The sequence below is a fragment of the Eubalaena glacialis genome, chromosome 3 (genome assembly GCF_028564815.1).
Source record: "Eubalaena glacialis isolate mEubGla1 chromosome 3, mEubGla1.1.hap2.+ XY, whole genome shotgun sequence".
Lineage (NCBI taxonomy): Eukaryota > Metazoa > Chordata > Mammalia > Artiodactyla > Balaenidae > Eubalaena > Eubalaena glacialis.
Window position 1 is genome coordinate 145,249,499 of NC_083718.1, and position 72,089 is coordinate 145,321,587.

General features: G+C 37.9%; 1 protein-coding gene and 1 pseudogene across 3 annotated transcripts; both read left to right on the forward strand.

Annotated features, from left to right (window-relative positions):
* The first annotated feature begins 10,402 nt into the window (after positions 1-10,402).
* MYSM1 (Myb like, SWIRM and MPN domains 1) lies at positions 10,403-46,504 on the forward strand. Of its 3 annotated transcripts, XM_061186520.1 has the most exons (21): positions 10,403-10,481; positions 14,762-14,837; positions 16,688-16,758; positions 18,707-18,784; positions 18,877-18,900; positions 20,022-20,100; positions 21,776-21,874; positions 24,037-24,809; positions 28,605-28,735; positions 29,836-29,939; positions 31,179-31,256; positions 32,709-32,797; positions 35,708-35,762; positions 36,111-36,161; positions 36,883-36,957; positions 37,581-37,769; positions 38,467-38,599; positions 42,868-42,973; positions 43,152-43,209; positions 45,149-45,326; positions 45,449-46,504. In XM_061186520.1, exons 1-20 carry the CDS (start codon positions 10,417-10,419, stop codon positions 45,314-45,316), a joined length of 2,502 nt encoding a protein of 833 aa, XP_061042503.1. In that variant the 5' UTR covers positions 10,403-10,416; the 3' UTR covers positions 45,317-45,326; positions 45,449-46,504. The 3 variants fall into 3 exon arrangements, with proteins under 3 accessions (XP_061042503.1, XP_061042502.1, XP_061042504.1); XM_061186519.1 differs by having other exon boundaries at positions 45,149-46,504; XM_061186521.1 differs by having other exon boundaries at positions 43,155-43,209; positions 45,149-46,504.
* Positions 43,927-44,752, forward strand: LOC133089046 (sorting nexin-21-like; annotated as a pseudogene).
* Positions 46,505-72,089: the final 25,585 nt, after the last annotated feature.

Genomic DNA, 72,089 nt, shown 5'->3' on the forward strand with positions numbered 1-72,089 from the left:
TGCGGGTGCTTTTTCATTCTTAACGGCATATAAAATAAGGGAATAACTTACTATCCATTATAATGAAGTTCAGATTTGATGAAATATGGTCATTACTATATAAATCAGAACATAGTACTAAAATAAAGAGGTCCAAAATTTCTTTTCAAATGTAAATGTACCACCCCTCCCTAAGAGTATTTGTAGTTAAAGAATTTAAGACCTAACGGGTAAATAAAAGTAAATAAGGTGGGAATTATTACACAAAAGCACTTGTAAACCTTTTTTGTTCATCATAATAAAACAATGAAATTCACTGCTATTTTACTAATTAATAACAATGCATATACACAATTCATTTCCATTTACTTTACTTCCTTGAAATCTTTTGGGGTCCCCCTCTTTTGGTCACAATAAGACGGTTGTAAATTGTTTTACATACTTGTAGATAATATGCACACTAAGAGCAGTTTTATTTTCCAGAATTTGGTCTTTCACCCAAATATTCAACTTTGTCTTCAACTTTCAGCATGGCTGAAAGTTATTATCCAGTCCATGGGCCACTGATTTCCCAGAAATGAAGAACAATGCAGGTGCTTATGATGAAAAACAAACAACAAACAAAACTTTTGAGGGAACGTTTTTTCAATATTCTCAGCTTAGTATATCTGATAAGTATTTCTCAATCAACAAACCTTCCCACTAGGAATTTTCTCCTCCTCACATCCTTCAAACACCCCATGCTTCAGCCACAGCTGGTTACTGCAAATCCCTAGATGTGCCTGTACTGTTCATGCCTCCTTGTCTTTGCTCCTGCTTTTTCCTTTTGCCTGGGATGCACTCTCCCTGTCTGTATACTTGGAAAACTCATGCTCAACTTTCAAAACCCAGATCTAACACCACTGTATTAGCTTGGGCTTCCCCAGGAAAAAAGGATGTGGGACCAGGGCTTGAAGAGGGTGATTTATCTGAGTCCCAAAGATTATGAAGGAGGACTGGAAAGAGTTTAACAGTGAAGAAGACCAAGTCAATAGAAGAGTAAGTTATTGCTTTGTTCCCTTCTGTAAGCAATTGGGGCTCCATCCTACAGGGATCATTTGAGGATCTGCACAGGATGTACTTCAGAATTATTACCTGTGGGATAGAAGAGAGGGGCATTTACTCATCAAATCCTGCTCCCCATGGGTCATTATTTGCCTTATGGGATGTTAACATCCTTGCTTTCCCAGATTGTGCATGAGTCAGAGAAGTCCTGGTACAGAAAATGAGAGATGCGTAGTGCTATCAGATTATACCTGTGTGATGCTGGTTGCCATGGCAACAGCTGGAGTAAAAGATGGGCTAAGAGGATGAGGCCATGCAGAAGAGGTCTCTCTTTCCTAACTTGCACAGAATTAGCCTTGCCCCATCAGACCTCCACGGTGCCAGGCACAGACCTCTGCCTCATGGCATTTGTCTTCTTGCTTTCTGATAAACAGTTTCTATATTAGGTATGAACTTCTTAGCAGTGCCGGCAAGATTTTGTTCAGTAGCTACTGAATCCAGCAGAGTAACCAGCATACACCGTATAGACTAAGGCCCCCTCAGTAGAGTCAAAACGCACATTTTATTTTTTAAATTATTTTCTCTTGGGTATTCTTTCTTCTAGTTTTATTGAAATATAATTCGCATACAGCACCTTTTAAGGTGTACAGCATCATGATTTGACTTACATACATCATAAAATTACCACGTAGGTTTAGTGAACATCCATCATCTCATAGAGATACAAAATTACAGAAAATACATAAAATTTTGTCCTTGTGATGAGAACTCACAGGATTTACTCTCTTAACTTTCATATATAACATACGGCAGTGTTAATTATATTTCTCATGTTGTCCATTACATCTCTAGTACTTATTTATCTTATAACTGCAAGTTTATACCTTTTCACTACCTTTCCCCAGTTCCCCCCTCCCCCCTCCCCACCCGCTCCCTGCCTCTGGTAACCGCAAATCTGATCTCTTCTTCTATGAGTTTAAAACACATATTTTATTTTGTGTGTATGTGTATTCCAATAAAGCTTTATTTACAAAAACAGGCAGCAGGTCAGGTTTGGCCCACAGGACATAGTTTGCTAATTCCTGGTATAATCCACAGGTCGGGTACATTTTTTAATGCAAAACAAAGATATCTGTGTTAATGAAAGCTTCCCCCTTGTATCTGTATAACATCTCAGAAAAAATGAAGCTATTTCATATATAATGACTCAAAGTTTAATCCTCATACCAACCCTTTGCAGTGGGTAGGTCTCATTATCCACATTTTATTTTATTATTTTTTAATGAATGTATTTAATGTAAAATTTATTTTTTTTAACATCTTTATTGGAGTATAATTGCTTTACAATGGTGTGTTAGTTTCTGCTGTATAACAAAGTGAATCAGCTATATGTATACATATATCCCCATATCCCCTCCCTCTTGCGCCTCCCTCCCACCCTCCCTATCCCACCCCTCTAGGTGGTCACAAAGCACAGAGCTGATCTCCCTGTGCTATGCGGCTGCTTCCCACTAGCTATCTATTTTACATTTGATAGTGTATATATGTCAATGCTACCCTCTCACTTCATCCCAGCTTACCTTTCCCCCTCCCCATATCCTCAAGTCCATTCTCTAAGTCTGCGTCTTTATTCCTGTCCTTCCCCTAGGTTCATCAGAACCACTTTTTACTTTTAGATTCCATATATATGTGTTAGCATATGGTATTTGTTTTTCTCTTTCTGACTTACTTCACTCTGTATGACAGACTCTAGGTCCACCCACCTCACTACAAATAACTCAATTTTGTTTCTTTTTATGGTTGAGTACTATTCCATTGTATATACGTGCCACATCTTCTTTATCCATTCATCTGTCCATGGACACTTAGGTTGCTTCCATGTCCTGGCTATTGTAAATAGTGCTGCAATGAACATTGTGGTACATGTGTCTTTTTGAATTATGGTTTTCTCAGGGTATATGCCCAGTAATGGGATTGCTGGGTCATATGATAGTTCTATTTTTAGTTTGTTAGGGAATCTCCATACTTAAAACACACATTTTAAATTAATGGGAAATTTTATGGCAGTCGGTCTATTTCTCAAGCAGTTGATATGGCTGTTCAAAAGAGACATTATAATGTAGTGTGAAAAAAGGAGAAATAAGTCAGGTGGATTGAAAACCAAGTCAGCAGAGACAAAAAGGTGATCATACATGATCCTGGAAAAAAGGAATTATTTTGAGAAAAGTATCCATTATATTTGATGGGATTTTTTTCTTAAGAAATCTGACATATGTTGTATGTTTCTTAGGAAACATTAAATACATTATCAACCACTCAGTATGTAATCTTAAGTAAATTTCAGTGAACTCATACTGCTAAAATCTATCTTTAATCTCTCTAGATCCCTGCAATAACTCCCAGATTCACTAAGCGTGAGAACTAGTGTCCTTATAATAACACCTAAAGCTCTACAAAATGCGGTCCTATCACAAGCCTGGCTTCTTCTCCAAATACTCTCCTCTTTGCTCACTTTCCTTCACACTGGCCTCCACTAGGTACACTCCCACCTGGAGTCTTTTGCACTGGCTGCTTCTCCCACCTGAACCCTTTCTCCTGACATCAGGTGGGCAACTCCCTCAGCTTTGCAAGACTGCTCAAATGCCACCTTTCCAATAACGCCTACCCTGAGCCCCCTCTTTAATCCTGCAGGCCTCCACCACTCTGAACTCTTAGGCCCCTTATCCTGTTTTACATTTTTTCTTTTTCCTTAGCACTCAACCACTTCTAACAAATATACAATTAATTAATATATGTTCACTGTTTATTTTCTTTTCCCCTCTGCTAGGATGCAAGTTCCACCAAGGTAGGGGACTTTGTCTTTATTATTCATTGGCATATCCCAAGCATTCAGAACAGTGTCAGGCACATAATAGGTGCTCAATAAACACTTACTGGATTGAACTGAATACCTTGAAGCTCTGGAGATAATATGCTTCCTAATGTAGAGGACATGTCATTGATGCAATTCTCCAAACATTGACTGAGCACCCGCTAAGTGCTAGGCATGGATAACCTATACATGGTCTCCTTCCTCAAAAAAGGCCCCAGGCTAGTGTGGACATGGGCAGGGTCACAATTACATGCCGGAGTGATGGCACCCTGACACAGCATGCACTATGGCTTTAGGCTTGTGGAAGAGGGGGGTTTGTATGTGGATGGTCAGGAAGATGTTAAGTGAGGAGATAACACTAAAGCTGACTTTTCACATAGAAATGGAGCTACCAAGATGATGAAGTGAAGGACACTGGACTGGATTTTGTGCACAAGGATTCTATCACATGTGAGTTACAGAAATGAGAGTCAGCACAGGTGTTGATCTTAAACAGTCCTTTAGGATCAATACACAGTGAACTATTTTCCTCAATGTAATTACTTATCTTCTGCCTCCCCTCTGTTACCCCCGAAAGTATAGACTCTAAATAAATAGTCAGGCAGTAGAACTTCATGTGTCTCTCCCTCAGTAATGGAAAGGGACTTTGGGAATCTATTTAGGTTTATAATTTTCCCCTTGTCTATTGGGTTGTGTATTTTTGATCAGGATCATAATTCAATTGCCATATATATTTCTCATTTAAAATATTCATTGATTATGTATTTATAAAGTAAGTTTCTCTGTTTTCAATTAAAACAAAACTCTGGCCATATTCTTTCCACTTGATTCGCTCATCCATTCAACAATTATTAAGTGCCTATTGTGTACCAGGCATTGTGCTAGATGTCATGGGTAAGAAGAAGAACAGAAGCATTTTCCCTGCCCTTAAGAAGTCTTTAATAGCAGGACAAGCATATGTGAAAACAAAAACAAAAACACTGAAGCATTACATTTTGTGTGAGAGAAGGATTTAGAACAACAGTCACAAACTGCAGGTCAGATATAGCCCTCATAAGTGTTTGTTTGGTTCAACAGCGTTTTTTGAAAACTTGAATTGGTTTTCACAAATTAATCTTGATTTCTGGCTGGTCTTAAAAGAAAAATTGGATTTGGCAACTCTGAGCCAGAGTTTCAAAAGGGCAAAAGAAGACCAGAGTTCAGTCAGAACCAGCCCTTTCAGAGGGAGGGAAGGAGGGAGAGAGGGAGGGAGGGAGAGGGGAGGGATGGAGAGAGGCAGAGTGCCCTTGAGAATGTGGATGGGCTGGGAATGGGGGAAGAGATGCAGATTTAAAGTAGAGGGCATGTTTTGTTTGTGGTCCAGAGAACTATATATAAACCCATGCAAACTCTGACATTCCCATCCCCCTGTTTTGCCCATAACAATGTTCAATAAATGTCTGTGAGATGAATAAGAGCAGGATCAAAGAATTTTACCCCAGAAGAGATTATTTCATAGGTCATTTTACAAATGAAGAAGCAGGAGACTGGAGAGACTGAATAATTTGCCTGATAACAATGTTAACATGAGCCTGTAGTGGTTCACAGATTGTATCCAAGGCTTGAGGGAACAGAGGGGACGTGCAACATGGAACAGTATAGTGGGCATCTGCTGTCTTACCTACCCAGCATCCATTCCTCCTCTCTCTGGAAATGGTACCCTTATTTTGCTTGGGGAGCCACCATTCCTCTTATTCTATGTGGTGCTGGTGGAACTGAGTCCACCTGGCTTCTGAGATGGCATGAAACCCAAGCCTGGCCAGCCCCACTCATCCTCCCAGAGCTATTGAGAAAGAGGAATAATCCTTCTACTGGGGGCTGCTGAGAAGAAAAGATGCAATTCTGAATGATGCTATTAGTACCCAACCTGAGATAGCATGATGTAATGAAAAGATGATAAGCTACATTTCCTTGGGTAAATTGCTTAACTATTCTGAACCTTAGTTACCACATCTGTACATGTAAATAACAATTCCTTGCCTCAAAGGGCTGTAAGGAAATAATGTATGTAAAATGCATGGCACACAGTAGGAGCTCATTAATGTTGGCATCTTTTCTTCTCCTTCCGAATAACGTCAGATGAATGTAACATTACTGTAATTAAAATGTAAGAAGTGCATTGGCAGACTTTCCTTACAACATATTGAGAACAGCTTTTTCAGTAGCTACCTTATGTGATTTCAGGGAATTGGGGAGGGAAAATAAAATAAAATGCAGCTTGCTTTCCTGGAACAATTCAAGCCATATCCAATGCTTGCCAAGTGTAGCCTATAATTCTATGTCTGCATTCATCTATTATCTCACCTCTATTTAGATAAAGTGGTTTTCCTCCCCACTAACTGGGCATTTTATTTTTAAAATGGGAACTCTTTTGAATCCCTGGCAATCATTTAGCTGACAGTTTGGATCATAATATACTAACAACATTAGTGAACAGTTGTATGACACTTCCCACTTTTAAAGCACGTTACAAATCTGAGCTAATTAGAATGAATATTAACATGCCAGCTTTTATGGATTAATATTGCCATTATACTTTGCTTTTTCAATAAAAATGCAGTGATCTTTTTTCACCAGAAATGGGGAAAAAGGAAATGAATAAGCTCTCCAAAGGATTCAAACACAATGTAGCTGAGATATGAGACAGACACTTAATTGACTGAATGTTCCTCTAACAGCATTCAGGAGGATTTACAGGTATGGCACCTCCTGCTAATTCTACTTTAGGATCAACAAAGGATCAAATAGAGTGTATTAATGGGGGACAGAAAATCTGAAACCCAAGACAGTTTTCCAGCCTTCAGAATACACTTTCTACACATTTCTAGACCTAAGCACCTCAAAGAAATCAGAGATACCTGATTGTGATTTATTCTTAAACCAAATGAGAAAATATCACACATAGTATTGCAAAATACCCTATTCTTTCTGTTGTAAATGAAAATATAACAGAGTAAGTGTAGAGTGAGAAAGACTTGGGTTGGAATCCCAGCTCTGGTACTCAGCTATGTAACTCTATCTGAATCTTGGTTTCCTCACCTCTAAAATGAAAGTGATAGTTCTTTGATTACGTGCTCAAGTCCACTAATCCTTTATTTTGCAATGTCTAATTTACCATTAATCCCACCCAGTGTATTGTTTGTCTCAGGCATTGTAATTTTCGTCTCTGGAAATTCAGTTTCATTATTTTTATATTTTCCATGTCTCTACTTAACTTTTTTAACATACAGACATATAGAATACAATTATAACAACTAGTTTAATGCCTTAGTGTGCTAATTCTAATAACTGTGACAGTATTGGGTGGGTTTCAATTGATTGATTTTTTCTCTGATTATGGGTCATATTTTCCTATTTCTTTGCATGCCTCTTAATTGGATGCCAGACATTTTGAAATTTATTGGGTGCTGGTATTTTTGTATTTTAAAAAAAAATTTATTGAAGTATAATTGATTTACAATGTTGTGTTAGTTTCAGGTGTACAGCACAGTGATATACACATATGTATGTATAATCTTTTTAAGATTCTTTTCCCTTATAGATTATTACAAAATATTGAGTATAGTTCCCTGTGCTATACAGTAGATCTTTGTTGGTTATCTATTTGATATGTAGTAGTGTGTAATGTTAATCCCAAACTCCCGATTTATCCCTCCCACCACCCTTTCTCCTTTGGTAACCATAAGTTTGTTTTCTATGTCTGTGGGTCTTTTTCTGTTTTGTAAATAAGTTTGTATCTTTTTCTTCTTTTTTTTAGATTCTAAATATAAGCGATATCATATGATATTTTTCTTTCTCTGTTTGGCTTACCTATTTTTGTATTCTTATAAGTACTCTTGAGCTTTTTGGTGAGGGACGGGAAATGTAGTTAAGTTTACCTGGAAACAGTTTGAGCCCTTCAGATCTTGTCTTTAAGCTCTGTGTAAGTATCAGACACTATTTCTTTTAATCTTTTTCCATTGGTTTTTTCTCCAAGTTAGGGACAGGGTCTTCTATTTCATAGTCCCCAGAGTCTAGAGCATTACTCTCAAATTTTAACTGATGAATATCATCCTCAAAAATGTGGTATAGGAGAGTATTTATTCTGGGATAAGTGCCCACCCCCCCGTGATCCCATAGCAGCCTGTAACTCCTCCATCATAGAACTTATTACATCATCTTGAAATTGCATGTTTGATAGATTTTATGAGAGCAGAGACTGAGTGCATCTGGTTCAATGTCATTTCCCTAGTACTGAGTACAGTAGGAATATAAATATTTGTGAATTCTGAATTCTGAATTTTTCAGAAAATGGGTGAGAAAATAGGTCTTTAAACAAATCACAGAGTTGCAGACCTCTAGAACAAGGAATTATAAATAGTAGACCAGGCCTCAGGAGTCCACCCGACTGTGGGGTTATAGCTGTATCCTTGCAGGTGGGGTTGGGCTAGACCCTTACGGAGCCTGTTTCACATAAAGCCAGCAAACCAAGAGCACAGTGTGGGGTATGTATGGAGATGCTTCAGACTAGTCCTTCTGTTTAGGGAGGGCTTTATGTCAAAGGCCTTGGGGCATATCTGAATTCTGTGCAGGACTGCCTTTTCTTCCTTCCACATATATTTTAATGCCTACTGATGCCTGGCACTGGGCCAGAAAGCCTTCAGTTCTGTGTTGCAGGAGATGCTCTTCACACAGTATTCTGTGTCATGGTCTAGAAGGCATTTGATATCATGTGTATCCAGACAGTACTACCAGGGTTCCCATCCTGCCTGCTATGTAAAGATCAATGAAAAGCATCTATTTTCTTTTTTTTTATTTTTATTTTTCTTTAATTTTTATTTATTTATTTATTAAATTTATTTATTTATTTTTTGGCTGTTTTGTGTCTTCGTTGCTGTGAGCGGGCTTTCTCTAGTTGTGGTGAGCGGGGGCTACTCTGTTGTGGTGTGCGGGCTTCTCATTGCGGTGGCTTCTCTTGTCGCAGAGCACGGGCTCTAGAGTGCAGGCTCAGTAGTTGTGGCGCGCAAGCCTAGTTGCTCCGCGGCATGTGGGATCTTCCCGGACCAGGAATCGAACCCATGTTCCCTGCATTGGCAGGAGGATTCTTAACCACTGCGCCACCAGGGAAGTCCCTATTTTCTTTTGACTGTCTGGTTATATCCATCTAGCTAAACTTGCTGTAAATTACATCCAACAAATATCTTAGAATGCCTACTCTGTTACAGGCATGCCAGTTACCACTGGGACTGGTCATTGGAAAAGCCCTTTGGCAACAGGAAAAGCACCCTCAGGGTGACCTAAGGATGAGGCATTATTCAGTTTCTGAGCACTGGATCTCCTTCTTTACAAAACTTTCTCTCCATCTTCTGCCATCACATTCATAGTACAGCTCATCTTATGGCTTGAGCACAAAGGTGAGATGGGACAAACTCACAACCGTGTGGGAAGTGAACTCATTCCATTAACTGATTGGTTCATTCATCAGTTCAATATTTATTGCACACCTTATGTGTGTCAAACACCATGTTGAATGTTGGTAGTATATGGACTAGTGCAAAGACTAGCAGATACAGTCTTTGTCCTTAATGAATTCACCATCCAATGGTGGAGGCAAGTGAATGAACAGCTACAATAATGTGAGTGATAGATGGTAAGGTAGAAGAATACATAGGCCAATATCTAATTTCTTGAGGAGCCATAAATTCTGAGAGAAATGGTGCTTGTCTTTCACAGTTCCTAACAACATGATCTGTAGAGGGTGAGTACTCATAAAGAGTCAAAAGACCTAGATTCTGGTCCCAGTTCTGTCTCTGACTATTTGCCTATCCTTTATGTTAGTCATTTCAGCTTTCTGAGCCTCAGTTTCCTCATCTGTAATGTGTGACTGATAATACTAGTCTTGCTTACCTCACTGGGTTATTGTGAAGATCAATGGTCATGAGAGTGATTTTTAAATTAATTGTAAAGATCTCTATGAAATAAAATATGCAATCATAAGTTACATTCTTAAGTGTTCTTTTGAATTTTAAAAGATGTTGTTCAGCACTTCAATAAGTGCTGAATAATCCTTCTCTTAAAAAGAGAAAGAAAGGAAAAAAGAAAGAAAGAAAGAAAACCAGCAGGTAAGGGTCACTGTTGTGAGTCACTGTTGTCACCTTCACAGTTCAAAGTAGGTCTAACTTGATCTTTTCAGCACACTAGATATTTACTATTATCCCCGTTTTACAAATTAGAGAAGTGAGGCGCCAAAGAATTTATGCAAGAGCACGGTCTCTTCAGAACCCAAGCCTGGGCTACTTGCCAGGGTCTTTACAAGTCAACAAAAGTCAAAAGGACCAAGGCGCAGGGCTCCGCAAATTCTTTTTCTTTGAAAGTTCTGCTTCCTGTACGTGGGAAAGGCTGGCCGAGGCTTCGACTCCGCCCCGTGACGCATAGGACCCCGCCTTCAGGCCCTCCACCTCTCGCGGGATCTCTCGAGAGGACGGCTGGGGTCAGGTCCCATCATGGCGGCTGAAGAGGCGGATGTGGATGTCGAAGGGGACGTGGTGCCAGCGGCGGCACCGTCTGGGTGAGGCGTAGAGACTGGGTCTTGCAGAGACAAGGAGGGGCGCAGATGTGAGGAGGGTATCCTAGAAAGGCTGCGGTTCCGGCAGGGGCCAGGGGAGCGGAAGACCATCCGCTGGGCCAGGGTCTCCTAGCGGCCAGGGAGACGCCTCGCCCATCCCGCCTGCGGGCTCCTCCTGAGCCCAGGGGGCGGGTACCGGAGGCTAGTGACCGACGGCCCTTTCACCTTTTACCGGGATGCTGTGAGGGCGCCGGCCGCGCCTAGCACGTTGTCCACTCTTCAGCAATTAGATTCCTTCTTCCATTACTGCCACCTCAGAATCCGCCCCCTTGCCACCGCCCAACAATAACTAGAACAAGGGCGGCCCCTGGACAGTACCCGAGCTTAGGAGTCTTGTTCCATCGCTTGCAGGCCGTGTGACCTTGGGCGTGTCGTTTTATCCCTACCGGCCACCGGTTTCCTTTTCCATGTAGGGATAGTTATGAAAAACTTCCCGAGAAGCAGCGTGACTTGAAGGAAAGGGGCTGGACTTTAGAGTTGGACAGCTCTGGGTTGACCCTGCCAGTTACTAGCAGTGTGAATTTGCGCCTCAGCTCATGTGTTAGCTGACAATCATGTTATGTACCTCATACGGTTATTGTGAAGATCAAATGAAATAATTATGGGATGTGCTCTAGCATAAGGTAGGTGCTCTGTAAATGTTGTGTTCTTTACCATCCCACCAGGGCTAGTATTTTGAGGACCCAGTGAGGAGGTCATAATTTATTTAGTACCAATTCCTGCAGAGCAGGCCAGTGTGATTTTAAACAGCACCCTCCAGCTTGAGACATCTAGCTCTTTGACTCCTTGCTTGCAGAGAGAGAAGTTGATACATGCCATTTTAAAAATGTGCTTTCAGAATCTTCTTTTAGTAATGGAAGAGGCCTAGACTGGTCAGGAATCAGAAGACCTCAATTCTAAACTCAGCCATCTATGTTGCTTGTAACTATGAGCAACTTCATTAGAAGTCTCTAGGTTGAACCATGTAAAACTGCCAATCTTAGACCATTTTTGACCTATAAAATAGCAATTTCACATGGTCCAACCTAATAGCGCCCCTGTAAATTGTGGAGAATGGTGCTCATGAGGCACCAAGATAGTGGGTTTGAAGTTCTCCTGAACTCTAAACCACTATAAAAATGAGGAGTGACTAAGTTCATTTAGTCATTCTCCCTCAAATCTTTAGGCAAAGCAGTCCGAGTCTGTACAAACGAGTAGGAAGCCTTTAATAACAATCATTGTTCACATTTGTGTAGATCAAGTTAATCTTGATCAAGTGCTTTTGCATGCATGATTTGATTTACTTTTAACAATAAGTCTGTGAAATAAATAGGAGGAATTCTTTTTTTTTTTTTAACATCTTTATTGGAGTATAATTGCTTTACAATGGTGTGTTAGTTTCTGCTTTATAACAAAGTGAATCAGTTATACATATACATATGTTCCCACATCTCTTCCCTCTTGCATCTCCCTCCCTCCCACCCTCCCTCCCCCACCCCTCTAGGTGGTCACAAACCACCGAGCTGATCTCCCTGTGCTATACGGCTGCTTCCCACTAGCTATCTGTTTTACATTTGGTAGTGTATATATGTCCATGCCACTCTCTCACTTTGTCACAGCTTACCCTTCTCCCTCCCCATATCCTCAAGTCCATTCTCTAGTAGGTCTGTGTCTTTATTCCCGTCTTACCCCTAGGTTCTTCATGACCTTTTTTTTTTCCTTAGATTCCATATATATGTGTTAGCATATGGTATTTGTTTTTCGCTTTCTGACTTACTTCACTCTGTATGACAGACTCTAGGTCCATCCACCTCACTACAAATAACTCAATTTTGTTTCTTTTTATGGCTGAGTAATATTCCATTGTATATATGTGCCACATCATCTTTATCCATTCATCTGTTGATGGACACTTAGGTTGCTTCCATGTCCTGGCTATTGTAAATAGAGCTGCAATGAACATTTTGGTACATGACTCTTTTTGAATTATGGTTTTCTCAGGGTATATGCCCAGTAGTGGGATTGCTGGGTCGTATGGTAATTCTATTTTTAGTTTTTTAAGGAACGGGAGGGATTCTTATCTGCAGTCCGGAGGGAAATGAGTTGGCCTTGGAAACACTAAAGATCATCTGAGAGCATTGGCTTTACCCCTTTCCATGGGTTCTTCTTTATTTTTCTGATTGTGTTTTATTTCTCTTTTTCCTTTTTCTTTCCTTTCTCATTATTCTGCTGAGCCTTAAGTCTGCTGGTGGCACCTGTAATCATACTAGTCTCAGGCAACCAATAACAGATTATTGGTTCCTGATGGTCAGAGCCATTGCCTTACACAATTCCACAGAGCATCATTAACATTATATTCTGGTGAAAGTTGCTCCTTGGTGTTGGGGGCTCTGATCACATGGCATTTGGTGTGAGTGAACACTTAGTTGCCCCTCTGAATTGCGTAGTTACAGCTGATTATAACATCTGTGGAACCCTTGAGGATTAATTGAAAACACACTTTTAAGTCCTTGCTAAGTGCTGGTTACCAAAGTTAGAAGATGGCGTTGAAATGTTTTGGTTCCCCTTCTTTGTCATCCTCCATTTCTTCTGCTTATTCTTGAAATCATAACGTTCCAAGGGATTTTTGTCATAAGACCTCTCACTAACCACACAGTGCAGCTCTCAAGACTTAAATTTCTGTTAAGTTGGACCATATGAAATTTTCCCAACGTTCCACCATTTTTGACTTACAAAAACAACAGTTTCTTAAGTTCCACCTAATACATGCTGATGTTTCCCAAATCTCTTCCCTGAGCTTCAGATCCATTTATCCAATTCTCTGAATCTGTTTGCCCTTGGACTTTCCACAAGCACCTCAGCCTCACTTTATAGAAACTTTCCTTACCCAACCTGCCTCTCCAAGTTCCCCAGTTCAATGAGTGGCACCATCCACCCAGTCATGCAAGGCACAGACCTAGATTTTATCCCTTTTCCTTACCTCTCTCCTTCTGTCAGAGTCTGTTGATTCCGAGTATCCTCTCAAATGTGTTCACTTCTTCCTATTCACACTGTTTGTTTTTTAGGTCTAAGTTACTGTCACCTCTCTCTAGTATCTGTATAATCACTCCGTCTTAACCACTTCTTGTCTCTTTGACTCCCTTCTAGTCTTTTCTGAAGTTAGAGCAGTCTTTTCTTACATCCAGATCTGATCATGTTATTCCCTTCAGTCCTCAATTAGCTTTATGATAAAATCTTTACTCCTTAACTCCTAGAGACCTGTGTGATCCATGCCCCACCTATCTTGTTCATGCAGTCATTCAGCGAATATTGATTATCTTTTATATGCCAGGCCCTGGGTATATAGCAGTCATCCAAACTAAGTCCTTGCTCTCTTAGAACTAACATTCTTATTGGATGAGACAGACAGTAAACCTTATATATATGCCAGATGGAGATAAACCTGTAGATAGGTTTTTGCAGTCTAAGAGGTACAAATTCTTTCCACTAGACTGAGAAAAGTCAGTAACTAGGAAACTTTATAACCTCAAAATGTACAGAAGCAAATACTAAATTTAATTATATCACAGATTGGGCCTCCTCAAACTTAACTATTCAGGCTTTTTCCATATGAAGTGAACAGTGTGACTTTAGAAACTTCTAATTAGTGAAAAGAGTGAGAATTAAAGTTTAATCCCCCATGGACATAGAAAAGCCCCCAAGTAACCCAAGTTAATTTTTTTTTATGTGAGTTGTTACTAAAGCATCACATTTCTTATCTCTTCACTGTACTGTCCTCCTTTGAGTATTTTCTTTTGGTTCTTCTATCTGTTCTTGCTTTTTCTTCATTTTGAGGGTGGTACTGTTGATGGGTGGCTTTTATGCTTCAGATATAACTAAAAGAATTAATTGTAAAGTTGAATTCCTGTATACACATGCATATTCATCAAAAGAAATCTGAAGTGTTGGTTCATAGCCACAGAATATGTTGTGGTTGCTGTTTGGAGGTATTTTTTCCCTCATGAAGTTGTTTATTGGGAGAAGGAGAAGTCTGATATTTAACAATTGAAATAGGGTGGCTTAAAGCCACTATATATTTCACAGGCCAGAGGTAGAGCAGGCATCTGCAATGTTAAATCTGTTAAGGGGGGAAAGGAACTAAATATTTGCTTAACATCTGAAACCTTCCAATCACTGTGCTCTGTAAATTATGTTCATTAACTGGTATAATCTCACTTTCATACCCATTTTCTTAATTATTACAGAAGTGATGAAAATACAGCATCTGTTTTACAAGACCACTATCTTGACTCATCGTGGAGAACTGAGAATGGTCTTATTGTAAGTATTTTATGGGAATATCAGGTGCATTAAGCTATTACTCAGTACCCAGAGTACCTCTTTTTTTTTTTTTTTAAACTTGGTGCTAATTCTCAGCAGTCACAGAGGTAATATATTGAAACCTTTTTCTTAACTTAAAAATAGAAGGAATTTGTTCTTTCTTCTTTTGACTTTGAAAAAATGGCCTTTTGGGAATCAACTTAGGAGCCAGTTAGATTTAGGTGTGAATCAGTGCTCTACCACTTATCAGATTTGTGAACCTTAGTTTCTTCATCTAAAAAATCGGGATCGTTGCATGCTTCGTTTCTTCATTTAACAGTTATTTGTCAAGTACTTATTGTGTGCCAGACAGTAGGCCAAGTTTGGGGGATACACCTGTAATCAAGAGAGACATGGTCCTGCTCTCAAGGAGCTTATATTCTAAAGGGGAGCCAGGTGGTAAACAAGTAGACTAATTATAGATCATGAAGGACATAAGCAAGATGCTGACCTGAGAGTTACAAGGTGGGGAACCTACTTTAGATAAAGTTGGTGAGGGAAACTGAGGAGGTGACATTTAAGTTGAAAACAGGAGTAGATATGTGAAGAGTTGATGAAAAATATTCTAGGCAGAAAGAATAGCAGCACAAAGGCTCTGGTTGAAACCCAGTGTCTAGAATATAGTGGGAAAGGGGAGGGGATGACAGCTGTGACAAGGTTGGAAAGGCAAATGAGGGGAATCAAAGAGACTAGTTAGGAAACATTTGTAGGAATCTAAGCGTGATTTGGTGGTGGCTTGGCCTAAGGTTGTGGTAGAAGTTGACAGATTTGAATTATGTTTTGGAGGTAGAACTGCTTGGTATACTGGGTGTGGGGATTGAGGAAAAAGGAAAGAATCCAGGATGATTCCTGGGTTTCTAGCTGGAATAGCTTGGTGACTAGTAGTACTATTTACAAAATTGGGAAGGCAGGGGGAGAAGCAGGTGAATGTATGTTATGGTGAGTTTTATTTTGAATATGTTAAGTTTAAGAAGCCTATTAGAGGGGCTTCCCTGGTGGCACAGTGGTTAAGAATCCGCCTGCCAATGCAGGGGACACGGGTTCGAGCCCTGGTCCGGGAAGATCCCACATGCTGCGGAGCAGCTAAGCCCATGCACCACAACTACTGAGCCTGCGCTCTAGAGCCCACGAGCCACAACTGCTGAGCCCACGTGCCACAATTACTGAAGCCCATGTGCCTAGAGCCTGTGTTCTGCAACAAGAGAAGCCACTGCAGTGAGAAGCCCGCACACCGCAATGAAGACCTAACACAGCCAAAAATTTAAAAATTAAATAAATAAATTTATTTTTTAAAAAAGAAGCCTATTAGAGATCCAAGTGGAAATTTTGAGTGGGCAGTTAGTTATAACAGTCTAAATAGAGCTTGGAGAAGAGACCTGGGCTGAAAATTTTTAAGTTTTGAGAGTTAAAAAGGAGTATGATTATTTAAGGAGAGATTGTGGCTTAAGGGAAAAAAAGAATTGTGAGTTTTGGAAATAGGTGAAGTATCTAGCAAAATGCCTAATACCTAATAGTTCCTCATACAGGATAGCCATTATTACTTTATCATGGGTAGGAGCCTGAGCCTTGGAATCCAAGGCTCAAGTCTCTTCTCTCCTGCTTGAAATGTCAGTGAATGCCTCTATAGATGCATCTGTGAAGAAGTAATGCCTATCTCATAGCATTATTGTGGGAATCAAAGATATGTCTGTGTGCTCAGTAAATGGTAGCTTTATTATTTGTAATCATTGTATTGTGTATTTTTATTTAACAAAACAAGATAATTTCAAAAAGCAGTAAATAAAGAAATTTATTCTTTCTTTTTTTAATAGCCTTGGACTCTGGATAGCACCATCAGTGAAGAGAACAGAGCTGTCATTGAGAAAATGTTGTTGGAAGAAGAGTATCCTTTAATGATTATGAGGAAAGTAAAGATTTCAGGGTTAAAAATCCATAAATGCAAGACTTACAGAAGAGACCACTGTTAGTTACTAGATAGTATATAACTGCTAGTATATAATGTGTTACCTACCTGTTCTGTTTTACCACTAAGTCTGAGATCTGACTCAATATTTTTGAGTTTCTGTTGTCAACCAACTCTTTATACTATCTTAATATTGAGTAGAAATTATAGAGTGTTTCATTTTTTAATTTTTTTTGGCCACGCCACGCGGCATGTGGGATCTTAGTTCCCCGACCAGGGATCAAACCTGTGCCCCCTGCAGTGGAAGCATGGAGTCCTAACCACTGGACCACCAGGGAATTCCCTGTAGAGTGTTTTAAATCAGCTAGAATCTTTAGTTGAAGTCCAAATCATTCAGTCTAAACCTCCATTTTCAGTTATATGAGATGTTAATTTGTCCAAGGACATAGAATTAAAATATGTAAAAGTTCTCACTTCCTACTCTACCAATTTACAGGTGTTAATGGGAGCAATCCAAGTAAAAAGCATAAAACTAGAATGAAGATTTTTTTCCACCAGAAGTTGTAGGTCCTTATTCACAGTTCAGCCACTGGCTTCTTGTCCTTATTTCTTTCATCTATTTGTGATGTTTGCAACTTAACTTTTTTGGGACTCCATTTTTTTATATATAAAATGAAAGGATTGAACAAAAAGATTTCTGATTTATAAAGATTATTGATACTATAATAAGTAGTGAGTGGTTTATTTTCAACTCACCTGTGTTTCATGGATTTTTATCTCCTCTTTAAGCCAGAATATCTGTTCTTTTTATTCCCAGTTATTGCTACGTTGTTTTCAGGGTGTCTTTGTACCTTTAATTATCATAGGTTAACCCTTTTTAGGCTTTCTTACTCTCTAACTCTCCCCAAACATTACAGTTATAGCCTAGATCATTGCTTTTCAGTAGAAAAATAGTGCAAGTCACATATCATTTACAGTTTCTAGTAGCCACATAATTGTAATAACATTTTATTTAACCCAGTGTATTTAAAATATTGTTTCAACATTTAATCACTATATAAACATTATTGAGATGTTTTGCATTCTTTGTTTTATACTCTTTGAAACCCAGTGTGTATTTTATACTTAGAGTACATCTCAGTTTGTACTAACCACATTTCAAGTACTCAGTAGCTACGCATGTGGCTATTGGCTAATATGTTGAACAGTGCCATTCTAGATTAATGAATATTTAAGTAGTCACTGGTTCACTTCCAGATTTGGAAACAAAATAATGAGAGTAAAAGCTATGTGAGCTCTTGGAGGACAGGGATAATGTTTCCTCTCTTTGTCCTCAGCACCCAGTACCTAGCATAGTGCCTCATGTACACAGTACATGTACACAAAATACAATATTTGTTAAGTGAAGAATATCTCAGACTAATCTAAAGTATTGCAGTATAGGGTAGGTTTAAAAAGTCTGAGAGGGAGACTCTCTGGTAAATTTGACTGAAGTGTTTGTTATTTTTATTAAGATAGAGCAACCCTAAACTCTTCTCTGTTACTTTCAGAAATATGAAAGCAAATACTCCTAAATTACCCTGGACAACCAATCAGATTCATCTGTTACATTCTCCATGTGTTTTAGAAAAAAAGATTTAAATAAAACATTGAGAATATATCTTCTCTTAGCCACTAAATAAGATAAAAGAAACTAACATTTATGTAGCAAACATTTTGTGCAGGTACTGTGTTATGTGTGACTTCACATGTAATATTTAATCCATATAACAACGCTGTGAGGTATAAACATTTTTGTCATAATTTTTGCAGACCTGGTTTAGCTAGAATTCGTGTGACTTTCACAAGTATGTGAGTGCCTACTTTAAGTTGCATAAAAATTGTAGGACTTTATTATTTTTTTAAAAGTTCCTTAATAATTACACAGGTATTATTTATCCAAAAAGTCACTTCCAGGAAAATTCTGGCTTGATCAAAAGGAAGATGATAAAAAATACATGAAGAGGTAAAATCAATTTATAATACTTTCAAAAGTCTGAATTGTATTTTTAAAACTTCTTCACAAGCTTCCTTCTTTTCTTTTTTCATGTGGTGCAGTCTGCAGAAACCAGCAAAAATCATGTATGTACTTATGTTTTATATTTTAAAATCTTTTTGATTAGTTAAAAATTATGGAAAAATTAAACAAAAAGTTATAGCTGGCCTGTGGAAAAGCCCTCTTGACCTTGGGTTATACAAAAATATAAAGTCAAAATTTCTTGTACGGATGTTGGAATGTCACAAGATAATTTTATTATGTTATTTATTTGTCAGAATTTTTTTAGGGCCCTACAAAAAGGTGGTTTTCTAGGGATTTGTGGGGAACATTTTTATAAAGCTGCCCTTTAATATGTTAGGAATTGGCTTGATTTCTGTTGCCCTGTCATTTAGTTTTCAGTCGTTTCAAACAAAAATTTAATTTGAATTTGTGGCTTTCAAAAATTATCTAGAGAAATTAAGTATTAACTTTTATAAACATCCTTTCCCTACAATTGAAGAAAGTTTGATGTTATTTAGTGTTTCTAAACTTTCATGTTTATAATCCCTTAGAGGGTAGATTTCCAATTACCAACAGTTTGAGCCCTGAGCAGACTTTGGCTTTTGCATTTTGCTGAACAAACAACAGAAACCAAATGAAGTCAATGAAAAGATTAATGGTTTGCTTGAATTAAATTAGTGAGTTTCATCACTATTTTATTTTTAATTTCTTAATGTCCTGCATTTCAAAAGCAATAAATGTAATGTCATAGTATTTTTACCTGTTTTCTGGCTTGATAGTTACATAGATTTACATAGAAGAATAAGAGAGATGATATTTCTGGAGCCAATTTAAACTCTGACATGCCAATTGGCAAGCCAATTTAAACTCTGGATTTGGAAATATATTAACATCTGCTGCTTTGTGTCCAGTCTGAGGAAGCCTATTTGTTATCACATTGACTTCCTTTGATGTCTTTTAGTATTATCTTCACTCAGACCCAAGGATTATGTTTTTGGGGGCTCCTGTCATCCTAAGCTAGAGAAGTATACAAGACAGGGCAAATCTGTTCCCCCAGGTGGAGACTGCAGCCTTCTTCTTCTCTTTTTAGTTCTTAGACTCAGAGTATTAAATTTAGCCCATGGCTATGTATAACCTTTAGCTGCATAAATATGGAATGTTCCATTTCAGAAATTTTTTTTGCAATTCCTCTTTTTCCCCTCAGGGTACACTCTCCTACAAAACCAGCCAGTTACTCAGTAAAGTGGACGATAGAAGAAAAAGAGCTGTTTGAACAAGGGCTGGTAAATAGAGCAATTTTTAATTTATAGTAAAATAATTCTAGAAGAAAATATTGATAGAATTATAAGGTTAAATTAATTTATAGAGACTGGAAATTTCTTTTTAATTACAGTGATCATATCTATAGTTTTTCTGTAGTTAGAGTGATGTTTGTAGTGTAGCATAAGAGAATTCCTTTTAACTCATACCTAAGTTACTAAAATATTAAAATAGATTTGGATCAATATTGATTTTCACCCCTTTTTTGTATTAATAAAATCCAAGAAATTGTACTATATCTGCATACATGACACCAACTACCTGGATTAAAAGGCAAAATTATTTGGTTACCTGATCTTTTCTCTAGGGAAAAAACATGTATATTTGGAACCGTCTGGGTGATCAGCTGAGTTTTTTTTTAATTCAGATGTTTGGCATTGTGCACACAGTCTAAATATTTTAGTGGATGTAATTAAAGACCAGAAACATTCCTTTTGCATGAATGCTTCACTGAGATCTATTTAAATGTCTACAAGTTGCATAATGGAAAAAAATATGTGCACAAGTTTCTAATTATGAGAAAACTCCATAATATAGTGAAACTTAACAAAACATGCAGGAATTTTTTTAACTGTCAATAGTAGATTATATCTTTTTCTTACATGTTACCCAGTATTGTACTAATTAATTTTGAAATTATATATAGAATATTTATGTAATATTATGTAGGATTCATGAATGCAAATTGAAACATCATTGTTAATATTTCTGCAGATGACAGGAAATAAAATGTGTTTGTATTTTTATAGTTAACATCACCATGACATCTATGTTCTGTGATGTTTTATATAAATACATAAACTATTTTGAGGGTTTTGTCTCCTGAGATTTTTCGCCTGTACTGTTGATGTTTTTTATATTGGTATTTTAGACTGTTGCATGATTATCATTTATATAATCTAATTAACCAGTCATTTATTTAAGATTGCTGACAACTTTGGTGTTTTGTTCATTACCAAAGATCAGAACACACACACACACACACACACACACACACGGGTTGTGAATTTTTAGGTTATTGTTGACTTTGGTGGTAGTTATAAAGGCTGTATCTGCATGGTTCAAAATTCAAATGGTACGTGAAGTTGTAGGGTGTTAAGTCTCCCTCTGACTCCTGTCTCAACCTTTAGTTCTCTTTGCCTCAGGTAACCATTGTCATCTGTTCTTGTATATCCTTCCAGAGATACTTTGTCCCTGTAAAAGCAAGTGTCTATTTATTTAGGTACATATGTAGATATCTATATCTTTATCTACCTATCTATCTATATACATAGATATTTTAAACCTAGAATATTTTCCCACAAAAACCATTGGCACTTTTTTTTAAGTTATCTTAAATTTGGAACATCATAATGTACACTACTAATACATACTGTTAGGAGTACATAGAAGTGATGGGTCTTCATTTAGGTAGCTATAAAAAGAAAACAAATTTCTAAATCATCTTGGTCTGTTTTCAGAAGTCAAGATTTGAAAAGAAGAATGTGGGCTTTGATTTTAGGAGTCTTAACTATATTGTATGTGAGGCTTCATTGTGTGCTTTAGAAAATAAATAAAGATAGGTTTTTTTTTAATATGACAGTAGTTTGGAATATTAAGCTAATCAAAAGCTATTTCTTTTCCATTTTGATAACATAGGCTAAATTTGGCCGAAGGTGGACCAAAATTGCAAAGCTAATTGGAAGTCGCACTGTTTTACAAGTGAAGAGTTATGCCAGACAGTACTTTAAAAATAAGGTAAGCAGAATATAAATACCCTAGTGATAATATTTAAAATAAAATTAATAAGCAGAAATACTTCTTTAATTCAGGCATTAAAGTCTTAATGTTCAAAGTTTTTATAGTGAAAGTATTTTATACCCATAAAGTACCCTATAAATGTTTGTCTTCAAAAATCTCAAAGCATATATTCAATGTATTAAGTATTGCTATTAAATAGGTATTATTATTTTACTCCACTTAATTTCATGCAGTTAAATAGGACAAAATATTAATTGCTCAAAAACATCCTATAAAGCAAATAATATTCCAAAGGGAAAACCTTAGAGGTCATTGTTTCCTGGAAATTTAAATTTCTTTTTAACTATTTGCATTAAACTTTTAAGAATGATTAGAGCATAAGGGCCAAAAATGCTAACATGATTCTAAAATCTTTTTAATAGCAATGAAACTTGTACAATTATTATGAAGAATTGTCTGAAAACTTTAATAAATTGCAGTGTTCAGAAATGTACAGTTATGGTCTAGTTCCTTAGTCTTTCAAGTAATTTGTGCTATATTCAACCATGTAGTTTTGATACTTAGAATTTTTCTAATATGTTCTGCTTGAGTTCTCGAAACATAATTATATAGAATTTGAAAGTATCTTAAGTGAAATTTGATGTTTTAATGTAAATAGGGTTGGCCCTTAAGTGAAATTTGGTGTTTTCTTTTAATGTAAATAGGGTTTGAACTGAGCAGGTCCACTTCTATGTGGATTTTTTTCAATAGTAAATACTATAGCACTGCACAATCTGCTGGTGCGGAATTGCAGATGTGGAAGAACTGCAGATGGTGAGGAACCGCGAATACGGAGGGCCAACTATAAGTTATATGCAGATTTTCAACTGTGTGGACGGTTGGCACCCCTGACCCCCTTGTTGTTCAAGGGTCAGCTGTAATGGATTTTACCCTGTATACAAGATTTATCTAACTTAGTGTCATTTGGGCATAGGAAGTAAGTAATGGAATGGATTCACTGTAAATCAATCATCTACTACCCCTTTTAATCAGCAAAAGCATTTTCAAGACAGCCTGCTAAGGTTAAGGTATTATGGAACAGAATAAGCCTAATTTAGTTATTCTTACTCCCATGCTCCTCAGAGTAGAATGTGCGGGGCATCTTGTAGTGTCAGTTTTACTCAAAGGCTTGAGGTGAAAGGGTACATTTTAATATTAAAAGAAACATTAATATATAATGAAATACAATGCAAAATTTTATCTAAATTCTTAAGCTAAAAACTGGAGACTTCAAATAAATAACAAGGTTGTTAAAGGCTATTTCAGGCTAAATGTCCAAATCTCCTTTTCCCTCCTGCTACCTTCTCCTTCTCCTCTACATAGTAAGCCAGTTAACCTCAAATATGAGATCCTGGGAGTCTATTGTGATAAAACATCTATAAATAATCTCTCTTTGGAAGCTGTCATCCCTTGGGTATATCAGTCGTACAAGATTTTTCAAAAACTCTATATGTAACAAAGGTTTTATTTCAAATCATATATACTCATTGACATTTATTTTGTTTTCCTTATTGCATTACAAGATATTTATGTTTATAATAGCAGATATGATAGATAATTTCATGCCTTAAATTATAAGTTCTGTAATATTGGAGCTACATTAAATGAACCTGCAAAAACCAGTCTTTCTATTGTCTTTGTATTTAAATAAAAGATGATTTTAATTTACTAAGTGAAGATATGTGAGATAGACTCCTTTAACTAAAGGATTTTTTAGCATTATAAAAAATGATCAGCTGAGGTATCAGACATTCTGAGAAATAAGCCTTTACAAATATCTTAGAGAATACCTTGTATGACGGTTGTTTGGTTCATTCTGTATGGTTGATCTGAGCCAGATTCCTGTTTTAAACTTAATATTGAATAGTAGGTCATGATTATTTGATTAATAAAAATCACCAGACCATGAATGAGTCAAATATATTTATGGAAATTTGAAATGATGATCTTTTACATTTAAAATGCAGTTGTAAACCCTTCAAAGAAAAGCACAATAAAGGTATACTATACCATTGACATGTACTCAGTTTAATAATTTTGTATCTATCCTATTTTTTTGTGCCAGTGATTACATTTTAAAATGCTAATATTATGGAGGCTTTATCTTGATTTTTAATAAGGTAAAATCAGATGGTCCAGAGAAGGAAACACCAAATCAGAAAAACAGCAGTGGTTTTCAGATGAAAAATGAAGATGAAGGCACAAAGGCATGGACACCATCAGGTTTAAGGGGTCGTGCTGATCCCAACTGGAATGCTGTAAAAATTGAAAAGTTATCTGATGATGAAGAAGTAGACATCACAGATGAGGCAGATGAGTTGACTTCTCAAGCTCCCCAAAAGAATCTTAGCAGTGATCTCTTATTAGATGTCTCTAAAAATAAAAGTCATGAAACCAGTAAAGGAGAATTCATTGCTTCTGACAGCCAGGAAGATCGCACTTCTAAATCTTCCAAGGATTATCTTCAGAATATAAAGCAAGGTGAGATGGAAACACTTTCAAGCTCAGGAAATACATTTTGGACTGAAAATCACAACACCAGTGACCAAAAATCAGTTGAATTATATGATCAGAAATGTAATAAACTGATGAAAAACTGTAATAAGCATGATGGAAATGGAATAATAGATGATGCCAGGCAGTTACCTTCTCCAGAGCCTTGTGAAGTTCAGAAAGACTTGAGTGATAATGAATTGCTTTTTCATTCTTCCTGCCAAATGGAGGAGGAGAGCCATGAGGAAGAAGAGCTTAAGCCACCAGAACAAGAAATAGAAATTGATAGAAATATCATTCAAGAGGAAGAAAAACAAGCAATTCCTGAGTTTTTTGAGGGACGCCAAGCTAAAACACCAGAACGCTATTTGAAAATTAGGAATTATATTTTGGACCAGTGGTAAGGAAAAATTGTATTTTTGGTGCTGGTTTAAAACTTATGATACTCTAGAGTATTTACTTAGGCCTATGCAGAATTTAGTATTTTATATTCCTAGTGTTCCAGAGAGCTTTAACATATTATATATTTCAGTAGGCAAAACTTACAATTTCTCATAATGAAATCTTTTGAAAGTTTTGGTAAATATTGTCATCTATAGCTATCTTAACCCATCTGTCTGTTCTTTAAGAGTCTGTGGTCCTAGAAGAAAAGGGATAGATGATTGCCTTAAGAAGCGGTTTCTTAGGACAATGTTAGGAGGATATAGAAAATACTAACTGCATGGGAAAAGGGGGAGAATGTCTTTCTTAGTTTATGATGTACTTTGAAGTACAAAGAGAGAAAACTTTGGTGACAGGATAGTATCATTAAATGTGGCTAGATTTCAGAAACCATTCTAAATAGCCGCCTTAAATGCTTTCAACTTTGAACTTGTGACATAATGTGTTAATAATTCCTTCATCAGGATACAGGAATTTTTTGATATATTAAGTTTACCCTCTAAATTTTCAGTGCCTTTTATTTGAATTATTTACTCAGGGATGGGGAACAAACCAAAAACTTCCCACCTTATTAGCTTAAGTGCTCTGAAAGTGATTTGCATTTTTCATAATAGTTTAATTAAGACATCATCAAACATGCATAATTTTTATTGCTTTAGGAGCTACAGAATTGTGTAGAGCCATCTTTACAGAGGGCTTCTGCTGTAACCTAGGAAGATTACCAAAGGAAAACAACCAGGCTTACTAAATTAGTAACTTTCATTTTACCCACACAGTATTAAGTATTTTGACATCTAAAGATAGCCCTATTCTAAAAGAAAGATTTTTTTCTTGTTCTTGACTCTTGGTTATCTCGCAAATTGTTGAGGTTAGGAAAATTCTAGGTAAGGGTGATATCAAAGTAAAGAATACCTATAAGGAACCACTCCTGACATTTGCATAGTGTTTCGTAGTTTACAGAAAGCTTTTCTCTGTCATCTGTCTTTTCAGATTCTCTGTCTTTTCTCTGTCATCCTCACAATCTTGTAAAATAGGCAGGTGGTATTTTCTCTCTTTGATAGAATGATCTTGAGGTCAGGAGAGGTTTAGGGAGCCACCTTGAATTATACAGACCAGCTGCTGACAAAAGAAGGACTTCAGTGCAAGTCTCAACTCTGTAAATCACTCTTTCCATTATTCCACATTGCCTAATTCACACTATTAAAAAAGACAAATTAAATTAAATCTCTGTTGGTATCTAATTTTGTTTTTGGAAATAAGAGCATGAATGGCCAAAATAAAAGTGCTTCAAAATAATGACTAACTCAAAAGTGTCTATAAATTATCAGTGACTACTTAATGTTACTGTAATCACATTTCATTTGTTACTTTGAATTTTGGATTTATGAGGCAGAATAATTTATATGGATAGCATAAATTATATGGCAGTAGTTTCCTAATGTCATTTGCCTTAGTTCATGAAACCAGTTAAATATTGCTGTTTCAGTATGATGATTTAGCCAAACAGTGTGAAAGCAAAAAGGAATGTTTTGAACAGGAACTCAAACCTATTCTCTTCAGAAATAGAAGAGAGTGTTTAGAGACTGGAGGCAGTATTAAAAAAATAGAAGAGTTAAAGTTTTAAAGATAAAAAAAGTCCTGCTAGATTTGTTTGTTGCTAAAAGATCCTTTCCATAAAAGCACATGCAGTTAACTCCCTGTTTAGGGGAATATTTTATTAAAATAGTAGTCAGTATCATTATCGAATACTTACCAAATGCAATACGTTGTATTTAAGTCATCTCTAGTCCCCTTGACAGCCTTGTCCTCATTTTACAGATGAGCAAAATGAGGTTCAGAGAGGGAAAGGAACTTGTTCCAGGTCCCATTAGGCGAAGGTGGTTCCAGAGACTGCAGTCTTGACCCATTATTTCCACACTTTCAGCTCTGGGCCTTGACTGACTTTTCATGCTGCCTTGCATGTTTTTCCCCTGCCAGATCTTGGTGAATCTTGCTTCCTCTTCTCTTTCCGTTCTGCTCAAGGGAAATTAGAGGCCTTCTCTGACTACCCTGTGTCTACAGTAACTCACATATCTCCTCCCTCTCATTCTCTAACCCTGCATTTTATGTATCTTATAGAACTTATTACCACTGAAAATATTATATTTTTATTTGTGTGTTGTCTCCTCTCTCCCCAACCCCCCATGATAATGTAGGCTCCATGTTCATTGTTCATTGTTACGTCCCTAGTGCTTAGAACAATGCTCGGAATACAGAGGCAGATTGAAAGAGTGAATCATCATTATATCATAAACAGATATTTGTAGAGGCCTTACTATTTGTTCAGTGCTGTACTAGTACTAAGCTCTTTGTTTAAAGCCTTTCAATTTGGATAATCTTTAATTAGACCAGTACCGTTTATAGATTCGTACAGTTTTTTGATGGCTGGGTATACCATGCCCATTCCAGCTTTCTTGCCTTCATTTGCACAGTTTGTTTACTTTTCTTTCAAGATACACTGAAATCTCACCTTTGTAATGGAACTTCTGATACCCTCCCACATCACAGATTACTTTTTACCCTCCCTGAACTTCTATAGAATTTATGATTTTCAATTTGGTTTTTGCTTAGGCCTTCCCTAAACACCCTATCTAAAATAGTCTGTACCTATTTGTCCTATTCTATCCTCTTATCCTTCTTACTGTGTCTTCCTAGCACGTACTGCTACCTGACAACATAGTATATATTATTCATTAATTTATTGACTATTAGAATGTAAGGTCTGTAAGTTCAGGAACTTCAGATTCATCTCTGTGTCCTTAGTGCCTAGAACAGTGCCTGGTGTATAGGACACAAAATAAATATTTGTAGAATAAAGATTGATTAAGAAATACCTATGTTATATGATATATCTGAATACTAGGTTTATGAAGTCTGTGTTTGAATCTTGTCACTTCCTTAAGTCAGTGCTTTAATCCCTCTCACCTACTTGTTTCCTTTCCTCTAAAATAAGAATGATAAAATCTGCTTTGTAGAGTTGTATATAACCCTTAGTACAGCATCTGTTATAAGCACTCAGTAATTGTTTGTTACTGTTATTAAGTTCTCTGTTACTTCAACTTTATGTTGTACCATCTAACATGGTACATTAAGTATATTTAGTAAATACGTGTTTTGTTATGGAAACCTCTTATTTCTTTCATAGTCTTTGTGCGTTTCTTGATTCCTTTAGAATGCCCTGTAGTATCCGTTTCTGTTTTCCACTGAGAGCACTTAATATTTACTAGCATAATGATTAAAAACTAATATAAAACTTTTAAGCATTTATAAGGTAGCTTGTAATTAAAAGATGTTGCCCAGCAAAGTAAAAGTAAATGAACCTAAGCAATTTATTAAAAATTGGAGTATCTAATACTAAATATTTTCAATATATTATGAATATGCCCTTTTTATTCAAAGATTCAGGCTTGCATTTGGATCTGTAGATAAATAACGCTCTAACTTCAGAGTCCTGGGATAACTGAAATCTATTGAATTTAATATTGGGGAAGAAATGATACTTGTAAAACTCACGCTATACTTGTAAGTTACTGTATCATTGAAAGATATTTTATTTCAGAAAAGAAAGTACACTTGGGTATTATGTATTAACGTTGTCTGTACACATTACACATTGAGAGGGGGTACATTTTTAAAATATTTCAAATATTAAAAGTTTCCCCCAGAAATCTTCTTTTATGTTTTTATCCAAAATAATTGTACTTCCATCTCTTAGGGAGATATGCAAACCGAAATACTTAAATAAGACCTCAGTACGTCCTGGCCTGAAGAACTGTGGGGATGTTAATTGTATTGGACGGATTCATACATACCTCGAGTTGATAGGAGCAATCAATTTTGGATGTGGTAAAAATAAAAACCCAACAACATCTTTTACTCGACATTTTTTATCCTTATAGCACCCATTAATTTCTTTGATAGTTAGAATTCAAGTTAGACTTATTATAGATATAGAATACAGAAAGATGCTATAACGTTATAGAATAAATGTATTATTGAGATTTTGTTTTGAAACAGATTTCTGTTGATAAACTATATTTCCTTTTAACCTACATTGAAAATTGGTGGTATGATTTTAAAGGAAGAATATTCAGTCTAACTGGTAGAAATGATTTAAGGATGCAGTTCTTTGTCAAGTAAAAGTAATTTTATGAAAAGTCCAATCAAAGCCCATTTGATTTGGAAATACTGTGTTAATGCTAGAAATACTGTCTAGCAGTGTTTAAATAAAGAAAATAATTTATGAACCTCTACACTTAAATGTAATAAAAGTGCCAAAATATTTTTCGTGGTAGAAAGTTTCTTTCACTGTAGTTTTTCTCAAATTTAAGCATATTTTTAAATGTATTCTGCCCTTTTATTGAATTAACATGACAATTTTGAAGAAAGATAATATTTATAGTTGCAAAGTGGTGAGTTAATTAGAATCTTGTAACCCATAGTTTGAGAGGAGTATATTCTGTAGTCTGTGTCTATGAAAAGACAACCAGAAAACTTCCTGTCAGAGATTATTTCATTTCACGTAGAGAGAGAATTTATAGTCTGCCCTGGGATCTGTCCTACATTTCAGCATCCTTGTTTGCCCAAAGCACGGTATTAGGACTGGCTTTACAGGAAAACTAAGGTGTCATACCTTCCTTAGCCACTAAAAGAAAAATGAAATCATGTTTACTGTATTAGACTTGCAAAGTTAACAAAGTGGGTTTAGCACTCATTTAATCAGAAATTAAACAAATGACCCATTTCCTAAATGTTTCATTTTATTGAGATTTCCTTTTATGTGAGAACTACCAAGTAGCGCATCAAATGTGTATTGTGGAAATAAGCTCATATTTTTTTAAAAACTTAGATATTGGCTTATAATTAATAGTATAGATATGCCTTCCTATTTAACAAATGAGATCCGTAAAATAATAGATTGTTTTGTTTTTCCTGGATTCCAATAGAACAGGCTGTATATAACAGGCCACAGCCAGTTGATAAAGTACGAATCAGAGACAGAAAAGACACAGTAGAAGCGTACCAACTTGCCCAGCGTCTGCAGTCTATGGTAAGCAGTCCCTTCTCTCACTAAATGATCTTTCCTGATTGCTCCTTACCCTGTTAAGAAAGATATGCCTACTTCTCTTCCCCTGTTTAACAAATGGCCATCTAGTAGAAGAACATGTTTTCGCTTTTATTTCACCCAAGCCATTCACTTTTTTGGTTTCCATTCAGTTTCATGTTGATTTATGAGGCAAAAAACAAACCCCAGAAATTTAAAACTTCACTCACAAACTTCACACAGAAGCATGATGTTTCGCTAAAGTGGTCTTAGACTGCTTTGTTTTGATTTCTGTATCTAATGTATCTTTTAAAACTATACAGTTTAGCTCTTTTTTCTCTTTCATTTGTTTTTTGTTTGCTGAAAATTCTTACCGTAAGATTTAGCTTTGTAGAAGTGCCATTCAAAATATTTTAGCCTTTATTTTTTAATTCTTGAGGTTAGTGAGTTTTACAGTATTTTAAAATGCATGCATCTTATTTTGAAAATAAGTGATCCAACAAGTCTCCTAAAAGGCAGAGTCATATTGTGGTCTTGTTGACTTTACTAATAAAATAGGTTAAATTGGTAATAGGTAAGATAAATGGAAAAAGTATAGATGATAGAGTAGGTATTTTTCTCAGAGTGTTTAGGCTATAAACCATTTCTACCTAGTTTATTTTTTTAAGAAAGGGTGTTTTCATATACAGTTGCTGGAGGTGGTGCTAGTCATACACTGGCTTCTGGCAGCCTGTCCATTTTAAAGCCTTCAGTACTGATGTTTGCAAAACTAGATATTACTAATCCAGTCAACCAACTTTATAATTTTTTACTATTTGTATTAACTAGGCAATCTTTTCCTAAGCCTGAGATATAATTATTTTGCTTCTAGTTTTCAATATTATACCTCTGGCTGTGTGTTCTTGCAAGTTTTCTACCACAAAGTCATTTTCATGGTGATTCTTTTTGGTCCTAAAAAATATTCTTGTCCTAGAGTTGTAACTCCCAAATGGTGAAAGGAAATGAAAATTAAAGAGAAATTGAAATAAAATTTAGAAAATCATCACTGATTTATTTCTGAACAGAGTGCTAACTATTCAATGTAAATTAATAAAATATAGTCAGGCATTGCTGATCAGGGATTACAGTATTTTAATGGAGAAATTGAGTTTTAGAAAATTATCATTTTGGTTTTGTGTATTAATGTGCTGTGATTTCTCCAAGCTAATCTTGTGACCTTTTGCTTTATTTTTAACTTCATCACAGCGTACAAGGAGACGTAGGGTCCGAGACCCGTGGGGAAATTGGTGTGATGCAAAAGACTTAGAAGGACAAACGTTTGAGGTAACTTTGATCCCTTCAAATGACTCAAAAGTGAAAGTTGTTTTGTCAGTATACATTTGTATATCTTAATGTCACATATATTACAATTGTTTTATGTGTGTGTGTATATATGTATATGTATATGTCTCTTTCCCATGTTAATTTGTTTGTCTAGAAGTCATCAGTAAACAACAAAGAAGGCACTGATGGTACAGTTAACTAGGAGTTTGACTAATTTTCAGAACTTTGATTATCTGTCTCTATATTCTGGTCTCTAGCTCCAGAATATCTGCCAAGGTGCCAGGGAGTTGTGCCCTATTCATTTCAGTAAAGTCATTGAATGATGTTCTGATATACCAATTAAAATATTGTTCCATGCATTAGACATAAATTGAATTACAAATATTAAAGTATTATTTCTACTAACAAAAATTATGGTCCTAAAAAGAAACATAGGCAGTGAGTATATGTGTGTGTGTGCGCGCGCGTGCGCGCACACACAAACGTGTTCTGTGCATATATAATTTGTTTGTGAACAACCAGTGCAGTCAAATGGAAATAATATGTGAATGTGTACTTACTGGCTTTGTTACCTTGCGTAACTGTACCGAATCTCAGGGCTTTATTTATGAAGTGTGGATCAAAGATTGTTGTGAGAATTAAGTGAAATAAAATGTATGAAGGTCCTAATACTCGGTACTCAGTAAGCCTTTGCATGTACCAGGTACTCAATAAATGTTAGTTCTCTTCTTTCTCTTCCCCGTTCCCTGCCCCCAGCCTCACATCTGAGCATTATTCTAGGCACAACAATTAGTAACACATGGTTCCTGCCTACCAGGAACTTACATTTCTAGTAGGAAAGATAAAACCTATGGTAAGTTCTATGAGAATGGTTCCAAGAAATATAAGGTCCTCCCAAAGGGTGTGATCAGGGAAGGTTTCACAGAAGATGTGATTTTTCATCTGTGACTTGAAGGATGAGCAGGAGAATCTCAAAATTTGGAAATGTGGATGAGGGAACTCCAAGCTGAAGGAGAGGCATAAGCAAAGGTACAGACATAGGAAAATACCAGATATATTCTGGAAAAGGTACATAGTTCATAAGGGCTGGAATATAAGATTGGTAATAGAAATGAAATGAAAGAGAATTATTTTATATTTATAAAGGACTTACTGTGTCAGACATTATTGTCAATATTTTGGAAACATTAACTCATTTAATCTTCACAATAACATCATGACATTGTTATTATTACTATTATTGTTCTCATTTTAAAGATGAGGAAAACTGAAACACAGAAAGCTTCAGTAACTTGGCCAGGGTCACCCAGCTAGTAAGTAGCAGAGACAGGCATTCTGTCTGCCGAATCTGTGCTCTTCAGCTTTATGCTGTGGTGTCTCTTTATTAACTTTCCCTCTCAGTGGTTGATGGACTCTTTGATCAAATGGTTTTTTTTTTTTTTTTTTTTTTAGCATCTCTCTGCTGAGGAGTTGGCAAGAAGAAGAGAAGAGGAAAAATGCAAACCTGGTAAATCTTCAAAAGTGCCAAGGCCAACAAAAAGGTATAGTGTGACATTATATAAGTGTGATTTTTTTTTTTTTAAACATCACAAATGATTAGAAAATGTATGGAAGGGATATCTGATATTGCAACATTACATTGTCCACATTAAGTTTAAAAATACTGCTGAAGGGGCTTCCCTGGTGGTGCAGTGGTTGAGAATCCGCCTGCCAGTGCAGGGGACACAGGTTCGATCCCTGGTCCGGGGAGATCCCGCATGCCGTGGAGCAACTAAACCTGTGTGCCACAAATACTGAGCCTGTACTCTAGGACCCACGAGCCACAACTACTGAGCCTGCGTGCCACAACTACTGAAGCCCGCGCACCTAGAGCCCGTGCTCCACAACAAGAGAAGCCACCACAATGAGAAGCCTGCGTACCGCAACGAAGAGTAGTCCCCGCTCGCCGCAACCAGAGAAAAGCCCACACACAGTGACGAAGACCCAACGCAGCCAGAAACAATAAATAAATAAAATAAAATAATAACATAAATAAATTTAAAAAAAATACTGCTGAAATTTTTTATTTCACTGATTATTAATTTGGGAGACCTTGAGCAAAAGTGTTAATTTGTTCATGTTCAGTGAATATAGGATCCAACATATGTTGTAAGGGGGCCTTGTTTGTGACAGGTGGTCATTTAACTCCTTAGACATTATGAACAGGTAACCTCATGAAATGACTAGTTCTCTCTTTGATGCTGAATGTTAGGTTTTTTCTTTAATAATTTAAAATATTTAACTTGTAACATTAAGGGTCACCAAATAAGTTAAATGCCTTGATTTTGTAGACCCTCACTTCCTGCAGATGACCCATGAAATAGACTATAGTTTTGTCAGTGTCCCTTTAAAACAAGACATCCAGGAATGCCACTTGGTTATTTTCAATGGAAAGAGCCCTAATACTCAAGCTGTTGTATGTCCCTGGGTAAGTTACACAAAGCCTTTATAAGCCTTGAGTCCTCATTTATAAAATAATATCTATAATAGCTAACACTGTTGGCTGTGTTTTAAGCACTTCATATATATTAACTCATTTAATCCTCATGACAAGCCTATGAAGTAGTTAATATAGTCATTCCCATTTTATAGATGAGGAAACTGAGAGGCACAAAGAGGTTGTGTGACTTGCCCATGCTTTTTAATGGTGGTGTTGTGATTTAACCCAAGCATTAAGGCTTAAGAATCCATACTCCTAACCATTACATTATATATCACCTCTCTAAAATTAAAATCAAAACTTAGCGTTGTGAGAATAAATTAAATGAGATTAACCATGTAAGAAAATACAGTTGTCCATAGGCTAGGACTCCTCATCTAGTGTCCACACATTTGATTTTCAGAATCTAAATGTGAGACATACTTACTGTAATTTCAAGTCATTCTTCCAGTTTGTGAGGACCTTTTTGAATCCAGATCCACTTTTCTTTGTAGCTTTGAATCAACATTTCAATAAGCTTGCCTTTTCTACCATTGATCACTGATTAAAATGTTTAACTGAGATAAATGTAAACCTCAGACATCATTGTTCAATGAGCTATATATTACCACAGTTAACTCTTATTTCTTCATCTTATGCAGAAGAATAATCATAGCAGATGTCTTGCTTACATTTAGTAACAATATATTTGAGTCTTTATGAGTCTGCTAGTTTCTAGCAGATCATTCCTATCAAAAATGAAATTTAGGTATACCTGTCATGACTTATATTTTCATGAACCCATTATTGTTCTTAGTAGTCACCTCTTCACTTGCTAAAGGCTCACAAATCAGCTGTTTAATCTTTTCTAGAATTTTCCTGATACTCAACATTTAATTCCTCTGCTTCTTTTTTTGTGTTTTGAAAACTGGCCCAATAATTGCCTATTCCTAGTCCTCCAATAATTTTTTCATTCTTTATGGTTCCTCAAAAAGGGTTGATGGTGGTTTCACATGATGGTTCTTCAAAGTGCTCTGGGATGCATATGCTTTCTTTCTATTTTCTCATCTATCTTGACCTTTCATTTCTTTTTATTTGCATTGACTAAGCACTTTCTAACTTGAAGATCTTCCTCATTCAGCAAACACTTTTTGAATGCCTACTGTGTGTCAAGCACTGTTCTAGGTACTTGCGATACAGTATTCAGCAAAATAAAGTGTCTGATCTCCTAGCACTAAGTGTCTGGTAGAATAGGAACTAAATAGTTCTGCTCTTTTCCAGTTGTTAACTTGAACATATTCGCTGTTTGTTTGTTTTCTCTGACTGTAGCCTAAAAACACTTTAAATATTTTTCTCAAACCTCAATTCTTTATTGGTCAAAGCCTTTCTAATATTTCTTTCAGATTTACACGTGCTTTTGTATCTAGCCTTGCTTAGGCGTCCCTCTTTCCATCTTTTATACTTTTTCATTTTAAAAGATGAGTTTATCACTAGAACTTTCGATATCCATTCATTTCTTTAACAGAACTGTTTGTCATTTATTCATTCAACAAATACTGAGTCCCTACTCTGCTGAACACATTGTACTGATAGAAGTGTTTCTGAGAAACTTCCATCTTTCTTGAACTTTCTTTCCTATCTTATGTCAGGGTTAGGTTTTCATTGAACTTTTGAAACCTACTTTCAGTGTAGGACACATGTCTGGCCATTTATAATGTTCTCCACTTTGGGTGTTAAAAGAAATTAAGACAACAAAATTACTTTTTCCCAAAGGTCATGTTGTTTCCCAAATTTTTAATCAAGTCCGAAAGAACAGTGCTTCTTTCAAAAGGGTTGTATCACAAGAAGTTCTCCTAGTTTAATATTTTTTTCACTCAGAGTTTAGGTTTAGATTATTGGTACACATTTTCAAATTTGTAAATGAATGTTATTTTCCTGATTATGTTATTGAAATTATATTAGGAATGATTTTTTTTTCTTTTTCCTTTTCCAGCTCATTCGATCCCTTCCAACTGATACCTTGTAATTTTTTCAGTGAAGAAAAGCAGGTACTACTTATTCATCACTGAATGACCGTAAATAATACCCTCCTCTCAGACATGAAATATTTCTTCTTTTTCTGTGTGTGCAAGGCATGTGTATAAGACAGGTTGGATAAGGCAGGGTACACTGAAGGTCAGTTGAGTGATACAGATGGAAAATGAGAAGAGAATTTCTCCATGCTAGGGCTTTGAATTATACTTATATTTCTTTAAAAGTCTGATTTGTGCTGAGCCTTGGTTGGTGGTGAGAACTTGGTGTGATAGATAAAGGAGAAAAGGGTGGGCATTCCGATAGGAAGAACAAAATCTCTATTTTTATGCTCCCCCATTTTTTTTTTTTTTTTTATATTTCAGGAGCCATTTCAGGTGAAAGTGGCTTCAGAAGCACTTTTAATAATGGATTTGGTAAGGATATTATATTGTGTTTACTTAGTTATTCTGATTTCTATTCTTGTGTATTTTTATTGCAGGCGTAAGAGAGAGTATGGAAGACGTGTATTTTGGATCTTAACTATCCTCCTTTACAAGGAATCTAAAAAATAAGTCTTTTCTTTTGGAGAAAAGCCAAACAATTGCATGTTTCCATATTTTAGAGAAAATAAATTAATGTGAGTTTTTGCAGACTGTTTATCATCATTAACCCTATTTTAATTTCCTAGTATCCTTGTCTGCTGCCTTCTATATAACTGCAACAAAGCACAACTCTTATAATTTGGAGACTCCTTGTTTTGCACTAAACTACAGAGATCTCCAACGGTTGTGTGTGTTTATGGTGTTTTCTGTAGGAGGACCCAGAGTGATTTTTACTTTGCATCCTTATGATACCTTTCCTTAGAAGGGGGAGCAAATGGTATCTTCATTTTGTAAATGAGAAAAATGGCATCTTGGAGTGTTTCAATGTTTGGTTCAAAGCCTCTCAGCCGGCAGTACAGATAGGTCTAAAATCTTAAGTCTCTGTGTGCTGAGCCTAGCATCTGGTTCCTCTACTATGCTGTTTCATTTTAGAGAAGCATAATTACTGTACTTGTAAATGACTCTCCTATGATAAGTGAGATTTATTCTGATTTTTTGGTCAGGTGGGTTTGGTTTGTATGTTTGGGCTAAGTCTATCTTGTATTTCTTTTAGCATGCTCATGTTTCTATGGCAGAAGTGATTGGTCTGTTAGGAGGAAGATACTCAGAAGTTGATAAGATAGTTGAGGTAAGTTTTCTCTTAAATTTTTAAAAATTATTTAGTCCTGCTGCCATACCAAATATTTTTATAGATTTCAATGTGTATAATTAACATATAAACCTTATCTATGATATAAATGAGAATATGCAAATGTGGACAGTTATATATTCCCAGAGGTGACTGAACATTCCATATATTGAGCACCTGTTTCCTTTTACCACCGAGAAAGAGGGAACATTACCAGGCCTTAGTTCTTCCTTGCCTTTGCCAGTAAAAAGCTTCAACTCCTAAGAGGCCAGAGACCAGGAAACATGCGCTAACCTTATAATTGAAACTTGATATACATCGTTTTGCTAGAAATTATTATCATAAGTAATAGGGGTCATTGAAAGACTGTGTTTATACAGATACTATACAGGCCAACCTGGAAAACTAACCCGTAACTTGTCTTGAGTAGGAAAATGGATTTTGAGTTCCTTGCATACAATCACACTTTTGGAGAGTAATTCGTTTGCAAGTTAAAGGCTGCCTATTATATAGGCAGATAAAAGGCTTGGCTTTAAAAAGTTTCTGTATCTGTGTATGAAAGGACTGAAACAATAGAATTAACAGGATTTCAGTATAATCATCTAAGGATTAATCCCTTATAGGTCTGTGCAGCAGAGCCATGTAACAGTCTGAGTACAGGACTACAGTGTGAGATGGATCCCGTCTCACAAACACAAGCCTCGGAAACCTTGGCTGTCAGGGGCTATAGTGTTATTGGATGGTATCATTCTCATCCTGCCTTTGATCCTAATCCTTCCTTACGAGATATTGACACTCAAGCCAAATACCAGGTGTGTTTATAGGTCTTTTTGTATGTAGTCGGTAAATAATTGCACATTTTCTCCCCTCTCATTGTTTTCTGTTAAATAAATACACTTTTAACATTTCTAGCAAAGTGATTATAAGAGTAATACATGTTTATTTAAACATTTAGAAAATTAGCTATTCTGTTTAATATAGACAAGCCATCAAAGTGACAGTGATAATTCCCCCCAGAGCCTTTAAAAATGATGGGGATAACTAAGACAGGGGCTGGGTACAATTGAAATAATTGGAAATATAATATATTTTCCACCTCTGGAAAAAACAGAGTTTTGTTTTATTCTGCAATTTTATGTTAGATATCTGGATGTTTCTGCTGTAGGCAGCTGTTTGTAAATTATTACCATATAGATAAAGATTACAGCTGAGGGGCTAGTGAATATAATTTGTAAATGTATTCATGGCAAATATAGATTTTGCAGGCCAGGTGATCTTTTTAAGGGTGATCTTAAAAAAAAAAAGTGATCTGTTCAGGTTGGGTTGGACATGTTTTGGCCTGAAAATTTTAGGGTATGTAATAAATTTAGTTGCTGTTTGGAAGTGAAGTTTTTAACACACTTTTGCATTCCCTTTTCCTCTATTGGATGTTTAAAATGTTGGTATGGGTAAATACTGACTTTTAAATTTATGTGGTTGAAACTAATTATACTTTTTTTTAAATTGTAGAGTTACTTCTCCAGAGGCGGTGCAAAGTTCATTGGAATGATTGTTAGTCCTTATAATAGAAATAATCCTTTACCTTATTCTCAGATTACCTGCCTGGTTATAAGTGATGAAATTAGCCCAGATGGCTCTTATCGTAAGTTTTCAACAAAAACAATCCTACTTGTACTTTCATTTTTTTTGAATCTTACAAATCACAGAATTTATACCTGTTGAAAGCAATTTGATGGAAAAGTTTGTGTCCTCAACTAGGGAATCACTGTTTGCATACCATGTAGTGCAGCCACCCTCTTTCCTTTTATGATTTCCTTCTGCATTAAAGTTCCCACTGTGTTACCATGGCCACTGGGCAAAAACATTACAATGTAGAGAAAACTTACGGCCAAGCAGTGTGTGTGTATTTGGTCCTGGAGACATTGCAGTAAGCAAAACAGACAAAGTCCCTTCTGTTCTCTTGAAAATTCTTGATAAATGCAGATTGGCTTTCTCTGCAATGACATTCAAATGAAAAAAAAATAATAATAATAATGACCACCCTACCACTAGCTATCCATGATCTCCCAGTTTAGGCTCAACAGTGCCTAACTATTTTTATATCTGTCTCTCTCAAGAAAGAATTTGGTTGGTTTAGCCCATCATATGACTTGGTTCCTTTGGGATTTATGTCCACTGCTGTTCCAATCAACTCTGGCTGGATAGAGAATTAGTGTAGGAGACTAGGAAAAGTAGGGAAGTGTAAGAAGCGAGTGTGGATGGAAGGAAAAGATGAGAGGAAACAATTACATCTCTAGGATACTCTCTTTTCATCCTTAATACCACTGCTCTAATTGACTGTCCTCTCTGGATACTGTCACTCTACATTATACTCTTCCCCATTAGCTCATGAGCCCCTTGAAGGTAGATACGATATTGTACTCATTTTTCTATTCTCAGTTTCTAGCACAGGATCTGGCATAAAGTAGGTACTAAATGAATGTTTAACAAATTAATTTCTTCATTCTTAATAATGTCACTCAGATACCCTTTCTTAATAATGTCACAAAAATACCCTCTTTGGCAAAGACCCCAGCACTACCACCCCTCATGTCATTTACTATTAGTTGCTCTATTCTTTGTGCACCTGCAACATTTGTTTCCTGCCTTCATGCTTGCTTTCATGTTTTAATATAATTTATTTATTTAGCCTGTCTCACTAAATTGTGAGCCCCAAAGAGCAGGAACTATGCCTTCTTTGTATCTCCTGTAGTACCTAATCAATTGCCTTATACCTAAGGAGTGGTCAGTGCTCTGTAGGTTTTTGTTGAATGAATAGTATTGACATTAACTTTAGTCCAAAATGCCCATTTTGAACATAGCACATATATACATCATTCTTTATGCCAGTATAATTTTACAAAAAGTTAACAAAAGGAAGAATCACAGTGAACTTGTTCTCCATTTAAACCATGTCTTACTGTCACATTCTGCTAGATTTGGGGAGTGAGCCTCTACTCTGATGCTGTCTAATACAGTCACATGTGGCTACGTGTGACTGTTTAAATTAATTAGAATTAAATGAAATTTAAAATTCAGTTCCTAGAATCCTACTGCTGACCAAAATGAAGTAACAAGGACCTGTCTGAAACAACCAAAAAACTGGACAAAATATAGAGAACAGTGGTATTTAGGATATAACATCAAACAGTGAAGGAATATGATTCCTGAGAGATGGGAAACAAAGTGAGCCCAAGTTAACCTAGCTTATTGACTTAAAAGAACTTCCAGGTGTGGCACAAGGTGGAGAAACCCACCCAGAGCCTAGCAGACTCTGAGTTGAGGTGATGGAGGTAAGAGCAAGGAGACCAGGGCAACTAAATTTGCAAGACATTGTACCAGAGAGCAGAAAGCTGCCTAGAGAGCAGACTCCAAAGATTTGTAGAAGGTTCAAATTTATTTTTTAGCAAGATAAAGACCAATGCATGTGTGTGAACAGACTACCCCAAACGGGAAAGAATCACCCGAAAGATGAGCGGGCACAGTGCTGGATTCTTGCATAAGCTACCGTCACAGCATACAAGTATTCCACGTTATCATCATTGCAGAAAGTTCTCTTGGGCACAGCTGCCTCTTACATGACTTGACCATTGTTAACCCTGTTTGTTAGGTCTTAATCCTCGGTTCTTCTCTTTGCTCCTCTTGGAAACCTTCTGGTTCAAGAATTAAAATTTCCTAGAAGCCCTGGGATACCTTGTGTTACAGTACTTTGAACTGGGTCCTTTACTTATTTATTTGTTCACTCATTGATTCATTCTTTTTTTTCCCCCTCTATTAGGTGTGTACCCAAATCCTATCTTTACAGTATGTCTAATGGTTAATCATTTTCTCTATTTGTAATAGGCCAGAAATATACTTAGTGATTTGTTTTATTCTGACACTTTAATGGATAAAAATAATCAGTACATGTATGTGTAATTGAATCACTTTGCTGTACACTTGAAAATAACACAACATTGTAAATTAACTATACCTCAATTTAAAAAAATAATAAGCATATCAAAAAATAATCAGTACAAAAAGAAATTTTTACTGGTTTTAGTGCCATTTTTTTAACTTAGAAAATATTCTTAATACCAAATAGAGGTGTATAACGTGTTGTGTGTGTGTGTGTATTTTCATGGTTTTTTTATGAGCACAGACTGAAAATGTATTTATTTATTTACCTCTCTTTTAGTCTCATTTTTTACTTTCATTAAGAGTAGGAGTTGCTTACCTGGATTCAGATCCCAGCTCTGATATTTATTAGTTATTTTACCTTGGGCAGGTTACTTAATCCCTCTCATTCTCATTTGCCACATCTGTAAAATGAGAAAAAATTATTAACTTGCTTACGGGAGGTTGTAGAGACTGTCAGTAATGTATGTAAAGTGCTTAGTAAATAATAGGTCTAAAATAGGTAGTTATGATCATAGCTATTGTCTGTGCTTAGTAGGTAATCAAAACATATCAAGTAAATGATTGTTATCACAAAAGGAGTTTGTGTAATAGCTTGTGTACTATAATGTGTCACTCTTCTTAAGTTCCTGGAGGGGGAAAATGAAATGGAAGAGAATTGAGAAATGAAAAAAGATCAGTTATCATCAGGCTTGCTGTTCCTTTCTCATTCCATACACCTGAAAAAAAATGGGGAGAAAAAAGCCTTTTTAGGGCACGTTGACAAATTATGCTTGTATTGTGTGGAAGTAGAATTATGATTTTTTTCTTAATACCTTCTGATTTGCTGACATTTTGTTTACTCGAAAAGCCTACGATGGCAAAAATGCAAGTTGAGAGGCAGTATAATGTAAAGATTAAGGACATAAACTCGAGCCAGACTGCCTGGGTTCAAATCCTGGCTCTACCTCTTACTAATTAGATATGTCCAAGAACAGGTTATTTAGTAACCTTTCTGTGGCTCAGTGTCCTCGTCAAAAAAAAAACACTGAGGACAACACTGGTAGCTAGTTCATGTAACTGGCCTTACATCTATATAAAAAGCACCTTTATATATAAAGCCTGGCACAGAGTAAGCATTATATAAGTGTTATTATGGTATTGGCCTTTGGAAATGAATCAGCTGAGCCTTTAATATACTGCAAATACAATTACATGGAGATTTTGAAAGATATGTGAGAAATGTCTAAGTAGGCTCATCTTTTGGTATTTTTTCCTTTCTAACTTATGTACGTGATATCTACCCCTTGGACTTGTTTCCTCCAGAGTTTAGCGTGACTCAAGTGCAGTTACTGGCTCTCCAGAATTAAACCTAGTCCCTGTCTAGTCTTAGATCAGTACGGAGAGGGAGGTGGAATGAATGTGGGCTCAGAAGTCGGGCAAGCCTGGTGGCGTTTGAAATCCAAGCTCTTTGCTTTACTAGTGGAAAGAGCTTGTTCAACCTGTCTCAGCCTCAGTTTTATCTGTTAAATAGGAATAATGCTACCTACCTTATAGCAGTGCTGTAAGCTTGATAACATGTGTTAGAAAAAAAATACCACTGGGATGGAATATATCTTGGTTTGCCTAGGTCAATCCCAATTTAAGCCTGTGGTTCTGGCACAATTATTAATAGTGCCAGCTTTCACTCCAAAAGTGTCTTGGTTTGGATGATAAATTATGTGATCATCTTACCTGTCACAGTTCCTTGCATAGAATTGTCATGAAAATGGCACTTTTAATTTTCTTTATTAATTGCTTGGCATTAATATGCTTGATGAACCAAGTTCAGCCAGGCAGTGCATATTTAATGAATGCCCACTATGTTTAACGTGCTGTTTAGCTGGTCTGCCAAACTGCGGTTGTGAAAAGACGAAAGGGAATTTTAAGTAATTAAAAGGAGATTGGAGATTTAAGAAATAGTTGGTAAAAATGTGCTGCTTTATGCTTTTCTAGGTTTACCTTATAAATTTGAAGTACAACAGATGTTAGAAGAACCTCGGTGGGGATTAGTGTTTGAAAAGACAAAATGGATAATAGAAAAATATGGGCTATCCCGGAGGTATGTACTGTGGTTTGAGATGGTTGCACATCTGCAGTGTTTCTCATTAAATTACGTTTTAGGGAAAACCCAAGTTAAATATAAAATTGTGATGTATGGCATCAGTGATAGTTTATTACAAAACTGATTCGTTTATAGTATTTGTTTCATTGGTTTGTTTTCATATTTCTTCCAACAGCAGTGTCCCCATGGATAAAATCTTTCGCCGGGATTCTGACCTGACTTGTTTGCAGAAAGTAAGCTGCCTTCACTTTAATTGGTTTCATTGCTCACAGATTCCAAAGCTATTCATCTTGATGTGTTTTCCCATGATGCCTAATGCTTTGTGGATACACCTGTGTATTTCCTTGATTGCTTTTTCCTTTCTAAAATTAATTTCTAGGAGATAATTAGTAATGTGTTTTGGTGCCCATGCTTGCATATAGAAATAATGCTGTTTTAGAAAAAATTTGTCCATGTTGGCTGATAAATTTCTTAGCAGATTATTATTGTACACAATGGAGAACATTTTTCTTATTTTATTAAATTCAAAAGTGCCATGTTTCCATTTAGCTTTAATAATTGATCATTTTTAAAAACGGTAGTATAAATCTAACAATTAAATTTAAATGGTCATTTTACTTAACTTTCTGGTAGGAAAAAAGAGTCTTGAATTATTTTATTTCACTTCTAGTTTTGTTTCTATGAGTATAATGAATTTCAATAAGATTAGCAACATTGGTCTTTCTTTTTTTCCTTTGGTAACAGTTTGGGAATAGAAAATTTTAACATTAAATTTCTTTTTAAATTTTTTTTTTTTTTTGGCTGCGTTGGGTCTTCATTGCTGCACGTGGGCTTTCTCTGGTTGCAGCGAGCCGGGGCTACTCTTACTGCAGTGTGTGGGCTTCTTATTGCAGTGGCTTCTCTTGTCGCAGAGCACGGGCTCTAGGTGGGCGGGCTTCAGTGGTTGCAGCATGCGGGCCCTAGAGCATGTAGCCTTCCTTCAGTAGTGTGGCACGCGGGCTCAGTAGTTGTGGCTCTCAGGCTTAGTTGCTCGTGGGATCTCCTGGGACCAGGGATCGAACCCATGTCCCCTGCATTGGCAGGCGGATTCTTAACCACTGCGCCACCAGGGAAGTCCCTCTTTTTAATATTTTTTACCCCCTCCTATTATAGCCACTTTTTCTTTGCTCTGTTGGAAGATTAATATGCACATTTCCCAGGAAATAGACTCTATCATCCTATTTTTAAAATGGTAGAATCCTGTATTTTTATGTACATAGATTTTTATCCCATAGGATTCTTGGCTTTGTAAATAAAACTACTAAAAAAAGAAGCAAAGTCACAAGTTTGTCCAAAGTAGAAAGCATCATACATGCAATCTCAGTTTTATCTCCTTATATAAAATCAGAAAGGAACTGCACCTTACCTCCACTGGCCTCTACCGCGAGGCCCTGGCACTCTGGGCCAATGCCTGGCAGCTGCAGGCCCAGCTGGGTGTCCGCTCGGGCCCAGACCGCCCTCTGCTGATCCTGGTGGGGCTGGCTGTGTGCCATCAGGAGCTGGAGGACCCTGGGGAGTCCCGGGCACGCTGTGAGAAGGCCCTACAGCTGCTGGGGGACAAGAGCCCTCACCCTTTTGTGGTACCCTTTCTGGAGGCCCAAGTGCGACTCTCCTGGCACCTGGGCCTGGACAAACGCCAGTCAGAGGCCCAGCTTCAGGCCCTGCAAGAGGCAGGCCTGACTCCCACACCACCCCCCCAGTCTCAAAGAATTACTCACCAAGCAGGTGCTGGACTAACACACCTAGATTTAAGGCCGCTGTGGGGAGAGGCACTGCCCCAGGATGGGGGGTGGGTGCGGGCAGATGAGGACATGGACAGCAGTTGGGAGGCGACCGGGGTCCTGGGAACCCCTAGAAGTTCCACAAACAATTTGTAGCAGACTGAAGAATTGTGCTTCTTCTGTTGAGCTGGGCTCAGGACAAGCTTTGCTAAGCATTCCTCAGCAATGGCTTCCTGCACTTCAGCTGTACAGTTATTAAACACAAGTTTATCCTCAGTCACCTTTAAGGAGAATGTTTCTCATTTAAGCATTAGAAAAGGGGAGATTTGGAAAGGGATAAAATAGTGATAGTGATGCAAACCCTCTTCTTACCACTTTTTGTTTTAAATATAAAACTTTTCTTTTCAACTAGCTTTTAGAGTGTCTGAGGAAAACTCTGAGCAAAGTGGCCAATTGCTTCATTGCTGAAGAATTCTTGACTCAAATAGAAAATTTATTCCTTTCCAATTACAAAAGCCAGCCAGAGAACGGAGCGGCCGAAGAGAAGTGCACCGTGGAGCCAAAGGCGCTGTTAACGTGACTATTTTAAAGTAAGACGTCTTAACCGCGACACAGTAGACCGTACTTGCAGAGTTATAGCCTTGAAATTATTGTAATTTAGTTAACAGTGGTACAGCTTTTATTTTTTTTTTTATTTTTATTTTTTTGCTAGTTCATGAAATCCAGATTTTGCCACATAAACCATGTGACAAGAAAGAGACACGGGCTTGGACTTGTTTTCATATGTGGCGCTCAGTCCTCCTCGGCCGGTCAGCAGGGTGTGGACTGAAGGGCGGCCCCCCTGGTCTCTTCAGGTTGATAAGTGCGCTGTGTCTCAGATTGTTATTTCCCCCTGAACTAGTCATTCCAGTTTTGCTGTCTCCTGTCTCATGAGGAGCACTTCTATTCTTTTCATGTGTTTTGGTGAGGCTTGTTTATGGTTGCAAATGAGATACGGGTGGGTGGTCACAGCGGTAATTAACATGGTTGAGAACTGCTGGTTTAATGAATCTAAGGACATGCTGTGGGAGGCCAGGGGAGGCATCAGGAGAAAATCTTCAAAACAGACAAGAGACCTAAAGGAGAGAATCAAATTACCAGTTTTTTAATTACAGATATTTGCTTCCATTTTATTGTATAACAACACTACTATAGGATATGCCATTTTCTCAGCTGAAACATTTTATATGGATTTCAGATACATAACATAATAAGCTTCAACTATAGGTCCACTTATGTTCATTTGTGTGATAAAGCCTCGGTTAACTGGAACACAGGTAATCATAACCCTTAAACTAGACTTTTTTTTTTCCTACTACCTGCTATGAGGAGAAAGAGGCAGATTACAATAAAGCTTAAATAAATCAGATTTAATTTTAAAAACAAAAAATCCTTCCAGCACATATTATGTATTCAGCCCTGTTTCATATACTTGCTGAATCCAGAACAGGGGTCAGTGAACTTTTTATGTAAAGGGGCAGTTAGTCAGTAACTTAGGCTTTGCAGGCTACACACCATCTCTATCAGACATTCTTCTTTATGTTTTTTAACAACCTTTAAAAACATAAAACCATTCTTAGCTCATGAGGCTCACAGAAAACAGGTTGCTGGCCATTATCTTCCAAACCCTGCTCCAGAGAATTGCAAACATTTAGAATTTATTTTCAAATGCATGAGCCTGAGACATTGAAAGGTCTTGTATCATCTTCAAACAACAATAAAACTAAAAATTGTGATTTACATTTAAGTTTGTTTTCAAATTAAAGTTAGTAGTCATGCTGCCTGATTTATTCTGATAGATTTTAGTTTACTTCTGTTAACTAAAGAATTGACTTATGTACTTTCTCCAAGCATTCTTATTAATATCAGTTTTATTACTTCTAATCTGCATATGATTCTGTACTTTTACCTTTTCTGGTTTAATGAATATCCAAGGAATATAAGTCAGTATTGGAAGGAGCAGTGAGCCAGTTTTAGATGACCTGGGTCTTGACTCAGCCTTGTGATTTGGGGGATATAGTTTACCTTCTCTGGGCCTAAATTCATGTGTAACCGAGGTCTAAATTATCTGCCCTGCATCCTTTCAGGTCTAAAATCTTATGATTCACTCTGATTGTTGGACTTACCCACCTGGAGCTTGTATTTTGAGATGTTACAGTTCCCAAATTAATGAATGTTTTTAAAGAAAAGTGGTAGTATTTTCCATTTTTCTATATGTATTTAGGATAAACGGTGAAACATAACTTACAAAGCAGTTACTTTTGGGACTGGGCTTATTAGAGCTATAGACCAAGAATCAGGAAACCTGAGTTCTTACCCTAATTCTCTTACCAGCTTTGTTGTGTGGCAGTGGTAAGATCCCATAACCTTCTGGACCTCAGAATCTTCACCTGTAATTCAAGGGCAGAAAGTCTGTGATTCTGTAAAAGGGTAGTGATTCGTTCCTTTCTACCCTTCCTTTTGACATACTTTCTTCATTGTATCAGGAACAGATCCTAGAAAGTGGTATTAATTAGCTTTCTTGATTGACATTTCCCAGTAATATTGATGAATTGGGGTTGGAAAATAGTGGAAATTGTTAAAAGTTCTGTTCTCAGTCTGCGTCCTCTGCATGCTAGTGGTTCACCACATTTAGTAACCTAAGCCATACTATAGGAACTCTCAAAGGTGGTAATATTCAGAGTTTAGAGCTTTGAGAGAACAATTTTTAAAATAATACTGTTTTTTTCTGATGATAGAGTACACTTATGAGAAAATATTTTTAAAAAAGCAGAAAGCACAGTTAACATTTTGGTATAAATCTTTCCCCATTTTTTTTTTTTTTTTTGCATCATGTAATTTTAGATTAAAATCTGATATCTTCCTCCCCTCCTCCCTCATTCATTGTTTGTTTTTTTTTTCTCATCATATTCTTAAAACGTTTTTGTAACTACAGGTGCCCACATTCCTGTCACTGCCAACCTTGGCCTGCTGAGGGCAGTAGGAGCTAGGCCTTGAGAAGCACAGAGGAAGTCTAGGGCTGAGAGTGGCAGTGTGATGCAGGAAGTTTAGGAGGCAGGGAGGGTCTCAGAGGGAAACCTACCTCTAGTAATGTTTACAGAGTGAAGATGGGACTTGAAAACATCCAAGTCTCTTCATCCTGATTTGGTTCTTTCTTTTGCAATGACAATAAAGTAATGAGCTTAATTTATTTTCCTTTTCCAGCTTGCCTGATGGAAATTGACACAAATACTTCACTAGTATTTGACCTAGCACTCTTAAAAATCTAATCCCAAAGTAACATTCAAAAAAAGAAAAATCAGTGGAATGCGACCCACAAGATCAGACTCTCCTTACCCCTCTGTAATTTTAGCCTTGAACCACTGGCCCTCAAAGCAGCTTTATGACTTTCATAGACCTTAGACACTTTTGCCTTCTTAGGCCTCTTCTTCCATAAAAAGTTAAAAATCAATGTTACAATTGCATTTGTATAAAATGAATTTTATATTATATATAAACACATCCTTAAATCTAAAAGTTTGGTTTTTTTCTTACGAATTTAAAAGAAATTAAAACATTTTGGGGGGCCTCTAAATGTATTATGGGCCTGAGACCTGGTGCCTAATAGATAAGTTGGCCCTGCCTATACTATGAACGGTACTATTGGGAAAATGGCAGTCACTACCCGCTCCCCTATAAACCCACCTCACAAACCCTAGAGGAGCTTTGCCACACAGCCAAGAACATTGCAGTACCTGCAGCTTTAGATCCATAGACGTGAACTTTGTTCTTTATTGATGTGACCAAAATTCAGGAGTGTTACTTGGGACCATTCATCCCCCAAAGAACGATAGGCCACTGTGGCTAACTTCAGTTTTCAGGTAGATATTTTATTCTATTCTTAATCAATAGTTTTGAAACTCATGCCACATGTCCTGCCGCCTTTTCTTCCTGTGTTTCCCTCAAGCCCTTTTTTTTCATCCTCACTCCCTCACTTCTTACCTGACAGTGTATAGGTACAAGATCCTTCATTGTCATGTGTTGAAAGCAGGGCCTAAAGAATAGAGTTGAACAAACCCATTCATATTTCCCAGAAGCTGACTAATGCTGCCCCAGCCCTCTCTCCATAACTTTCCTCCCACAAAGGACTGGGGCAAGGGCTGTGGCATGCAGACCATCTGGGCAGCGGAGGAGACTGTGGTCTCAGCATGCCAACCTGAGTGGGCTTCCTGCTCTTCAGTTTACCTTCTTCTTCTTTGTCTTGCTGGGTCTTAATGAAGTGAGCTGTAGGACCTGGAGGAACTGATGCAGTCAGGAGGCCCTAGAACTGATGCTTTGTCCTGTCCCTACAAAAGAGCCATAGGGCACCTGGCCACCTGGAAGGTAGCTACCATCCTCAGGTCATCAACAAGCGTCCAGTTGGTGGGTTTCTCAGTAGAAATTAAGTCAGGGTACCCAAATGTTGTGGTTTGTTTTTTTTTTTTTACCTATGCTCTTCTCTACCCAGAACTAGACACTAAATCTGGAGTCACATATTATGACATTTAGGAAAACTTCTTTCTCACAAGCACGAAGAAAAAAACACATACATTTGTAACATCATCTGTTTCATCAGGGTTAATACAAAATTTAACAAAGAAATTTGATCTGCATCTCCAATTTACCAGTGGTTTAATAGTTTTCTTACAAATTAATACCATATTTTGCAATATTTCCAGAAAATCACTGTGGAGAATAATGTAATATACTTTAGCTTAATTCCTGACCTTTTCTTAAATGGTTTTATGTGTGCTGTTCCCCCAAACTCTGTTTTTTCATTTAACCTATAATTTGTGCTTTCTGGTATTTTCTAAGTCTTATCTTTTAAGCTACCTTAAATCCTTTCTGGAACAAGGCAAAGAATAAATATGTCATCCCCCCTAAGTCAGGAGAAAGTCAGAATATCCCAGAGAAGCTGTGATTATGCCAGGGGCTCTATACCAAACTAAATTTGAGAAGGTAAAATTAACTCGTGGTATCTGGGTTGTTTTATTTTATACCTTTGACTATATTTATGAATATATTCATAAGAACTTTAATTTCAGCAAAAAATGCCTGATCTGCCGTCTTTGAGGTTTCCTGGAGTACTCTCTTAGGAATTAAGAAGTATGTTAATTATGATTTTATAGTTTGTATTCCTGTTTCATAGGTTACCACAGAACATTTGTTTCAACCTATGGATTATAAAATAGTATTTAGATTGTAGCATGATTTAAATAGATAGGTCATATATATCTTTAAATTTGTCGATTTGATGTGTAAATTGTGTATTATGTATAAGTTTACTATGATTATTGGTAAACCTGTTGCTGTTGTTTTCCCCAAATGTTATCAGTGTTTATGGATTTCTTTATTAGTTTGAATTTTGGAATGTTCTGTAATAAAATATAATGATTTCAACTATTTTGTGCTTTTAAATATGCCATGTTGTCTATATCTGTAATAAAGAATATTGTAAATATTAATGTTTGTACAATTATGAAAGCTTTTCCTCAAAATGATTGAACTCTCCTCCTTGTACTTTATTTTATGTACTGTGACATAAAATATCTGATTTTAAGCTTTGGGGTTTTAGCTTGTAAAATTTAAAGGGAAACATTCTGAAGATTCTATATAAATAAAATTTTGAAAGTAAAGTGGTGAATCATTTGGTTGCTTTCTAAATCATTAGCAGCATGCACACTGAATTACAAACAGTGCCCCATTAATTCAGCAAACATTTGTTGAGCGTTGTAGGGGCACAAAGATGAATGTCTTGGTTTCTTTCCACAAGAATCCTACTACCTACTACCTAATAAGTGGGAAACATAAAACCTGACATAGGTAGCTAAGACACTAGGATACAAACTGGAACTGATTATAAATGCCTGTAAGACTTCAAGGGTAAGAGGTGTTTTAGATAAATGAGAATTCTCTAGAATGTAAGCAGTGAGATTGCTTGGAAGAGATCGCCTTTAAACCAAAATGACATTTGGGGAAGATGTTCCAGAGAGAAGTGATCTTAGAGCCTAGGCATGGAGGTAAGGAATGAAAAAAGATTTAGAGTGGTGAGTCTTTGGCCAGAGGGTAGGGTACCTGAAGATGTTAATTATGAAGGTAATTCACATTCAGTCAACTAACTAAGGATACAAAAGGTATAAATTGACAGAAAATTCTCACCTTAGAATTAACTCATTAACTGGTCTTTAACTTCCCAGTCCTTATTTTCTGCAAAACCTATCAATTTCAAAAACAGAAAAACAGGATCAGACTTTTGTGTATATTCAGTACATACGTATCTTCAATGTCTGTCCTTTTATTGAGGACTTCTTTTCATCTCAGCACAAAAACATCTATTCATTCTTTGCAAGAGGTGCATAGCATTCTGTAGTATAGATTTGCCATAATTAATTTGATCAGTTTTCAACTGATGAACTTTAGATGTTCCCATTTTTCTATGAAAAATAATTTTTGTTTGCACACTTCTAAAATTTCTCTGGATAGATTCCTAGGTGCTTAATTGCTAAATGAAGATCTATGTACCCCTTACATTTTGTTAGTATCTGCAGAAAAAAATTTCAATTTCCACAAGCTAATTTTTCTCATAGTAGTACAGCCACGTTCATCATCTTGTTTACAGAACCAATTTGAATTCAGGCTCCTAAATGAAAGTAATTTAGGTGGCAAAGTATAATAAAATCCTAAGAGTGCTAATTCCACGAGGCTGTACAGCTGTTATGGATTCCTGCTAATTAAGCATTTGCTATAATTCTCTGATTGGCCAGCGTCATAGCCTGTAGCTCCAGACCAGCATTGTCCCACAATCTAATTTGTACTGTAAAAATGGTTTTTCTTACTGTTGCTGATGTGTTTCTACATCACTGATTCTCAATTATCTTCCCATAGAATGCTAGCTTAAATACAATATTGTCAGTATTTGTAGAGAGAGATAGCTAAATAAAAAACTTGCTTTTGTCTTCCATATTTTTCCTGCTATCAAAAACAAAACTTATCAGTTAATAACTCTGATACCTGTTACTGGGTATAATCCATGATTCCTCTCCCACCTTCCCCCATTAACAAGTTCACCTCAAAATGCGGAAGAATTGGACAGTTTCTGAAAGCGAGTTCACTGCTTAGTTCATTTTACCTAGATTAGTGATCATTGAACTTTCTTTTGTTCCAAAACACCTCATAATTAGGACTCAGCGGTAATTGTGGCATCTTGAACCATCGATAACCAGAAGATTGTCCACATCAGACTCCCTTTGTGTAACAAAATAAAGGAAATCTTGATAAGACCGTTTTCAGAACCATCTTCCTAATCACAAAACAATGAGTAGACTAATCCTCCCTGTCACATACCCCCCCCCCCACCCCCGCACCGCCAGAGAGAGAGAGACAGAGAGATTCCTTTTAGGCAAAACCTCTAATTAGATTGCAACATCACAGATTTGGAGAGTATGTTAGGATAATTAAAGCTAGCTGCTAAAACAAACCACCCCTAATTTTCAGTGTCTTAACATTGTAGGTTTATTTCTCACACAAAGTGCACTGCAGCTGTTCTGATTGGGTGGCTCCCCTGAGCAGCTCAACTCCCACAGGTAATTCGGGTACCCAGATTCCTTTCACAAGTGGCTCTGGCATCTTGTGACTCTAAGTAGCGCAGGTGTCATCCATTTGAGGACAGGTGGTTGAGAAAGAACAGAATCACACGTGATAATTGACCTTGGCTTGGAGTACACACAACGGTTTTGCTCACATTTCTTTAAGAACTAGTCATATGGTCCTACCTTGATGCCAAGATGGGCTGCTCAATGGAGTCCTGATTGCACAGCTGCTTCACAAGATTCTACACTGTGGAAGGAGAACACGAATCTTTGTTAGTGATAACCATCTCTGTCACAGATGGCTAGGGTTGGTTTTATAAAATGTTATGAATTCATCTTCAAATGGACTTTAAATTACTGTGCCAGAGCCCGAGTATTAAAAGAAAATGGATAACATATCTGCCTAAAATCAAAGAATCTTAAAAGTTGGAAAGGACCTTGGAAACGTTTAGGCTTAGAGTCCTATCTTCTAATATGAAGAAACCGAGGTCCATAGAAATGAAGCAAGGCATTGCCCAGTCATACAGTCAAGTTTGTAGCAAGGTTACGTCTAGAAAAACCACAGTTTTGCTATTGCACCATCCTTTTCAGTGATTCCAAATTATTTTTAATTTCATGGCATAAAGAACTACTCTGAAGATTTTATGTGCAATTCAAATCTTCAATATAATTTATGTTTTAATTTAAAATGTAATTTTGTCTTTCAGAACTGCAAGATCTAATAAATGCCCAGAACATGACTTTTATGGAAAAGTTGACTAAAGAATTACTATTAGAAGTGATATAATTAATGGCCCTTTATTAGCTTTAATCTAAGATTAGCTTTATTAGCTTTATCTAAGAGTAACGAACCCCAAATCCTTGATGTTTGCTTATAAATCCACAAAGCTACATTTGTTCTTCAATCTTTTTAATGAAAATGTTAATATCTAAAGCCACTAGAGGGCCCTCCGTCACAGTCTATGAGCACGATGATCTCAGCCCTGCAGTGTTGATTGGCTTTACAAAGTCAGAGGAGATTGCACATCTGGCTGAATGTGTAAACACTGTAAATCATTTGGTTGCCTAGTGCCTTGACATTGTGTGATCTTGGGGTGAGCATCCTTGTTTCATGGTATCTACAGGGTAGCCATTTTCATTTTTCAAGGTTTCATTTTGAACGTGTTATAATAATAGCATCATCCATTTATAGTTACAATTCTAAATGCTATACATAACGGTATAACATTTAATCCCCACAACAACCCTGAAAGAAGTTTTATTATCCCCATTTTAAACTTAGTTTTAGGAGACTGGTTCAAGATGTCAGAGTAGAAGGATGTGCTCTCACTCCCTCTTGCGAGAGCACCAGAATCACAACTAACTGCTGAACAATCATCGACAGGAAGACACTGGAACTCACCAAAAAAAGACACCCCAAATCAAAAGACAAAGGAGAATCCTCAGACAGTACGAGGGGCACAATCACAATAAAATCAAATCCCATAATTGCTGGTTGGGTGACTCACAAACTGGAGAACAATTATACCACAGAAGTCCACCCACTGGATTGACGGTTCCGAGCACCACGTTAGGCTTCCCACCCTGGGGGTCCGGCAACGGGAGGAGGAATTCCCAGAGAATCAGACTTTGAAGGCTAGCGGGATTTGATTGCAGGGCTTTGACAGGACTGGGGGAAACAGAGACTCCACTCTTGGAGGGCACACACAAAGTAGTGTGCACATCGGGACCCAGGGGAAGGAGCAGTGACCCCATAGGAGACTGAACCAGACCTACCTGCTTGTGTTGGAGGGTCTCCTGCAGAGGCAGGGGAAGGCTGTCTGTGCCTCACCATGGGGACAAGGACACTGGCAGCAGAAGTTCCGGAAAGTACTCCTTGGCAGGAGCCCTCCCAGAGTCTGCCATTGGCCCCTCCAAAGAGCCTGCAGGCTCCAGTGTTGGGTCACCTCAGGCCAAACAACCAACAGGGAGGGAACTCAGCCCCACCCATCAGCAGACAAGTGGATTAAAGTTTTACTGAGCTATGCCCACCAGAGCAACACCCAGCTCTACACACTACAAGTCCCTCCCATCAGGAAGCTTGCACAAGCCTCTTAGATAGCCTTATCCACCAGAGGGCAAACAGCGGAAGCAAGAAGAACTACAATCCTGCAGCCTGTGGAAAAAAACCACATTCACGGAAAGATAGACAAAATGAAAAGGCAGAGGAATATGTACCAGATGAAGGAACAAGATAAAACCCAGGAAAATCAACTAAATTAAGTGGAATTAGGCAACGTTCCAGAAAAAGAATTCAGAATAATGATGGTGAAGATGATCCAGGACCTCGAAAAAGAATGTAGGCAAAGATTGAGAAGATGCAAGGAATGTTTAACAAAGACCTAGAATAATTAAAGAACAAACACCTAGAAGAATAAAAGAACAAACAAACAGAGATGAACAATACAATAACTGAAATGAAAAATACACTAGAAGGAATCAATAGCAGAATAACTGAGGCAGAAGAACAGATAAATGACCTGGAAGACAGAAAGGTGGAAATCACTGCCATGGAACAGAATTAAGAAAAAAGAATGAAAAGAAATGAAGACAGCCTAAGAGACCTCTGAGACAACATTAAATGCACCAACATCGACATTATAGGGGTCCCAGAAGGAGAAGAGAGAGAGAAAGGACCTGAGAAAATATTTTAAAAGATTATAGTCGAAAACTTCCCTAACATGGGAAAGAAAATAGCTACCCAAGTCCAGGAAGCACAGAGAGTCCCAGGCAGGATAAACCCAAGGTTAAACACGCTGAGACACATAGTAATCAAACTGACAAAAATTAAAGACAAAGAAAAATTATTAAAAGCAACAGGGAAAAATGACAAATAACATACAAGGGAACTCCCATAAGGTTAACAGCTGATTTCTCAGCAGAAACTCTACAAGCCAGAAGGGAGTGGCATGATATATTTAAAGTGATGAAAGGGAAGGACCTACAGCCAAGATCACTCCACCCGGCAAGATCTCATTGAGATTTGATGGAGATTGAAAGCTTTACAGAAAAGCAAAAGCTAAGAGAATTCAGCACCACCAAACCACCTCTACAACAAATGCTAAAGGAACTTCTCTAAGTGGGAGACACAAGAAAAGGACCTACAAAAACAAAGCCAAAACAATTAAGAAAATGGTCATAGGAACATACATATCGATAATTACCTTAAATGTAAATGGATTAAATGCTCCAACCAAAAGACACAGATTCGCTGAATGTATACAAAAACAAGACCCCTATATATGCTGTCTACAAGAGACCCACTTCAGACCTAGGGACACATACAGACTGAAACTGAGGGAAGGGAAAAGATATTCCATGTAAATGGAAATCAAAAGAAAGCTGGAGTAGCAATACTCATATCAATAAAATAGACTTTAAAATAAAGAATGTTACAAGAGACAAGGAAGGACACTACATAATATCAAGGGATCAATCCAAGAAGAAGATATAACAGTTATAAATATATATGCACCCAACATAGGAGCACCTCAATACATAAGGCAAATGCTAACAGCTATAAAAGAGGAAATCGACAGTAACACAATAATAGTCGGGGACTTTAACACCTCACTGACACCAATGGACAGATCATCCAGATAGAAAATTAATAAGGAAACACAAGCTTTAAATGACACAATAGACCAGATAGATTTAATTGATACTTATAGGACATTCCATCCAAAAACAGCAGATATCACACTTTCTTCTCAAGTGCGCACAGAACGTTCTCCAGGATAGATCACATCTTGGGTCACAAAACAAGCCTCAGTAAGTTTAAGAAAATTGAAATCATATCAAGCATCTTTTCTAACCACAACGCCATGAGATTAGAAATCAATTACAGGGGAAAAAACGTAAAAAACACAAACACATGGAGGCTAAACAATACGTTATTAAATAACCAAGAGATCACTGAAGAAATCAAAGAGGAAATCAAAAAATACCTAGAGACAAATGACAACGAAAACACGACAATCCAAAACCGATGGGATGCAGCAAAAGCAGTTCTAAGAGGGAAGTTTATAGCTATACAAGCCTACCTAAAGAAACAAGAAAAATCTCAAATAAACAATCTAACCGGGCTTCCCTGGTGGCGCAGTGGTTGAGAATCTGCCTGCCGATGCAGGGGACACGGGTTCGTGCCCTGGTCTGGGAAGATCCCACATGCCGCGGAGCAACTAGGCCCGTGAGCCACAACTACTGAGCCTGCGCATCTGGAGCCTGTGCTCCACAACAAGAGAGGCCACGATGGTGAGAGGCCCGCGCACCGCGATGAAGAGTGGCCCCCGCTTGCCACAACTGGAGAAAGTCCTTGCACAGAAACGAAGACCCAATACAGCCAAAAATAAATAAATAAATAAATAATAATTAAAAAAAAAAAAAAAAAAACAATCTAACCTTACACCTAAAGGAACTAGAGAAAGAAGAACAAACAAAACCCAAAGTTAGCAGAAGGAAAGAAATCATAAAGATCAGAGCGGAAATAAATGAAATAGAAACAAAGAAAACAATAGCAAACATCAATAAAACTAAAAGCTGGTTCTTTGAGAAGATAAACAAAATTGATAAGCCATTAGCCAGACTCATCAAGAAAAAGAGGGAGAGGACTCAAGTCAATAAAATTAGAAATGAAAAAGGAGAAGTTACAACAGACACCGCAGAAATACAAAGCATCCTAAGAGACTACTACAAGCAACTCTATGCCAATAAAATGGACAACCTGGAAGAAATGGACAAATTCTTAGAAAGGTATAACCTTCCAAGACTGAACCAGGAAGAAATAGAAAATATGAACAGACCAATCACAAGTAATGAAATTGAAACTGTGATTAAAAATCTTCCAACAAACAAAAGTCCAGGACCAGATGGCTTCACAGGTGAATTCTATCAAACATTTAGAGAAGAGCTAACACCCATCCTTCTCAAACTCTTCAAAAAATTGCAGAGGAAGGAACACTCCCAAGCTCATTCTATGAGGCCACCATCACCCTGATACCAAAACCAGAGAAAGATACTACAAAAAAAGAAAATTACAGACCAATATCACTGATGAATATAGATGCAAAAATCCTCAACAAAATACTAGCAAACAGAATCCAACAACACATTAAAAGGATCATACACCATGATCAAGTGGGATTTATCCCAGGGATGCAACGATTCTTCACTATACACAAACTAATCAATGTGATACATCATATTAACCAATTGAAGAATAAAAACCATATGATCATCTCAATAGATGCAGAAAAAGCTTTTGACAAAATTCAACACCCATTTATGATAAAAGCTCTCCAGAAAGTGGGCATAGAGGGAACCTACCTCAACATCATAAAGGCCATATACAACAAACCCACAGCAAACATCATTCTCAATGGTGAAAAACTGAAAGCATTTCCTCTAAGATCAGGAACAAGACAAGGATGTTCACTCTCACCACTATTATTCAACATAGTTTTGGAAGTCCTAGCCATAGCAGTCAGAGAAGAAAAAGAAACAAAAGTAATACAAATTGGAAAAGAAGAAGTAAATCTGTCACTGTTTGCAGATGACATGATACTATACACAGAAAATCCTAAAGATCCCACCAGAAAACTACTAGAGCTAATCAATGAATTTGGTAAAGTTGCTGGATACAAAATTAATGCACAGAAATCTCTCATATTCCTATACACTAATAACAAAAGATCAGAAAGAGAAATTAAGGATACAATCCCATTCACCATTACAACATAAAGAATAAAATACCAAGGAATAAACCTACCTAAGGAGGTAAAAGACCTGTACTCAGAAAACGATAAGACACTGATGAAAGAAATCAAAGATGACAGAAACAGATGGAGAGATATAACATGTTCTTGGATTGGAAGGATCAATATTGTGAAAATGACTATACTACCCAAAGCAATCTACAGATTCAATGCAATCCCTATCAAATTACCAATGGCATTTTTTACAGAACTAGAACAAAACAATCTTAAAATTTGTATGGAGACACAAAAGACCCCAAATAGCCAAAGCAATCTTGAGGGAAAAAACAGAGCTGGAGGAATCAGTCTCTCTGACTTCAGACTATACTACAAAGCTACAGTAATCAAGACAATATGGTACTGGCACAAAAACAGAAATATAGATCAATGGAACAGGATAGAAACCCCAGAGATAAACCCACACACCTATGGTCAACTAATCTATGATAAAGGGGGCAAGGATATACAATGGAGAAAAGAGAGTCTCTTCAATAATTGGTGATGGGAAAACTGGACAGCTATGTGTAAAAGAATTAAATTAGAACACTCCCTAACACCATACACAAAAATAAACTCATAATGGATTACAGACCTAAGTGTAAGGCCAGACACTATAAAGCTATTAGAGGAAAACATAGGAAGAATACTCTTTGACATAAGTCACAGCAAGATCTTTCTTGACCCACCTCCTAGAGTAATGGAAATAAAAACAAAAATAAACAAATGGGACCTAATGAAACTTAAAAGCTTTTGCACAGCAAAGGAAACTATAAATAAGACAAAAAGACAACCCTCAGAATGGTAGAAAATATTTGCAAATGAAGCAACAGACAAAGGATTAACCTCCAAAATATATAAACAGCTCATGCAGCTCAATATTAAAAAAACAAACAACCCAATCCAAAAATGGGCAGAAGACCTAAATAGACATTTCTCCAAAGAGGACATACAGATGACACATGAAAAGCTGCTCAACATCACTAATTATTAGAGAAATGCAAATCAAAACTACAATGAGGTATCACCACACACCAGTTAGAATGGGCATCATCAGAAAATCTACAAACAACAAATGCTGGAGAGGGTGTGGAGAAAAGGGAACCCTCTTGCAGTGTTGGTAGGAATGTAAATTAATACAGCCACTATGGTGAACAGTATGGAGGTTCCTTAAAAAACTTAAAATAGGATTACCATATGACCCAGCAATCCCACTACTGGGCATATACCCAAAGAAAACCATGATTCAAAAAGACACATGCACCCCAATGTTCATTGCAGCACTATTTACAATAGCCAGGTCATGGAAGCAACCTAAATGCCCACCGAAAGATGAATGGACAAAAAGATGTGGTACATATATACAATGGAATATTACTCATCCATAAAAAAGAACGAAATTGTGTCATTTGTAGAGATGTGGATGGATCTAGAGACTGTCATACAGAGTGAAGTAAGTCAGAAAGAGAAAAACAAATACCGTATATTAACGCATATATGTGGAACCTAGAAAAATGGTACAGATGAACCGGTTTGCAAGGCAGAAATAGAGACACAGATGTAGAGAATGAACGTATGGACACCAAGGGGGGAAAGTGGGGGCGTGTGGTGGTGGTGCTGGGATGAATTGGGAGATTGGGATTGACGTATATACACTAATATGTATAAAATTGATAACTAATAAGAACCTGCTGCTATAAAAAATAAATAAATAAAATTAAATTTAAAAAATAATATAAAATAAACTTAGCTTTAGGGAATCCCTGGAGGTCCAGTGGTTAGGACTTGGCGCTTTCACTGCCAAGGGCTCGGGTTCAATCGCTGGTTGGGGAACTAAGATCCCACAAGCTGCATGGCACAGCCAAAGATAGATAGATAGATAGATAGATAGATAGATAGATAGATAGATAGATAGATAGATAGATAGATAGATAGATAGATAGATAATAAACTTAGCTTTAGAATGTTTAGGTAACTTACCCAAGGTCTTGCAGTGAGAAGTAGCAAAAACAGAATTCAAACTGAGATCCATATGATTCTACAATCAGCTCTCCAAACTATCATGTTATTGGTTTCAGAGCTGCAAGAAACCTAAGGAACAATTTAATTCAATCTCTTCATTTTTGGATGGGAGAACTAATACCCAAAGTTGAGAAGTGACTTGTCCAAGTCACAAACCCAGTCAAGGACAGATTGGGAAGTCAAGGTCTTCCCATTGCCAGGGCTCCTGGATCACACCTCATGGGAATCCCTGACTTCTCTGCATAACCAAAGAAATCCTGTGCTCATAGACTCTGCACCACATTGTACCCTAACACAGCCGATGAAGCCGTGGGCTTATTAGTCTGATACCTAAGAACAGAAGAAATGGGTCTCATGGATAGAAATTTGCTCCAACATGGTTCCCTGTCTTTTCCATTACAGCCAAGGCTGGGAGAAGTGAATTCATAAAAACACCTTGCATTTTTAAAAGTAATTAATCTCTCTGCCTCCAGTAGGTCCCCCTGCCTCCTCCATACTGCAGCCAGAAGGATTTTTTTTATGAAGCACAAATCTGAGCATGTCATTTCTCGGCTTAAAATTCTCCAGTGGCTCACCAAGCTTTCTGCACCAAGTCCAACATGGAAGCTGAGAAGACCGTTATGATGTGCCCTTATCCATGCTCCATCTCACCTCTTACCAGCCCTCCTGCCCTTCCAATCCAACACACACACACACACACACACTCGCACTCTTTGCTCTAGTCATACTGAACCACTGGGTGAATCCAAACACGTGCAGCTCCACCCTGCAGCCTATCCACGCCTTTCCCCTACATGGGACACCTCCCCTTGTCCCACCGTTGTCTTACTTCTATGTGAACTTCAAACTCAAACACCACCTCTGCCCTAGAAGCCTGCTCTTCATTCTTCTACTCTTCCACTCTTCCCTCCAGACTGGCTTGATCCTTTCAGCTGAGCCCCTCTGACACCCTCTTCTTACCTCAATCACGGCCCCAGGCACGCTGGCTTTCACTTGTCTCTGCTTTTCTGCCACGTTCACAGTCCTGTGAGCTTCTGAATAGCATGGACCCTAACTTTTTAAACTTTGTATCCGCAGTGCCTACTATGATACCTAGCATGAATTAATAAGGCACCGAATGGCAGTTTGATGAATGAATAAAGGATTGAATGAATGAAAGAAAACAATAAGAAAAAACGGAAGACAGATCTTTTTTTGGGGGGGCAGGGGGGAATCAGTTTTTTCACACTCAGATGCCAGGTGTTTTTGTTTCCTACTATAAGGAGGAAAAAAGAATTGGGGCAGGAATGTTTGTTCTGAAAAATGAGCCCCAGAATGGGGCGGAGGGTGGGCGGAGCCGAGGGCCTGGGAGAAGCAGCATCTCTTCATTAGCGTAAGTGTGTTGAGATCTTCCGGAGACATGAATCAACTGATTAGCAAGGGCCGCTTGCTCCAGAAGACGCATCCTCCTGCAGTTTCCTCAGAAACACAAAGACAGGTGAGATTATAACACTATAAACGTAACTGCATTTTCTAATCAAAAGTGCAACAGAACTTGGATAATTATGAGGCTTCCGTAACTTTACCATTTTACATCCTGTGTATTTTCATCACTGAAAGCTGGCGCGGGGTGGGGGGAGGGGTGGTGCTCAAGCACTCTGATCCGGCACATTGTGTTCTTTTCCATGGCACCTACACATGGAGAAAACAACTCGGAGTGGTAGAGCAGGCAATGAGGTAGCCTCCATTTCAAGATGACAAAGATGCCTCGGTAATTTGAGGTCAGGCAGCGCAGTGGGCTCCCTATTCTGTGGGCAAGTGGTATTTCTGTGTCAGGCAAATGGGGACCACAGGGCATCATCCTTAGACCTGGCTGAGCGGTGCAGGTGAGGCAGCGCCAGCTCACATCCAAGCCCTTTCTCCACTTTGAAGGATGCCCTTGAACAGCACTATCTTTTCATCCAGGGAGTCAGCATAGCCCCAGGCGAAAGGGAGGGCAACCTAAGTGTCCATCGACAGATGAATGGAGAAAGAAGATGTGGCACATATATACAATGGAATATTACTCAGCCATAAAAAGAAACGAAATGGAGTTATTTGTAGTGAGGTGGATGGACCTAGAGTCTGTCATACAGAGTGAAGTAAGTCAGAAAAAAGAAAAACAAATACCGTATGCTAACACATATATATGGAATCTAAAAAAAAGAAAAAAAGGTCATGAAGAACCTAGGGGCAGGACGGGATTAAAGACACAGACCTACTAGAGAATGGACTTGAGGACACGGGGAGGGAGAAGGGTAGGCTGGGACGGAGTGGGAGGTTGGCATGGACGTGTGTACACTACCGGGTGTGAAGCTGATGGTTGGTGGGAAGCGGCTGCGTGGCGTGGGGAGATCAGCTTGGTGCTTTGTGACCACCTAGAGGGGTGGGATAGGGAGGGTGGGAGGGAGACGCAAGAGGGAGGGGATATGGGGATATATGTATACATATAGCTGATTCACTTTCTTGTGGAGCAGAAACTAACACACCATGGTGGAGCAATTATACTCCAATAGAGATGTTTAAAAAGAATAATTTTAAAAAAATAAAAATTAAAAAATAAAAGAAATTATGATTCAAAAAAAAAAAGGGAGGGCAGAGTGTGCTCCGGGCCGACTGGGCTCTCTGGACCCAGAACTGACTGAACTCTCCTCTGTAGGAGAGAGAACATCTATAGTAAAAAACAGAAAAACAAAAGAAAAAACAGGACTTTGTGGGACTGGAGGGCTTTCTAATGGCTGCAGAAGGAAAAGAAAAGGATCCTGTCAAGCCCAACCCCCTCCCCAAGATCTAGGTGTGCAACAGTCCTTCCTCCTGGCCCTCAGACACAGGACCCAGCTGTGCATTTTGCAAGGTTCCCCGTAGCAGGCATTTTTTTGATTTTGCAGAGAGGGCCACTTGGAGGGAGCCCTGGATTTCTAGATAAAAGATAGCTCTGTGAGATGGAGAGCAGAATTTGGACAGTCAGAGAAAGGCATTCTGGGCAGAAGGTACTGGGGCAGCAGTGGCACAGTGACAAGAGAAGACAGTGCCACATGGGGTGACATGAAGATTCCATGAGGCTGGTACACACTGCATGTGGTGCCACATAGATGTGGAAATCGGGTCAGACCTTGAGGGTGTCAGGAGCCATCCTAGAGAGAGGTGTATTCATAATCCTCATGAAAAGATTCAGGCAATCAACAGCCACCATCTTCAAATCCTAAAATGAAGGGGTTCTACTAAGTCAGTAGTGTTCAGGCTTTTATTTAGCTAGAGATCTCTGTTTAAAGAAAAGCTTACATAAAAACCAAGCTATTATGACAGATGATAAACCAAGTATTATCTGTAAAACAGATAATAGCCCCAAAGTAGAAACAACCAATTGGCCATCAACTGGAAAACGGATAAACGAAATGTGGTCTATCCATACAGTGGAATGATATTCAGCCATTAAAAGGAATGAGGTACCAACAGATGCTACACAACAGAGATGAGCCTTGAAAACAGTGCTCAGTGAAAGAAGCCAATCACAATCCAAGCATATGAGATGTCCAGAATAGGCCAATGGTAGAAACAGAAAGTAGACTAATGGTTGCTAGGGTCCTGGGGGAGGAAGGAATGGGGAGTGACTGTAATGGATATAGGGTTTCTATCTGGAGTGATGAAAATGTTCAGGAATTAGATGGTGGTGATGATCATTGAACAACCTTGTGAATTTACTAAGAACCACTGAACATACTAAAAACCATACTTTAAAATGGTGAATTTTATGGTATGTGGATTTTTGTCTCAAAACAAAACCAAAACAAAAACCAGATAAAGCAGAACTGATGTGGGGAAGGGAGGAGACACCATAGCCCTCCCAGCTGCCCTGATCATTTCGTGTCCTTTACAATCACCCATCCAGAGCTTTCAAGCCTGGCTTCCAGAGCCCTGGGGAGCCAAGTAGGAGAAAAAGTGAGGGTCCTAAAATTGAGAAAGTAAACTTTCACTTAATTCTCCTGTTTCCCCCCTAATCCAGAAAAGTTCTGCTTCCCCCTCTCCAGATGCCAAACAGGCAGTGACCTACTGGCGTTAGGGAGGGTCAGTTACCTGCCAAGGGAGCAGGAAGGCACTGAGAGGTAACTGCTTCTTAAACATACGTTTTACCCGTCCTCACCTCTTTAGCCTCATCTTCATCTCTAATTCCAGCTGTGCTGCGTGCTATAAATTCCTGAGCCCTGATGGGTGGGAGAGGGTCTACAAGGCAAATGGGTTACTTCTCACCTTCCCCCGACTTTCCTAGGTCTGCTAAGTCAGGCCTCTCCTGCTTATCTGCTACATCACACCTGTCAGTACAAACCAACCACCACCACCTTGCTGTGCTTTACGGGTGTTCCAGGAGGGAACGGAGGTTAACTGTGCATAGTTAATCTTTCATCTTTAACCCAGAGTCTGCCATGGTTTTCCATATTTCTTAAATTCCCTTCAATTAGCACACATTAATTTTATAATTGGGGAAAAAAAACGAAGGAGAAAGATGAACATTTTGGAGGTCAGTTTGAAAACATTTGGAAAGTACAAACAGATTTGAGAGAGAGGCAGGAGTCCAGAGAGACGGAAGGGCAGGGGTGCCATTGGCAGAGATCTGCAGTCAGAGATCAGAAACAGGTTCGATGGTGATCAGCCAGAGTTACGTTGCTTCATCCTTAAGGGAGGGATTCATCTTTGAGCTATGACCACAGGGCACATGGGGAAAGACCAGCTTTCCAGAATGACCAGTTGGGTGTGCAGTGTCACCAGGGCCTGACCCAATGCCCCAGGTGCCCCTGACCTTGGAAGCTGGAGCCACTTGACACCCTGCTGCCCTGCACCCAGGCTCAGCCCTTCCCTATACCGGAACCAGTTCTAACTTAATGGGAGTGGGTGAGATACAGGACACCCTGGGCTCTGGAGCGGTTAGCATCCAGGAAGCCATAAATTCCCTTCTGACTCACACCTCAACACTAATAACCATCCAGTGAAAAAGGCCCCACCTTACAGCCCAATTCTAGCACCAGCCTACCCAAACACACTTCTTTTTTTTTTTGAATTTAATTTTATTTATTTTTTAATACAGCAGGTTCTTATTAGTCATCCATTTTATATACATCAGTGTATACATGTCAATCCAAATCTCCCAATTCATCACACCACCAACACCACCCCCCGCCGCTTTCCCCCCTTAGTGTCTATACGTTTGTTCTCTAAATCTGTGTCTCAGTTTCTGTCCTGCAAACCAGTTCATCTGTACCATTTTTCTAGGTTCCACAATATGCGTTAATATACGATATTTGTTTTTCTCTTTCTGACTTACTTCACTCTGTATGGCAGTCTCTAGATCCACCAACGTCTCTACAAATGACCCAGTTTCGTTCCTTTTTATGGCTGAGTAATATTCCATTGTATATATGTACCACATCTTCTTTATCCATTCGTCTGCCGATGGGCATTTAGGTTGCTTCCGTGACCTGGCTATTGTAAATAGTGCTGCAATGAACATTGGGGTGCATGTGTCTTTTTGAATTTACCCAAACACACTTCTAAGTCCACATGTTGCTGGGCCTTCCACCAAGGCCTGAAATCTAAGCCAGAACACACACCTGGTAGCTAGATCCCTGTTACCTGCTGCCAATCGTCTCTGATACGCCCTTTGATGTTTCTTCAGACCCCCCTACCCACCTCCCATCCAGAACCAAAGTGCTGCTTCACCCTGGCACGTTCATGATCAACAAGACAGTTAAAGTAGCCAACATCGTCTCCACCCCTGGAGGCTTGAGGTCATGACTCAGCAGTAAGAGAAAGAAGTGTGCCTTACCTGAGAGAGCTGCTCCAGATTTACCCTCAAATGGATCTCAACGCCTAGGCTTAGCCCAGACCTGGCTAGTCTTTCTGGAGATTTCTGGGGCACTTAAAAGCTTGATGATTTCTTCCCAATGCCAATAGACACACTTTCCTCTTGCCCAATTTAGACCTGGGAAGGCCCTATCTAGAGCTTGTTCAGCCAGGTTTGCAATGTAAATTCAGAGGAAAGACTACACATGAGCCATAATAATGAGATTGCATTTCCTATAATCGGATCTTACTGGTTCTCTACTAGTAATTAAAATAAGTGCTGTTAAAAGGTTAAAGCCAGTGAGGGGCCAGGGAGTCCAAGGGTCAGGCAGGAGTAACAGACAACACATCTAAGAAAGACATCTTCCTGGCTGTTGTTATTTTTGTGGTACTGCCCAGGTTTAAATCCATGCCACCACTCACTCGGTGTGTGACCTTGGGCAATCATTCTGCATCTCAGGCACCAATACTGCCTAACTCATAAGGTTGTTGAAAGGAATAAATGAGTTAATACATTGCAAAACAGTGAGGACAATTCCTGGGATGAAGTAGGAGCTCAGTAAATGTTACTTATCATCATTATTGCCTTTATCATTCTTATTATGATTATAAATGATATTAGTATTATTATTTAAATACTATTATTTATGTATCACTATTATTTCAATATTATTTAAATCAGTCAAGTTTCTGTGTGGGAAAGAGAAACCACTGTAGGTGTTATATGCAAGAGGAGATTTAACACAGGAAATTAGATGCTTACAAAACCACTGGAAAAGGGGTGAAGGTGTGGGCACCAGCCAAGGCCTCCAGGAATGACCACCAGGTGATTCGCTAGGACCTCTGAGGCTGCCACTGGAGCCTGCTGGAATTAGAATCCCACCACTGCTGCTTCCGCTGCCTCTGAGTGTGGGGAGGCCATGGCAGTGACCACCCAGGGGTCAAGATGCCAGTGAAGGAGCCCTCGTCTGCAACGGACGGACACCAGAAGGCACAGAAAACTCTCATCTCTACACTTGCAGCAACAACAACCCAAAGAGACAGGAAGATGGCTTTCTCCTCACTTCCACCTGCCAGGTCTCCTGAAAGAATATCTAAATGGCAGGACCTAATCAGCGTGTGGAACTCTTGAGAGTCTGGGAAGTGCAGTTGTTCATTTTCCAAGTGTTCCAATGAGAAGGAACAGGAACAGAGGTGGGGAGAGACAATCCACACAGGCAACTGAATGAGAAGACCATCCTAAGCAGAAGGCACACCTCTGTCTAGAGAGTGGGCCTCACCTGAAGGGGGAAACCATTCCTAATGTCGGTGCATCAAACCAGATGAGGATAGAAAAGGCACATATGTATGAGCAGAGCGGGTCTCGCTCTCTTGGCCTTCACCATGAAGTTGGGTCTGTTATGAGTAGAAATACATCGTCTAAGAAAACACAGGAGAAAGTTCTTATAATTCTTGCCTTTCAGGCAAAGCACAAAACCCAGAAGCCACAAGAAAAAAGATGGACCTATTTCACCAAAGAGAAAACCTAAAATAAAAATACAAGCCAAAGTTTGAGAGGAAATATTTGCAATTTAAATAAACAGTTAATATCCACACTATATCAAGAGCTCCTTTAAAAAAATAGGATTGAAATATTCAACTGGAGCAGGTCACCTAAAAACTTTTCATAGCTTGGTGTGCTGCGTATGCTGTGTCCTCTGTCCGAAGAGCCTTTTCCCCCTCACCCACCTGGAAAAACCTCTATTAATATCTGAAGACTCTAATACTAACCCCCCTCCTTGACTCATTAACTGATTTTCCCTCTGTAGTGGATAGCATGGTGCACAGCCATTCTGAAGTCATTCCCTTCAGAATGGCAGCATACTGTCCTTAGCTACAGGAGAGCTGAGTCTTGTACAAGAATTGCCCTCTGGGGAGAGAAGTTGCCCTATCCAAGGCTACACTACTTTCCTGCGGGCAGCTTGCAGCCAAGATGGTGGATACAGGAGTACAAATGCCCAGAGCCCTTTGACAACTAGGAGAACTAAGTAGAGCCATGCCAGCTCCAGAGATGATCATGGGACTAGCTAAGATCTCTTCAGATTTTCTGTGTCCAACCAACTTTTCCTCCCTCACCCCTCACGAGTATTGGTCCAGAGAGCACTTCCCAATAAACCTCCTGCAGACAAATCTCAAGAGTCCTGGGTTCTGTTTTCCTGGGAAGCTGAACTACGACAATCTCCTATTGATGGTTTACGGATTTTTTCCATAGTGATATGTGTTAATTTATTTTCTCCATCTTGATAGCATCTTATTGTACAAACATACCACAATTTAGTTATTCTTCCCTTTTTATGGATACATAGTTCACTTCCGTTTTTTTTTGCTCTTATAAACAGTGTTTCTATTAATATCTGTTTACATATCTCCATGAGCACTTACGAGTGTCTCTGGGATGTATACCTGGAGAAGTGGAACTGTGGAGTCAGAGATATATGCAGCTCCAAGTTTAGAGATATCACCAAGTTTCTCTGTAAAGTTATATTACCCATCGACACTCCCACCAGCCTTGCATCAGAGTGCCTACTTCCCCACACCTACCCAGGTATTGTCAGACTTTTACATGTCTGCCAATCAGATGGGAGGGAAAGGGCATTTCATTGTTTTTTGAATTGTAATTTCCTTGGTTACTAGTGAGCTTGAGCATCTTTTTGTGGAGGGTGGTGGCATATTCCTCTCTAGGAATTACTTGTTCATACCTTTTGCCCATTCTTGTATGAGGTTGTTCGGCTTTTCTTATTGATTTTTAAGAGTTCTTTATATTTGGGCTAAATAGGGACCATTTGTTGGTCAAATGCAGGACAAAATCACCTCCCTCTCTAGTTTCTCCATTAATTTTCTTAGACTTCTTCACATATATAACTTTTACATATATAAATTTACATATATAATTCTTTATGACTTTTGTGGTTTTAGGTAGGAAAAGCTGGTTTCCTACCCAAAGACCATAAAAATATGTTCTTATATTTTCTATAACAGGTGATTTTTGTGTGTAGATTTTTCCATATGAATAGCTAACTGTCTCACCCCATTTATTTATTATCTCTCCCACTGATTTATAATGCCACCTCTGTCATGTATCCAACTCCCATATTTGCCTGGCTCTATTCTGGGCTCACTATTCTCTTCCATTAGTTTGTCTATCCCTGTGACAATTCCTTACCACTTTGGTTTCTAGAGCTTTATAAGTCCTAACAGTTGGTGTAGCAAGTTCTGTTCCTTGTTCTTTTTTTTTTCTTTTTTTTTTTCAAAAGCATGATGAGTTTCACCAAAAAAACAACCACCACCCTTTGGGAGTTTGATTGGAATTGCTTTGACTCTACAGAAAATGTTGAGGAGAATTGACATCTTTAGAATATTAAGTATTCTTATCTATGAAGATGGTATATATCCCTATCTTTATCACAGCAACTTTAACATCAATTTTGTTAATATCTTACGATTAAACTTTATACTTTTATCCATAAAGGTATTACATACGTTCTATTCTTAAAGTGTACACATAATGTATTTATTTTCAGTACCTTAATTTTTGACATTTTTGTAAATTATACATTTTAAAAATTATAATCAATTGTTTGATACTGGTGTATAGAAATGCAGTTGACTTTCACATATGGACTTATACATATAAGCCATCATAAGTTATAGATTTTCATGGGTTTTAGAAAATCATATCATCTTTAAATAGTGACACTTTTTTTTCTTTCTTATTAATCTTTATACCTCTTATTTCTTTCCTGATCTTATCATGCTGTCTAGGACCATCAAGAAAATTCTGAGAGAAAAAAGGGGGTAATAAAGATGACCTTGTTTTTTTTAAAAAGTTTGTCTTAATGTTATGCTATGAAGTAATATTGTGTGTGTGTATTTGTTTCCTGCAGCTACTGAAACTTTCCTTGGCCTCCAGTTGCTTTAGAGCAACACAGAGATATGCGAAGTATGCTAAGATATTGTCTCTAGTGCAGCTCCCCATGACTTGATGGAGATGGGACCAAGGAAAGTTTTCTATGAACCCATCACAACCTTTTAATGTAGGAAACTAGAGAGAAATCTAGACTAGCTCTGATTGGCAAATTGGGTGGTAGGGAATTTGATATTCAGAGTCAGAAACTTTTTCTGATCTGCCTGGAAGAAAGCCTTTTCTCTAAGGTCACCATAAGCAATGCCCTCCAATTACTGAGAGTAACCAATATTAAACATTGAGAGTATTGGCATTCTTGGTACAGAGATCACTGGCCAAGGATGCAAGACCCAGGAAATGAGAATGAGCTCCTCTTGGACCAGGCGTGGCCAATGGCTATGCTTTGTGGAACCTTCTGATCTAAGCTTAATCAGACAGAAGCCCAACTTATTTCCATTGTTAAAGCTTAAGAAATTGGAAGAGGAGGAAGCTAAGTCTTGTCTCCATGAAAGGAAAGCACACAATGTAAAACTGGTACCTACCAGCTGAGAACTTAATAGCTGAACAGACATTTCATATAAGGAAGGATAGAGACCACACTGGTGTTCACGCCTCTGGAGGGCAGTGGGGCAAAAGGAGCTCAGGTGATCCATAAAGTGAGCCTAATGCTCATAGGAGAACGTACAGGTAAAAGTACCACCACATAATCAAATGCAGATGGGCCCTGACAAAGCTGAGGCAGGAACATCTCCCAAGCATAAACTGAGAACTCATCATTCTAACTTACTTGGAGCACAGAGGAAAGTAGATCAGGAGTGAAAGTGAACATGTGGTAGACGACAGTGTTGGGAAGCAAACACTCCAATGTCGCAGAGTCTCAATACTCATGTGCAACCTTATTAACCTTGACTGGTAGGAAGTAGAACGGACAACTCAGTGGGAGGCCTGGGGAAGTAAAGAGCAGCATCAGATAAAGAAAGTAAATAATACACGTATGTCTTGGCTCACTCAGACCTCCAGGGAACCTGAGAAAACATCACCACCCAGTTATACGCTGTTTCACATATAGTAATTTCTCTCCCAGGGAGAGCAGCTGGGGACAAGGACTTGGTTTCCATCTTGTGGAAGATAAGCAGTACCGTCAATCTCATTATTCATAGTAGTTATGATGAAGAAAGTTGCCATGTACACTGAATTAGTGAATACTGAATCATTGTTCCTAAGGGAGATACAGGGTTGGGTTCCTACAAGCCCCTGGTCACAACATCTTCACCAACTAATCAATACATTACACTGTTGCAGGTGTGTTTTTGTTGAAAAACACCTTATTAACATATTCTATTGCTTCATTAACAGTGAACCACAGTCTCCAGCATTATAACTCATGCCTGATCTGAGCTTATCTAGCATGTGTATTTTCTCTGTCAGGGACATCACAGCCTTCTTACACATAGGAACACTTGACAGCACTTCAGCACTACACTTGGGGGGCTATATTAAACAGCAAAATCACCAGTAAAAAGCATAAAAATTTGAAAAACATGGCACTAAATAGACTACAAAAAGGACACGTTTATAATCCAAGCTAAAACAGGAAGACAGAACCTCGCCTTGTTGAACCTCAGCTGAGAATGTGAGGTTTGGGCAACTCAAATTTTTTGCTGCTCTATGCGTATCCACAAATGACCACAAAAGCACTCACCTTTTGGAGTTCTAAATACATTTTAGGGAGCGGGCAAATTCGTGCTCACTAAATCCATGAATGTGAAATAAATGAAATGAAATATGAAATATTTCCAAATATGAAATATGAAATCCATGAATAACAAAGATAGACTCTACATCTTTTGTAGGCACACAAGATGTGCACATCTCGTGCACAAGATATGAGGAGAAATATAAGCTCAAGAGAACTAGGGTGGGATCTTAGACACCTGTCAGGGAGGAGGAGGCATAGCAGGGAAAGCCCTTGTACTCCTAGTTTGGTATATGATGAGGACCTGCTGGAAGCTCTCCCTGGAGCTGGTAGACACACTCTCTTACACCTCTATGATAACCAGCTTTCCATCTATCTCATATTATAGTTAATATTATGCATAA

What these genes read in the sequence shown, in the direction of transcription:
- MYSM1 (XM_061186519.1), top strand. Translation starts at nt 10,417, where the DNA reads ATGGCGGCTGAAGAGGCGGATGTGGATGTCGAAGGGGACGTGGTGCCA. An exon ending in CAGAAACCAGCAAAAATCAT is followed by an intron (nt 18,901 to 20,021) that starts GTATGTACTTAT and finishes TTTTCCCCTCAG; the next exon opens with GGTACACTCTCCTACAAAAC. An exon ending in TTTTCAGTGAAGAAAAGCAG is followed by an intron (nt 35,763 to 36,110) that starts GTACTACTTATT and finishes TTTATATTTCAG; the next exon opens with GAGCCATTTCAGGTGAAAGT.